Raw genomic sequence first — 72,089 nt, 5'->3', positions numbered from 1 at the left:
TGGTGTCAGTAGGGCAGAGGTTGGTGTCAGTAGGGCAGAGGTTGGTGTCAGTAGGGCAGAGGTTGGTGTCAGTAGGGCAGAGGTTGGTGTCAGTAGGGCAGAGGTTGGTGTCAGTAGCTTTTTGTCTTTGTTATTTTATTCTGTATTATTGTTTTACAATTGTATATATTTTTGTTGCAGGTACATGAATAGGAAGAGGCCCAGCGCTGCGCTGTACACGGTGATGTGAATTTATACACAATACACAATAACTGACCAGTCTGAGGAGCTCCAAGGGTTCATTCACACTAGCAGTTGGGGGGAGTTCCAATCCCACAGTTGAGCCATGGTTTTACCACTCCCCCTTTAGTTGTATAGGCAACGGCCGGGGTTGCACACATGCCGCGGTCGCCACGTTTTCCTTGCCTTGGCAGGAATGATTCCCCCGTCACTTTCGAAGGGCGTTACCAGCCGCTTATTGCGACCAGCTCAAATGAAGGGGACCCCCTCTGCAAGCACCCCACAGCCATGTGTAATGGATGCGATTGTGGTCAGGTCTGCTGACAGAAGCCACCGGGCCCCATACAGCAAACCTGACAGGAGCCCAACCCGCCCCCCATAAAAAAACACAGTTTACTATGCTTCAGTTATGAATGAACACAGTGAGTGATCAGTACTGATCACTCATTGTGTTCATTCAGAAAAGGAAGGGGGCAATTATTGGAACTGATCCCCTGTATGGATCTCTCTACAGCACCTGAAAGCCGGCGGGAGGGAGAGGAGAAGAGACTGGCTTTCAGCTGCTGCAGAGAGATCCATACAGGGGATCGGTTCCAGTAACTGCCCCCTACACTGTGCTGATCCCTCTCTGCCCTCATCCGATTCACATAGCTGCCTGGCCCCCCTGCTGGCCTGGGCCCCATACAGTAAGACTGGTGGCAGGGGCGGACTGACCATTTGGAAACTCGGGCACTGCCCAAGGGCCCGGGGTCAGTACGGGGCCCCATGAGATGTCCCTGGTACTTTTTTCATAGGCTTTTTTGAATTTGGGCAAGGACACAGGGGCCCCATGATCCCCCTATTGCCCGGGGGCCCCATGAGTTGTCAGTCCGCCCCTGACTGGTGGTACACCCTTATCCACGGCCCTCATTGTGGTGTACCAGTGCGGGGTCAAAGGGGGTAAAGCAGGCTGCGAGGAAGTAATACAACAGCCCGTCAAATTCCTCTACAAAGCGATCCAAGGGCGGATCACTTTTCAGAGGCGTAGCTGACCCTGACGCCCATGTGAATGAGCCCCAAAGGTGGGAATCGCAAGGCGTGTCGCAGCGACCACCATGACACCTTTGTTATATTTCGCTGTGCAAAGTAATAAAGGACAGCGCCGCCATCTAGTGGTCAGTTTACAGAATACGTTTTTCAGCGTACAGCTGCTGATGTGGAGTGATTCCAGGAGTGGCTCTGCGATACATTGTAGGGCCGACTGTTCCTGAACCATCATAGGTGACCTCATATGGCAATGAGACACGGACCATAGAAGGGGCCCTTGGCATGGTGGGGCCAAACACAACCTACCTGTCTTTTCATTTTTCACAGCAGCCAAGTGTACAATGCAAAATGTTCCACAGTGATTGGAGGGCATGTTGAAAGGTGGGCGGTCTTATGTTAAACACCGTTTACTAGCTTCTTGGCATTCAATGGCATCTTAGGGTCGACTTCCCTCTGCCAGTCCTCAGGTCTGAATGGGGTGCAGAGAGCTCTAATAGCCAGCAGGTGTCACTGCGGGTCCCATTCTGGTCATTGTCTGAAGGGGATTGACTGGGGGGCATATTTACAGGAAGGCAAACAAGGCATTTGCCTAGGGCGGCATCTTTCAGGGGGGCAGCGACATTTTTCAGGGGGGCAGCGACATTTTTCAGGGGGGCAGTGGCATCTTTCAGGGAGGCAGTGGCATCTTTCAGGGGGGTAGCGGCATCTTTCAGGGGGCAGCGGCATCTTTCAGGGGAGCAGCGGCATCTATCCGGGGGCAGCGGCATTATTCAGGGGACAGCGGCATTTTTCAGGGGGGCAGCTGCATCTTTCAGGGGGGCAGTGGCATTTTTCAGGGGGGCAGCGGCATCTTTCAGGGGAGCAGCGGCATCTTTCAGGGGGGCAGCGACATTTTTCTGGGGACAGCGGCATTTTTCAGGGGGGCACTGGCATCTTTCAGGGGGGCAGCGGCATTTTTCAGGGGGGCAGCGACATCTTTCAGGGGGGCAACTGCATCTTTCAGGGGAGCAGCGGCATTTTTCAGGGGGCAGCGGCATTTTTCAGGGGGGCAGCGGCATCTTTCATTGTGGCATTTTTCAGGGGGGCAGCAGCATTTTTCAGGGGGGCAGCAGCATCTTTCAGGGGGGCAGCAGCATTTTTCAGGGGAGCAGTGGCATCTTTCAGGGGGGCAGCGGCATCTATCAGGGGGGCAGCGGCATTTTTCAGGGGAGCAGCGGCATCTTTCAGGGGGGCAGCGGCATTTTTCAGGGGGGCACCGGCATCTTTCAGGGGGGCAGCGACATTTTTCAGGGGGGCAGCGACATTTTTCAGGGGGGCAGCGGCATCTTTCAGGGGAGCAGCGGCATTTTTCAGGGGGCAGCGGCATCTTTCATTGTGGCAGTGGCATTTTTCAGGGGGGCAGCAGCATTTTTCAGAGGGGCAGCAGCATTTTTCAGAGGGGCAGCAGCATTTTTCAGAGGGGCAGCAGCATTTTTCAGGGGGCAGAGGCATCTTTCAGGGGGGCAGTGGCATTTTTCAGGGGGCAGCAGCATCTTTCAGGGGACAGCGCCGCCCCCCAAAAGAAAGGATGGCAGAAGAGACACCACAGCATGAGGACCAGGTGGGATCTGAGAGAGGCTGCGGGCTGCTTGATGGTGTATGCAGAGCCCGACTCTTGTTCCTCGGGGGTGTCTGGAGCTTTGAAGATGAGTGTCTTCTCTCTCGCCGGGGTGGGGGGGTCCCCAGTGTATGGGGAGTGATGGTAGTGGAAGGCTCTCTCGGGTGGGGGCTGGGTGTTATTGGTCAATTTCAGACTCTCTTTGTGGGGGAGGGGGGTGTTGGTCGGTGTCAGGGTCTCTCCTTGAGGGGGGGGGTCTATTTTTGTGTAAACCTAAATGCACCACTGAATGGACTAACAGCCCAACATATCTTCCTAATACTGGCTATGTAATGCCCAGCGAGTACCACTGACTGGTGTCTCTAGGGTTGGTGCAGTAAAACATGGTGTCACTCCTTCCCCTCACCCCCCCCCCCCCATATTTTTTTCCCACAGGAGGCAGATTCTGGCTGAGCACATTGCTGCCCCTGACAGGTGAATGTCAGAGCTTTCACCATGACCACCCTTCTAGGAATGGAGGCCACTGGAAGGATGAAGAGGGGGGGGGGGGCACTGATTTTAAAGGAGGATGACATCCTAAAAGGACAGAAACCCCCAAGTGTGGGGGTGATGGTGAGGATGGCATTTCAGTGAACACAGGGTTAAAGAGCAAAGGTGGGGATGGGAAGTTACTTGGTGATCCTAGATCCCAGCCCCCCCACATGATGAGCTCAATGGAGTAGTGTCACAGGGTGCCCAGGGATCAGGGAGCCGGCGGGGGTGCAGTGAGTTCTGCGAGTCACAGGAAAAGTTGGGGGCAGCATGGTCTCTACTGTTGGCGCTATATTATTATTATTATTATTATACAGGATTTATATATTATTATTATTATTATACAGGATTTATATATTATTATTATTATTATACAGGATTTATATGGCGCCAACAGTTTGCTCAGCACTTTACAATATAACGGGAGACAATACAGCAACAATACAGTTCAATACAAGAGGGATAGGAGGGCCCTGATCCTGGGAGCTTACAATCTAGGAGATGATGTATATTAGTACATACACTATATTGCCAAAAGTATTGTCCCCGCCCCCCAAATCGTGTGATTCAGATGTTCCAATCCCCTCCCAATCATGTGATTCAGGTGTTCCAATCCCCTCCCAATCATGTGATTCAGGTGTTCCAATCCCCCCCAAATCATGTGATTCAGGTGTTCCAATCCCCTCCCAATCATGTGATTCAGGTGTTCCAATCCTCTCCATATCATGTGATTCAGGTGTTCCAATCCCCTCCATATCATGTGATTCAGGTGTTCCAATCCCCTCCCAATCATGTGATTCAGGTGTTCCAATCCCCCCCAAATCATGTGATTCAGGTGTTCCAATCCCCTCCCAATCATGTGATTCAGGTGTTCCAATCCCCTCCATATCATGTGATTCAGGTGTTCCAATCCCCTCCCAATCATGTGATTCAGGTGTTCCAATCCCCCCCAAATCATGTGATTCAGGTGTTCCAATCCCCTCCCAATCATGTGATTCAGGTGTTCCAATCCCCTCCACATCATGTGATTCAGGTGTTCCAATCCCCTCCCAATCATGTGATTCAGATGTTCCAATCCCCTCCATGGACATAGATGTATATATAAATCCTGAATAATAATAATATAATAAAAAGAACTTCGTATAATTTCTGGCAGGTGTCCATTCATGAAAGTCTCTTGGCTGGTGTCACTAAAATTCCTTATCTAACATTTACAAAAAAAAAACAAAAAAACTGTTGGAACTTTTTACATTAAGGGACATAAAATATGATCGTTTCCTTTATTTGAGGTTTTATTATGTTTTTTCTAAAAATAATTTCTGTGTCACCAAACAAGAAACACGAATGTAAAAACACCATTCACCTAAATATGTGAACAATACAATCGGAGGTGCGGGGTGATCCAGAGATGAGGGATTACTGCTTTCAGGGCGAGTTGATTCCCTCGGGGCGGATGCACGGTGTGTGAGCTTTGAATGTTCGTTAAGCCTCTCGTGCTGAGACATGTCACCTTCGATGTGTCAGAGATTGCGTAACGCCGCCGTTCGATGGGTTGAGGTTTGTGTGAGAGCAGATCATGGATATCCAGTGACACCTCTCATACAGTGACACCTCTCATACAGACACAGGTAGAGGAATGATTAGTGATCTGGTTAATGCTCTATTATTAGAGAACAAAGGACTCCATTGTCTCCCGGCTCTCTGATGAAGTGACCTGGAGGCAGGAAACAGGGACGAGTGACACCAAGGAAAGAGTCAGCCCTTGGGCCTTGTGTTGGACACATGTGGCTTATACCCTTAGTTCTACTTGATCATTTGCAGATATAGACAAACCGCTTTGTTGGTCACCGAATGAGCAATGTGGCCACGTGCCTATGTTACATTGGACTGACCACATGGCCGTATTAGGTCAATGTCATTTGACCTGTATTGATTGGTTGCAGTCACGTTTTACAATTTTCCACACGGCTCCTTCAATTTTTCATTTGAAGTTTGTAGAGCCAGGTGGTGCCCACGGGGTCTTCCACCACCTTCAATTCCAGGGCTCCTTTTTGGTGGACATCCCATTTTTGCTGAAAGAAACCTCACCAGAACTAGAGTTTTCGTAATCCATCTGATCTACTGATGAACTATATCCGGCGCCTTGTTTTTGACAGTTTTCCACATTTTCAATTGAAGTTTGTTGAGCCACAGTTCAAATTTCGACAAATGCAACAGGAATTGGCTGAACTACGAGCTTTGTATGGTTAGTCTTAGACATTGCATTTGGCATTCCCATTAAATATGGACAGCTCTATCTCCACTGTTGTGGGACTCTTACATATATCCCCCGGATTTCAGTAAGTACCTCCTCTTTTTTTGGAGGGTTTCTTTTAAGCAGCTTCCCCTCAAGTGGTCCAGCCCGACTAATAAGATGGTCATGTGCAATGTTGGACCTTAACAATAGGAGATCTTGGAGCCACGTATGGATGCTGTCCTGGTTAGGGATAAGCTGGAGATTGGTCTGAAATGTAAAGTTGGCTGTTATTGCTGGGCCAACCAGCTACAGATGGGAGAATCCACCACAAACTCCATGTACACAAAAGGGTGGGGATGCTTGTGAGATCATTCACCTAATATGGTCATGTCCCTATAGGACTGAGCACATGACCATATTTGACCATAACATGACCATATCTGGTCAATGTCATTTGACCTATATTGATTGGTTGCAGTCACTTTTATCCGACAATTTTCCACATGACTCCTTCAATTTTTCACTTGAAGTTTGTAGAGCCAGGTGGTGCCCACGGGGTCTTCCCCCATCTTCAAGTCCAGGTCTTCCTTTTGGTGGACACCCCATTTTTGCTGAAAGAAACCTCATTAGAACTTGAGGTTTCTTAATCCATCTGATCTACCGATCAGCTGTATCCGGCGCCTTGTTTTTGACAGTTTTCCACACTTTCAATTGAAGTTTGAATTTTGACAGATTCAACAGGAATCAGGTGAACTACGAGCTTTGTATGGTTAGTCTTAGACCTTTCATTTGGCATTCTCATCAAATGTGGACAGCTCTATCTCCACTGGTGTGGGACTCTTACGTCTATACCTCGGGTTTCCCTAAGCACCTCCTCTTTTTTTGGAAGGGTTCCTTGTTTTAATAAGTAGCTTCGCCTGAAGTGGTGCAGCCCGACTAATAAGATGGTCATGTGCAATATTGGACCTTAACAATAGGAGATCTTGGAGCCACTTATGGATACTGTCCTGGTTAGGGATAAGCTGGAGTTTGGTCTGAAATGTAAAGTTGGCTGTCATTGCTGGGCCAATCAGCTGCAGATTGGAGAATCCACCAAAAACTCCATGTACACGAATGGGTGGAGATGCTTGTGACATCAATCACCTAATATGGCCATGTCCCTATAGGACTGAGCACATGACTACATGACCATATTTGACCATAACACGACCATACTCGGGTCAATGTCATTTGACCTTTATTGATTGGTTGCAGTCACTTTTATCCAACAATTTTCCACACGGCTCCTTCAATTTTTCACTTGAAGTTTGTAGAGCCAGGTGGTGCCCATGGGGTCTAACACCACCTTCAATTTCAGGCCTCCTTTTTGATGGACACCCCATTTTTGCTGAAAGAAACCTCACCAGAACTAGAGGTTTCATAATCCATCTGATCTACTGATGAACTGTATGCGGCGCCTTGTTTTTGACAGTTTTTCACACTTTCAATTGAAGTTTGTTGGCTGTTATTGCTGGGCCAATCAGCTGCAGATGGGGAATCCACCACAAACTCCATGTACACAAAGGGGTGGGGATGCTTGTGACATCAATCACCTAATATGGCCATTTGCCTACAGGACTGAGCACATGACCATATTTGACCATAACATGACCATGTCTGGTCAATGTCATTTGACCTATATTGATTGGTTGCAGTCACTTTTATCCGACAATTTTCCACATGACTCCTTCAATTTTTCACTTGAAGTTTGTAGAGCCAGGTGGCGCCCATGGGGTCTTCCACCACCTTCAAGTCCAGGTCTTGTTTTTGGTGGACACCCCATTTTTGCTGAAAGAAACCTCACCAGAACTAGAGGTTTTGTAATCCATCTGATCTATTGATGAACTTGTTTTTGACAATTTTCCACACTTTCAATTGAAGTTTATTGAGCAACAGTTCGAATGGGACTGAGCACATGACCATATCTGACCATAGCATAACCACATCTGGTCAATGTCATTTGACCGACAATATAGTGATTGGTTGCAATCACTTTTGTCTGACAATTTTCCACCCGCCTCCTTTGGTTTCTCAATTGAAGTTCGTAGAGCCAGGCGGTTCTCACAAAGCCATCCAAAATCTTCAGTTCCGGGTCTCCTTTGGGTTGGACACTCCATTTTTGCTGAGAGAAGCCTCCTCAGATCTAGAGGTCTCATAATCCGTTTGACCTGCTGCTGGCCTCCATCCAGCGCCTCGTTTGTTTCCTCACGGCTCCTTGAAGTTTGTAGAGCCAGGTGGTGCCCATGGGACCTTCCACCACCTTCAATTCCAGGTCCCATTTTTGGTGGACACTCCATTTTTGCTGAAAGAAACCTCACCAGAACTTGAGGTCTCGTAATCTGTTTGACCTACTGCTGGCCTCCATCCAGCGCCTCGTTTGTAATTGTTCCAGAAACGCGACAAAGCTGCTAAGTTTAAAATACCTCCACAGCGACTCTGTTGGGACGGCCAACATTTTTACGATCGCTCATTTCATCATCGCTATTCAAACTGTTGTAAAGTTCCTCCGGAGATATTTCTGGCCTCGGTAGAAGATGTGGTCACGGTTCAGCACTGTTATGGAGAGATAAGCTGAGCCCTGTACGGTGCTGCCGGTATTACACAACCAGACGACACCAGAATATCTCACCCCAGGAAACAGCTGCCCGTTTTTTTTACTTTCTTGTAATCCTATCCCTTCCACCCTGCAGAGGAACGCACTTCCCCATGTTTATATATAAAAACGTCTTCCACAATGGGGGGGGGGGGAAGACAATATTTCCATCCACTTATAGTGATAAAGGGATATGTACGCGAGTTAAAGTGGAACTGTCAATACGCATAGAGTGAATCAGGAAAATACCACATTGTGGCCACTAGATGGAGCTGATAAGTATTTATTTCCTATGATCATCATCTCCATCTAGTGGTCGTAATGTGGTATTTTCCTGAATTTATTTCTATTTTTGATTATTCACTCTGTTCTGAACATATGAATAACATTTGAGAGAGCATTGACCAGTAACATTCGATTTTGTCCCAATTTGAACAAATCCCACACACATGCAGATTACCAGGACGGATATTGTTTTTCAAATGCAACCCATCATATGATATTGATGGTTGAAAGGAATTCTATGGAGAAGTCACCGGAGGAAAGTAGAGACAATATATAGGACACAATCATTTGTTTGTGGATACAACTGTTTTTGCATGTTTTGTTAGACATGGAGGGATGGATGGATGGAGGGATGAATGGAGGGAGGGATGGATGGATGGAGGGAGGGATGGATGCTGCACTGTATCTGAGGTCTGTAGGTTCAGGGGAGATAGAATGAGCTGGGAAAGGGGCTACAAAGGTTTGTGCTGGGGGGGGGGGGTGGAAGTTGATTTATGCTGGATAATAAGACGTTAGATGATATATGATCACACGATGACCTTTTTTTGTGTACGATTTGTGGTGTATATTGTATGTGTATGGGGAGTGTGCGTTCCGTCTGCCGGAACATTCCAACAACAATACTCAGAGTTACATGAATAATTATTGCTCATCGTCCATTTATTTACAACATTTTATTGATGATGATAATGATGTTGATGATGTTGATAGTGATGATGATGATGGTGGTGATGATGATGATAATGATGATGTTGATAATGATGATGATGATGACGTTGATGATGATGATAGTGATGGCGATGGTGATGATGATGTTCATGTTGTTGATGATGTTGATAATGATGATGTTGTTGATGTTAATGATGATGTTGATGATATTGTTGTTGATGATAATGATGTTGTTGATGATGATGTTGTTGATGGTGATGATGATGATGTTGATGGTGATGATGATGTTGATGATATTGTTGTTGATGATAATGATGTTGTTGATGATGATGTTGTTGATGGTGATGATGATGTTGTTGTTGTTGATGATGGGGTTGTTGATGATGTTGATGGTGATGATGATGTTGATGGTGATAATGATGATGTTGATGGTGATAATGATGATGTTGATGATAATGATGTTGTTGATGATGATGTTGTTGATGGTGATGATGATGATGTTGATGGTGATGATGATGATGATGTTGTTGATGATGATGATGTTGATGGTGATAATGATGATGTTGATGGTGATGATGATGATGTTGTTGTTGATGATGGTGTTATTGATGATGATGTTGATGGTGATGATGATGATGATGATGTTGATGATGGTGTTGATGTTGATGATGATGATGTTGATGGTGATAATGATGATGTTGATGATGTTGTTGTTGATGATGGTGTTGTTGATGATGATGATGTTGATGATGATGATTATGATGTTGTTGTTGATGATGGTGTTGATGATGTTGATGGTGATAATGATGATGTTGATGATGATGATAATGATGGTGTTGTTGATGATGATGATGTTGATTATGATGATAATGATGTTGATAATGAAGTTGATGTTGATGATAATGTTGTTGTTGATGATGGTGTTGATGATAATGATGATGATGGTGTTGATGTTGATAATGATGATGATGTTGATGATGATGATGTTGTTGTTGATGATGATGCTGGTGGTGATGTTGATAATGAAGTTGATGGTGTTGATGATGATGTTGATGGTGTTGATGATGATGTTGATGGTGATGATGATGATGTTGATGGTGATGATGTTGATAATGAAGTTGATGTTGATGATGATGCTGGTGGTGATGTTGATAATGAAGTTGATGGTGTTGATGATGATGTTGATGGTGATGATGTTGATAATGAAGTTGATGTTGATGTTGATAATGATGATGATGTTGATGATGATGATGTTGTTGTTGATGATGATGCTGGTGGTGATGTTGATAATGAAGTTGATGGTGTTGATGATGATGTTGATGGTGATGATGTTGATAATGAAGTTGATGTTGATGATGATGATGATGGAGAGGTGCGCTTGTTGTTTATTTAGTAACCAGATCTCTGCTCCTTGTGGTTCTTCTATTGCTATGGAGAGCTGCTGGATCATGTGTGCCTTCAATGGAGAACCTCCTCGTAGATCTTCCCATCTCCCGTGAACTCTCCCATTGGATGAAGATGACGGTACCGTGCGTTCTTACTTTTCTTTTTTGAGGTTTCCCTCTCACATGTGCAGTGGGTTCGTCTGCTCCCTGCATTCTGGGCTGCGTAACGTCCACTCTCTGAATCCCGTTTTCCCAGTCTATGTTGATGGAGCGTTCCATTCTCGGTCATCCCCCGTAGGATGGCTCCATGATATCAAGGTCAAGTCGAAGAGACATTTTAATGATTTTTTTGTCATTGATGGAAGAGGCGTATTAGAACCGGATCAGGCCTGCCGTCTTATAATTAGTCCAGGAAGCTCCAGCTTGGGAATGCAGTACATCCGAAACGTGGAGCCAGAGGGGTAATTATGTTGAGAGCCTCTCCCAGTCACCGGTGTGACGAAGTCCTGCTCTCCTCCACGTGCAACTGCTTTGGATTCCATCTACTGCAGAGCTCACACCTGCTTTGGTCTCTGAAGAGTGATCTATGCTTGGATTGCTCTTCAGAGAGCATTTGATATAACGCATCTTCACTGCTTGCTTTAACCCCTTGATCCCAACCAGGGGCGGACTGACCATTTGGGAACTCGAGCACTGCCCGAGGGCCCGGGGTCAGTAGGAGGCCCCATGAGATGCCCCTGGTACCTTTCATAGGATTTTTTGGGTGTGGTTTGAGTGTGGGTGATAACACAGGGGCCCCATGATCCCCTATTGCCCGAGGGCCCCATGAGTTGTCAGTCCACCCCTGATCCCAACACTATCATGCAGCAATCGTGTGCATTGCATGTGGTTGCAGGACATTGAATAGGTCATGTTCAGTGGGCCGAGGCGACAGGGGGTAGAATTCCTGACCAGGGGCGGACTGACCATTCGGAAACTCGGGCACTGCTCGAGGGCCCGGGGTCAGTAAGGGGCCCCATGAGATGCCCCTGGTACCTTTTATAGGCTTTTTTGGGTGTGCTTTGAGTGTGGGTGAGGACACAGGGGCCCCATGATCCCCTATTGGCCGGGGGCCTCACGAGTTGTCAGTCCGCTCCTGTTCCTGACCTGAAGCAAAGCATCGCACCCCAGGGCATGTGTACACCTCCAGCCGCTGCCTCTGCAGCTAAAGGGGGTAGCGGCTGGGAGGCAGTAAAAGCACAGGTTCAGCCTTGAGGTTTTACCGCCCTCCAACCACTAGCGTGAACGAGCCGATTCCAACAGTTGATTCCAGATTCAGATTCCAGAATTGGAATTGAGCCAATAGGGCTCGTTCACACAAGTGGTGAAACTTCCTGGTTGAACCTGTGCTTTTTGAACTGATTGAACTTTAAAACCGCACAGTTCAGCAAAACTGCAGAGTGGATACACCAGAATCGGGTGATACATCATCACCTCACTTCTCAGGAATATCGGAGGAATTCAGAGATCCTTTGTCACGGGTCATGTGAAGAATGGTACGCCCCGTCTGCAAGGGACAAATAACAACACGGCCATCTTATTAAAGACAAACAATAATGGTTTGAGAGGCAGGTCTGTACATACACGTCCCTGACACCTCCTAATCTATGGTGACAGCATCCAGCAAAGCTCCACCTTTAGCTCCCCATGCACATGGGACATTTTTACAGCGGCTGATTTTGGCTTTTGGCATTTTTTTTTCTACAGCCAGTAAACCCCCCCGGCATGTTATTCGATGTCTCCGTGCGCACATAGGCTTTAATCAGAGTGTTTTGGCTGAAAAAAAAACAACCCCCCTTAAAAAAAAAAAAATAGATGGTTTTTAGAGGAGTTTTTTTATCTGTAAAAATGCTGTAATGCAGGCCATAGATGGGCCGAAAATCGGTCGTTTTTAAACAAAAAAAAAAAAGAAAAATCGATCATTCAATCGGCCAACGTTACCACCAACGGTAAAGAAAAATCGGCCGATTTTTGTCCCGTCTACGGCCGGCATTTCATTACTTCTGTCCCTGCAGAGAGCTCCGCTATTATATTTGACATGAAAAGTCTTGCGGTTGCAACAATGTATCCATTTGTATCCATTTGTATCCATTTCAGATACAGATGTTTTTATTCAGATACAAATAGATACATTGTTGCAACTGCAAGACTTTTAAATGTCAAATATAGTGGACTGGAATTCTTCTTCTTCTTTTTCTTTTTCTTCTTCTTCTTCTTGCAGGTCACGGCTCATGCACAGATTTTTTATTGGTAAAAAGAGCGGCCGATGTGCCAAATTGGCTGATTTTTTTCCAACTTTACCGATAAAAAAAGTGCCAAAATCCCGAAAAACGGCCGACCAATTAACCCATTAATGGTGCAAAAATTGGCCGATTTTCGACCCGTCTATAGCCTGCTTAACGTTGACAAACGCAGAAAAACGTGGCAAAATGTTGTAAAATGCAGTAAAAAGCGGCTAACCAGGACTTGGGGGCATTTTTGGAGCAAAAATGTTATTTATTTTTCACATAAAATATAATAGCGGACTGGAATTATTCTTCTTTCTTCTTCCTTCTTCTTCTTCTTTCTTCTTCTTCTTCTTCTTCCTTCTTCTTCTTTCTTCTTTCTTCTTCTTTCTTCTTCTTCCTTCTTCTTCTTCTTTCCTCTTCTTCTTCCTTCTTCTTCTTCTTCCTTTTCTTCTTCTTTCTTCTTCTTTCTTCTTCTTTCTTCTTCTTCCTTCTTCTTCTTCTTTCCTCTTCTTCTTCTTTTTCTTCTTCTTTCTTCTTCTTTCTTCTTCTTCCTTCTTCTTCTTCTTTCCTCTTCTTCTTCTTTTTCTTCTTCTTCTTTCTTCTTCTTTCTTCTTCTTTCTACTTCTTTTTCTTCTTCTTCTCGTGCGCAGATTTTTTTATCGGTAAAAAGATCGGCCGATGTGCTGATCATTGCCTTGAAAATCAGCCGATCGGCAAAATCGGGCGATTTTTTCCAACTTGACCAATAAAAAAATGTGCCAAAATCCCGAAAAACGGCCAACCAATTAACCCACTAATGGTGCAAAAATCGGCCGATTTTCGACCCGTCTATGGCCTGCTTAACATTGACAAACGCAGAAAAATGTGGTAAAATGCTGTAAAATGCAGTAAAAAGTAGCAAACCAGGATTTGGGGGCATTTTTGGAGCAAAAACTTTATTTATTTTTAGTGTAAAATGCACTAAAAACTGCAAACGAGGAAAAATGCGCCTAACCGCTAATGCAAAAATGTTAAAAAATTTGGATAGATTTGTTTTTTTAATGTGACTTCATACTGCTAACACATCCGGCATTTTTAAAACACGCAATGTGCATGAGGACCTTATCTTAAAAACAATCCCTCCTTTAGCTCCATTTGGTGCTTTGCCCGGCTGAGATGATGTCATCGCTCTGCTGCAGGCAGGAGGAAGCATTTCCTCAGTCTCCCCTCCCCCCAGTGATCAGACTGTACATTGTAACTTTGTAGAAGGAGGAGGAGTCATTTCCTCAGTCTCCCCTCCCCCAGTGATCAGACTGTACATTGTAACTTTGTAAAAGGAGGAGGCATTTCCTCATTCTCCTCCCCCAGTGATCAGACTGTACATTGTAACTTTGTAGAAGGGAGGAGGAAGAATTTCCTCAGTCTCCTCTCCCCCAGTGATCAGACTGTACATTGTAACTTTGTAGAAGGAGGAGGAGGCATTTCCTCATTCTCCTCCCCCAGTGATCAGACTGTACATTGTACCTTTGTAGAAGGAGGAGGCAGCATTTCCTCAGTCTCTCCTCCTTCCGTGATCAGACTGTACATTGTAACTTTGTAGGAGGAGGAGGCATTTCCTCATTCTCCTCCCCCAGTGATCAGACTGTACATTGTAGCTTTGTAGAAGGAGGAGGCAGCATTTCCTCAGTCTCCCCTCCTTCAGTGATCAGACTGTACATTGTAACTTTGTAGAAGGAGGAGGAGGCATTTCCTCAGTCTCCCCTCCCCCGGTGATCAGACTGTACATTGTAATTTTGCAGAAGGGAGGAGGGAGCATTTCAGACTGATCAGACTGTGACTACAGCAAGGGCTGATCTGTGTCATACGTTTGTGAACACTGACAAGAACTGCACAGGCACCAGCATTCACATGATTGCGTCCTCTCTGAGGTGACATGCCAGGGATATATTCTTTCAGACTTGTAAAGTTACTGACAGGTTCACTGTAAGATGATTGCACAGTGGGTGTGCTTGACTAATCTGTAAGTGTTTGGGTGTGCAAGGTGTCTTGCTACTGTGTTACAATGTACAGCCTGAGAGATCACTGGGGGGGGAGAAGAGACTGAGTAAATGCCTCGCCCTGCCTGCAGCAGACAGATAACATCATCTCAGCCTAGCCAAAGTCACTGGACTGGAGATCAACAAAGGCTTTCTACTGATAAAAGATGGAGCTTTTCAGAAAAGGGACACTGTCTTTGTATGTTGTGACATGCCAAGAATGTATTCATGCCGATTGTAAGGTTAGTGACAGGTCCACTTTAAATTTGCTGCTTTGCCCGGTTTGTTGCCCCTCATCGGACGAAAGGTGTATGAAGTCGTCTCTGTGCCAGAACTGGAGAGCCCTCGTCTTCCTCTCCTCCCTCTCTACAATAATTATTGTATTTGGCCTCACGCCACATCCTCGCTACACCCCAGAGAGAACAAAATCCTCGACTTCTGGAGATGAAATGTAAGGAGGCTTCATCATCCACACATGACACACGCCAATAGGACGCAGCCTGTGTGACCTGCTCTGCTGATGACATTAATGACCTCCCCTCCTTCCCTGACCTATGAGGTGACCTCACCCTATAAACAGACACAGGGCGACTCTTGTCACTATACAAAGTGTCATCCCTGAGGACAACATGAACGAGAGGAGGACCATCCGGCTGTCCAACGCCAGCCCCATATATGAGGTGTGTGTGGTGGGAGAGGAGATCCCCGTCGATGTCTACAGGTATTCATCTATACTAATCAATAGCCATTGATATCTACAGATATTTGTTTATACTCATCAATAACCAATAATATCTCCAGGTCTTCATTTATGCTAATCAATAACTATTAATATAAACAGGTATTCATTTATAATAATCAATAACCAAAGATATCTACAGGTATTCATTTATAATAATCAATAACCAAAGATATCTACAGGTATTCATTTATAATAATCAATAACCAAAGATATCTACAGGTATTCATTTATAGTAATCAATAACTATCGATAGCCAGTGGAATGAAAAGAAAAAGAATCATCCCTGGCCGCCTTAAATCGTTAGCATTTTGCCTGTAGAAGCAACTAATGTTATCTATGTGTATAATAATAATAATCAGTTATCCATTAGCCATCAATATCTCCAAGTATTTATTTATACTAATCAATATCCATTGATATCTACAGGTATTCATTTATAATAATCAGTAACACTAGATATCTACAGGTATTCACTTATGCTAATCAATAATCTTGGATATCAACAGGTATTCATTTATGCTAATCAATAGCCATCAATATCTCCAGGTATTTATTTATACTAATCAATGTCCATTGATATCTACAGGTATTCATTTATAATAATCAATAACAATAGATATATACAGGTATTCATTTATACTAATCAATAACCACATATATCTACAGTTATTCATTCCTTAATAACCATTGATATCTACAGGAATTCATTTATACTAATCAATAACCATTCATATCGACAGGTATTCATTTATAATAATCAATAATAGATAAATACAGGTATTCATTTATAATAATCAATAATAGATAAATACAGGTATTCATTCATACTAATCAATAGTCATCAATATCTACAGGTATCAATTTATAGTAATTAATAACCACATATATCTACAGTTATTCATTCATTAATAACCATCAATATCTACAGGAATTCATTTATACTAATCAATAACTATTGATATCATCATAAATTCATTTATACTAATCAATAACCATTGATATAAACAGGTATTCATTTATACTAATCAATAACCAAAGATATCTGCAGTTATTCATTTATAATAATCAACAGCCATCAATATCTCCAGGTATCCATGTATACTAATCAATAGTCATCAGTATCTACAGGTATCAATTTATACTAATCAATAACCAAAGATATCTGCAGTTATTCATTTATAATAATCAACAGCCATCAATATCTACAGGTATTCATTTATCATAATCAATAACAATAGATATATACAGGTATTCATTCATACTAATCAATAGTCATCAATATCTACAGGTATCAATTTATACTAATCAATAACCACAGATATCTACAGGTATTCATTTATAATAATCAATAACTATCGATAGCCAGTGGAATGAAAAGAAAAAAAGAATCATCCCTGGCCGGCTTAAATCGTCAGCATTTTGCCTGTAGAAGCAACTAATGTTATCTATGTGTATAATAATAATAATAAATAATAATAATAACTAAAAAAATTAAATAATAATAAAATAAAATAATAACAATAATAATAATAATAATAATACAATAATAATAATACAATAATAATAATAATAACAACAACAATAATAATAATAATAATAAAACAATAATAATAAAATAAAATAACAACAACAACAATAATAATAATAATAATAAAATAATAATAATACAATAATAATAATAATTAAAAAATTAAATAATAATTATAAAATAATAATAATAAAATAATAATAATACAATAATAATAATAATAATAAAAAATAATAATAATAACTAAAAAAATTAAATAATAATAAAATTAAATAATAACAATAATAATAATAACAACAACAATAATAATAATAATAAAACAATAATAATAAAATAAAATAACAACAACAATAATAATAATAATAATAATAAAATAATAATAATAATTAAAAAATTAAATAATAATAATAAAATAATAATAATACAATAATAATAATAATAACAACAACAATAATAATAATAATAATAATAATAAAACAATAATAATAAAATAAAATAACAACAACAACAATAATAATAATAATAATAATAATAATAAAATAATAATAATACAATAATAATAATAATTAAAAAATTAAATAATAATAATAAAATAATAATAATAAAATAATAATAAAAAATAATAATAATAACTAAAAAAATTAAATAATAATAAAATAAAATAATAACAATAATAATACCAACAACAATAATAATAATAATAATAATAATAATAAAACAATAATAATAAAATAAAATAACAACAACAACAATAATAATAATAATAATAATAATAAAATAATAATAATAATTAAAAAATTAAATAATAATAATAAAATAATAATAATACAATAATAATAATAATAAAATAAAATAATAATAACAACAACAATAATAATAATAATAATATAATAAAATAATAACAATATTAATAAAATAATAATAATAATATAATAATACAATAATAATAAAACAATAATAATAATAAGTCTCCATGCACATTCCAATGTTTAGAGGCATTTTTTTAACTCATCGTTTACAGGCAGAAAACCCCCTTCTGGTTTGCGTTTTTGAGAGTTCTTTTCTAGTGGAAAAAAAGCGCCGAATGCGCCTAAACTCCTGTACAGAAATGTTCTATATGAGCGTTTTTTGAAGCCCGGTGTGCACAGACTCTAAGTATGACCAAAGGTTTTTTTTTTTACGTATACAGTGGGGAAAATAATAATTTGATCCCCCAGCAGATTTTGTAAGTTTTCCCACTAACACAGAAATGGAGGGTCTATAATTGTTATCATCGGTGTATTTTAGATGATAGAGACAGAATATCGACCAAAAATCCAGAAACAACCCGATACAAATGTTATAAATGGAGTTGCAGTTCAGAGAGTACTATAAGTATTTGATCCCCCACCAACCAACAATGATTCTGGCTCCCGCAGACTGGCGATGTGCTCATGTGGTACACAGATCAGTCCTGTCAATGGAAGAAGGCGCTCCTAATGACAACTCGTTATGTGTATAAAAGACGCCTGTCCACAGAATCTCTTCCATCCAAACATCGCCGTCATGGGCAAGATCAAAGAGCTGTCAAAGAACATCAGGGACAAGATTGTAGACCTGCACAAGGCTGGAATGGGCTACAAGACCATCGGCGAGAAGCTTGGTGAGAAGGAGACAACTGTTGGAGCGATTATTTGCAAATGGAAGAAATACAAAATAACCGTCAATCACCCTCATTCTGGAGCTCCATGCAAGATCTCACCTCATGGGGTAAGGATCATCATGAGAAACTGAGGGATCAGCCCAGAACTACATGTGAAGAGCTTGTTAATGATCTCAAGGCAGTTGGGACCACAGTCACCAAACAAACCATTGGTAACACAATTCGCCGCCATGGATTGAAATCCTGCAGTGCCCGCAAGGTCCCCCTCCTCAAGAAGGCACATGTACAGTCCCGTCTGAAGTTTGCCACTGAACATCTAAATGATTCAGAGAAGGATTGGGAGAGTGCTGTGGTCAGATGAGACCAAAATTGAGAACTCTGGCACTAACTCATCTCACCGTGTTTGAAGGAAGAAAAATGCTGACTGTGACCCTAAGACCACCATCCCTACAGTCAGGCATGGAGGTGGAAACATTATGCTTTGGGGCTGTTTCTCTGCTAAAGATACAGACCAACTTTGCCACATTAAGGGGCCAATGGACGGGACCATGTATTGTAAAATCTTGGATGAGAATCTTCTTCTCTTGGCCAGAACACTGAAGATGGGTGGATGGGTCTTCCAGCGTGACAATGACCCAAAACTTACCGCCAAGGCAACAAAGCAGTGGCTCAAGAAGAAGCCCATGAAGGTCATGGAGTGGCCTAGCCAGTCTCCAGACCTTAATCCTATAGAAAATTTATGGAGGGAGCTGAAACTTTGAGTTGCCACGCAACAGCCAAGAAACCTTAAGGATTTAGAGAAGATCTGTAAAAAAGAGTGGACCAAAATGCCTCCTGAGATGTGTGCAAACCTGGGAACCAACTACAAGAAACATCTTACCTCTGTGCTCACCAACAAGGGTTCCTCCACCAACTACAGGAAACATCTGACCTCTGTGCTCGCCAACAAGGGTTCCTCCACCAATTACAGGGAACATCTGACCTCTGTGCTCGCCAACAAGGGTTCCTCCACCGACTACAAGGAACGTCTCACCTCTGTGCTCGCCAACAATGGCTCCTCCACCAACTACAAGGAACGTCTGACCTCTGTGCTCACCAACAATGGCTCCTCCACCAGCTACAAGGAACGTCTGACCTCTGTGATCGCCAACAAGGGTTCCTCCACCAACTACAAGGAACGTCTGTCCTCTGTGCTCACCAACAAGGGTTCCTCCACCAACTACAGGAAACGTCTGACCTCTGTGCTTGCCAACAAGGGTTCCTCTACCAACTACAAGGAACGTCTGACCTCTGTGCTCACCAACAATGGCTCCTCCACCAGCTACAAGGAACGTCTGACCTCTGTGCTCGCCAACAAGGGTTCCTCCACCAACTACAAGGAACGTCTGTCCTCTGTGCTCACCAACAAGGGTTCCTCCACCAACTACAGGAAACGTCTGACCTCTGTGCTCACCAACAAGGGTTCCTCTACCAACTACAAGGAACGTCTCAACTCTGTGCTCGCCAACAAGGGTTCCTCCACCAACTACAAGGAACGTCTCAACTCTGTGCTCGCCAACAAGGGTTCCTCCACCAACTACAAGGAACGTCTCACCTCTGTGCTCTCCAACAAGGGTTCCTCCACTAACTACAAGGAACGTCTCACCTCTGTGCTCGCCAACAAGGGTTCCTCCACCAACTACAAGGAACGTCTCACCTCTGTGCTCGCCAACAAGGGTTCCTCCACCAACTACAAGGAAGGTCTCACCTCTGTGCTTGACAACAAGGGTTCCTCCACCAACTACAAGGAACTTCTCACCTCTGTGCTTGACATCAAGGGTTCCTCCACCAACTACAAGGAACGTCTCACCTCTGTGCTCTCCAACAAGGGTTCCTCCACCAACTACAAGGAACGTCTGACCTCTGTGATCGCCAACAAGGGTTCCTCCACCAACTACAAGGAACGTCTCACCTCTGTGCTCTCCAGCAAGGGTTCCTCCACCAACTACAAGGAACGTCTCACCTCTGTGCTCTCCAACAAGGGTTCCTCCACCAACTGCAAGGAACGTCTGACCTCTGTGCTCGCCAACAAGGGTTCCTCCACCAACTACAAGGAACGTCTCACCTCTGTGCTCTCCAACAAGGGTTCCTCCACCAACTACAAGGAACGTCTCACCTCTGTGCTCGCCAACAAGGGTTCCTCCACCAAGTACTAAGTCATGTTTTGCTTGGAGATCAAATACGTATTTTACTCTCTGAACTGCAACTCAGTTTGTAACATTTGTTTTTTTTCTGGATTTTCGGTTGATTTTCTGTCTCTAGCATTTACAATACACCTTTGATAACAATTATAGACCCTTCATTTCTTGGTAAGTGTGGAAACGTACAAAATCTGCTGGCCATCAAATCATTATTTTCCCCGCTGTACAGGTGTTTTGTATACAATGTTTCACTTCTATTGTTCCGGCGTGTTTATGAATGTTTTTAAATAAAGTATCAAAAATGTTGCAAATGTTGACTCTGCAGATGTTACATAATAAGAGGCTTTGAAGTCAGCTGCTGCAGAATCGAGGCTTGGCCTCTTCGTGAGACATACATGTTATAGGATATACAGTATATAGTTTTCGATAATATGCAGTAAACCTTTAAGTATTGTTCAATGGGTAGCCCCTCAAACGAAGCCCGGACTTCTACTGTAGGAGGTATATGATGAGATATATTTGGCCAAAAATTTGAAGATCCCCTTCAAATGACTTCAGATGTTTCCATTGAAGGGTATTCTTAATGCTTTAGTATACACTCACCGGCCACTTTATTAGGTCCACCTTGCTAGTCTGGGTTGGACCCCCTTTTGCCTTCAAAACTACCTTCATTCTTAATGCACAGATTCGACAAGGTGTTGGAATGGAAACATTCCTCAGAGATTTTATTAGGTCCACCTTGCTAGTACCGGGTTGGACCTCCTTTTGCCTTCACAACTGCCTTCATTCTTCAGGGCATAGATCCAACAAGGTGTTGGAATGGAAACATTCCTCAGAGATTTTGGTCCACATGAGTTACTGTTGCCTTTCTATCATATCAAACCTGTCTGCCCATTCTGCTCACCTCTTGACATCAACAAGGCCTTTTCCTCCACACAACTGCCGCTCACTTGATATTCTCTCTTTTTCGGACCATTCTACCATGACTGTGCCCCTGTGTACAACGCCAGCTCCATAAAGACATGACTGGACAAGTTTGGTGAGGAGGAACTCGAATGTCCTGTACCAGGGGCAGACTGACAACTCATGGGGCTCCCAGGCCCAGGCCCAGGGATCATGGGGCCCCTGTGTCCTTGCCCAAACTCAAAAAAGCCTATGAAAAAGGAACCAGGGGCATCTCATGGGGCCCCCTACTGACCCCGGGCCCTCAGGCAGTGCCCGAGTTTCCAAATGGTCAGTCCGCCCCTGTCCTGTACAGAGCCCTGACCTCAGCCCTACCAAACACCTTCGGGATGAATTGGAATGCTGATTGTGAACCTGGTCTTCTCATCCAACATCAGTACCTGACCTCACAAACGCGCTCAAGTTCCCACTTGGGGGGCATTTTGGGAGCTGGGAGGTTAGAGATTCTGCAGTGGTGGGAGGTCTGGTGGTTGAGAATGCCTTTGAGATAAACTAGAAAGCTGGTTACAAGCCAGGTCTTCTCATCCAACATCAGTAGCTGACCTTAATCCCGACAGACACACTCCAAAATCTTGTGGAAAGCCTTCCCAGTAGAATGGAGGATGTAATAGCCGCAAAGGGGATAACTCCATAACAATGGCCATGGAGGAAGGAGCAGCAAAGCCAAATGAATGAAACTAGAAGTCCAACAGACTATCTTTGTGTGGTGGTTAGTGGTCTACAAGCATTTACCCCTATGGATTATAGATAGGAGGAGCATCTCTGTTTCTACAATAAAAGGCTCAATAATCTATTGTGGAAAAACAATCTTTTATGGGTGAAGGCCTGAGAATTTGGAGGAGTCGGTTTTCAGGCAAATCGGTAATTTCACTATAGGGGGGGAGGTGAGAACGGGTGATACAGCTAGAAGGAAACAAGTCCAAGCTATTTTGATTGGATGCGTCTAACGAATGAGTTCACTGCACCCAGGAAATGGTGTTGACATGAAGGCTGTCTCTTGATGTTGCTCCATCGAATTGTATCTGTAGATACAACCACATACAGTAGAGATGGATGCTGGAAGCACCACCCAACGGTAAACCCAATCACTCAATCCCATGTAATCTTTAACACCTTAAAGCCATTTCAAAAGTCATTTTCATCTTTTTGAAAACCGCAGCTTTCATTAAAATAATCCTTGGTCCCAGTCCAGGCACTTCCTGTTTTGTGGTGACAACACTCCCTTGCTGTCTCACAATTTTAGTTCCTAGAGGACAGAATTTACTATAATTTACTGAATGATAATTCTTTCTGACAGCCTCATGTGACGAGTCTCTTGTTATGACATGATTCCGATGTATGTCACTCTACATAATTCAGGTTCCAACAGTATGACCCTCCACATTCCCGGGTGACTCAGTCTGCACCGAGTGGGCGTAGCCTGACAACTTGTCAATCAGATATATATATAGCAGAGAGTGCAAAGAGTTTGAGGCTGGACTCCACCCCCTGCACCTGTCTTCTGCATTGACATTCTAATGGGTGATTGCAGGTTGGAATTGAATTTTTAAGGCTTTACCAATGAGTTGGCTTTAAATGGAAGTGTGGGACCTTTGCTGGTGGCAAGGGAGAGGGGTTAAATATTGTTTAGGAACTCTTAAAACTGAATGACATCAAATCCTTTAGCTACCTCCAAGAACACTGGGACCTACCGGCCTTGGAGGCTTACCATCAGATCTCACACCGCATTAGAGGCCTCCTAAGGACCAGTCTTGCCTCCAGAGACAATTGAACTCTTTTGAGAATCGGTGCCAGAAAGATCCATACTCAAAGGGGTGATTTTGGATCTTTATGCCTCCTTTCTGAATATCTCTAGCTCCAGGAAGCTTCATATATGGCAAAATGGGAAGCTGACATGGACAAGACTCTGGAACAGGAAACTTGGAACCACATTTGGTTGGATTCCTCCGAGTGTTCTCAAAATATCTTAGCTCAAGAGAACATGACCCCTGATCTTGTGTCCCGGTTTGTCCCTGGAGCATCCCAAATGTGCTTTTGGGTTTGTAGGGAATGGGGTACCTTCACCTTTTGGTGGACTTGCCCTAAAGTGATTGGTTTCTGGTCTCAGGTGTATGCTATGATCTTGGCTGTGCCATTGGCACGTAACCCGTAGGAAGCTCTATTACATAAACCTATAGCAGCTTTGTCCAAACACCAACGGAGGTGAGTGGGCTTTTTTCTCCTGGAAGACCGCCAAACACTGGCTAAGGCCTGGAATCAACAATTCCCTTGCTTTGCCAAGGGGGACTTTGGTGCATAATATCTCCCCTCCATTCTGAACGACAAACACGCTCAATTTCTGAAAGTGTGGGAACCATGGATTGCACATAACGCCAATTTGCTCCTTGAACGCTTTTTGCTTTCAACCTGAGGACGCTGATGAACCTCTTGTTGTGGCTATGTGGTGGCCTACCGTGGGACCCTCTCTCCCCCTCCCATTCTTCTTTTCTACCCCCCCTTCTTTCTTCTCCCACTTCTTCTTTCTTCTCATTTCTTGGCTTGTTTTTTGTTTTGAACTCTTATGGGTGTTTTGTCCACCAGCTCATTCTGAGGGCAGAGAGGTTGTTGGTGGCCTCACGAGTTCAGATACTCCCCTACATAGCTGTCTATTTGAGAATTGGCTGTGTGGCCTTCCCGGCCATTATTGTAGCAATAGCCATTTTGTGTTGCTCTGTTGTCCCTATTGGCCCATCGGCCCATACTCACCCATACTCGCCCATAGTCACCTATACTCGCCAATAGTAACCCATACTCGCCAATAGTCACCCATACTCACCCAAACACCACCCATACTCACCCATACTTGCCCATACTCGTCCATAGTCACCCATACTCGCCCATACTCCTAGATTGTAAGCTCGCAAGAGTAGGGCCCTCTTACCCCTCGTACGTTGTTTGTTATTGTTGTACTGTTTCATGTATTGTCGCTATATAAACTCGATGTAATAATATTAATAATACTCGCCCATACTCACCCATAGTCGCCCATACTCGTCCATACACGCCCATACTCACCCATAGTCGCCCATACTCACCCATTCTCACCTATAGTCGCCCATACTCACCCCTACTCACCCATAGTCGCCCATACTCACCCATTCTCACATATAGTCGCCCATCCTCGCCCATACTCACCTATAGTCGCCCATACTGTCTTGTTTTCTCACCACTCTCTATGTCATACCTTCTGTATTGGGTTCTTGTGCCGTATGCCTCTTCTTGAAAATCGTTTGAGCCTGAACATGCGTTAGACCGCGCATGAGGTGTCCTGTGTTAAGGCACATTTTAACTGCATGCCAACCACCTCACTTAGAAGTATGGCGGCAAAGCTGGCTCTCTGCGCTGGATCACGTATCTGATACGTGATCCAGCTCTTCCAAGTAGGGGGTATGTACGCGCGCACTTGCGCATACACACGCCTGCCGCCCCGGCTGTGCTGTGATTAGTTACAGCACAAACTGGCCAGCGGGTCCCAGCCAACGATTGATGGCTGGGGCCCGCCGATCGGCAAAGTGGATGACAGGGCAGAGCTCTCTGATTGTAAACAACACAGAGCTTTGTCCTGACAGCAGTGATTTGCCATTTTTTGCTTCCCTGCAAAGCAGGGAATAAAAACTGGCACATCCCTTAGTAAAAACAGGCACACAGTAAACACACCGAGCCTTGTTAAGCACACAGTTAACCCAGGGGTGTATTTACCACAAGGCATTTGCCTAAGGTGGCATTTTTTTTGGGGGGGGCAGCAGCCTTTTTTTAGGGGGGCAGCACTGTCCCCTGAAAGGTCTGGAAGAAGGGACACACGCAGCACCGGGACCAGGTGAGATCTGAGAGAGGTTGCAGGCTTCTTGATGGTGTATGCAGAGCCTGACTCTTGCTCCCGGAGATGTCTGGAGCTGTGAAGGTGAGTGTCTTATCTCTTGCTGGGGTGGGGTGGGGTGGGGATTGCCCGGTGGTAGTGGAAGGCTCTTCCGGGTGGGGGGGGCTGGGGTGTTGTTGGTCAATGTCCGTGGGGGGATAGCCAATTTTTGTGTTGCTTAGGCAGCACGAAACCTAAATACCCCACTGAGTTAACCCTTTGATTGCCCCTCGATGTTAACCCCTTCTCAGCCAGTGTCTTTAGTACATTGACAGTATTAGCACCAATCACTGTATCAGTGTCTCTAGAGATGTCAGTGTCAGTCAGTTCCAACAAAGTGTCAGTTAGTGTCAGATTTCCTGCCGCACTATCACAGTCCTGCTATAAGTCGCCGCTCGCCGCAATTACTAGCATAATAAATAAATAAATTCAAATTTATATATCCCATAGTTTGTAGGCGATGTCGCTTTCACGCAAACCATTTAATATACGCTGATTGGGATTTAATTTTAAGCAAAAATTTGTAGAAAAAATAAATTTTGGTCAAAATTTATGAATTTATTAACCCCTTCACGCCAGCGCCTCCCGGCCCTTTAACAGTTTCAGAAGCCAGGAGGCGGGGTGGGGTTTAGGGTCATGTGACCACCATGATGCGCCATCAGGGCGATCACATGATCGGGAAAGGTCCCGATCGAAAGAGGAGATCGGGACCCTTCCGTGAGTACCGGACACGTGTGATGGGAGCGGCTCTCGGCACATATGTCCTTTCTTAATAGAACGCAAATGTGCGGCCGCTCGGTGTCTAGGCCCAGACGCCCTGGAGGCCGCACGTTTGCGTTCGGCCGGCGTGAAGAGGTTAAATTTGACTTTTACATTTTTTGTTATTGGATGTTTTATCTCTATATCTATTGGGTTTTTTTTTTTTTTTTAATTTTCCGTCTTTTCTCTTTTCTCTTTCTTTTGGTGGTCAAATACCACCAAAAGAAAGCTCTATCTGCGAAAAACATGATACAAATTTCATTTGGGCACAGTGTTGCATGATCGCGAAATTGTCAGTGAAGGTAGCGCAGTGCTGAATAGCAAAAACAAAATGGCCTGGTCATGAAGGGGGGGTTAAACCTTCTGGAAGGCAAGGGGTAAATCTTCAATGACAAAAAGAAAAATAAAGAAATGGACTAATTTGATTGATTTTATCATTGGAACTGTGCAACTGGAATTATGGAAAGGAGGACTCCATGGCGGTCCGACGGTTGTGCCCCCCTGCGGGCCGGTCCCAGCTTGTGCCCCCCTGCGGGACGATCCCGACTTGTGCCCCCCTGCGGGCCAGTCCCGGCTTGTGCCTCCCTGTGGGACGGTCCCAGCTTGTGCCCCCCTGCGGGACGATCCCGACTTGTGCCCCCCTGCGGGACGATCCCGGCTTGTGCCCCCCTGCGGGACGGTCCCAGCTTGTGCCCCCCTGCGGGACGATCCCGACTTGTGCCCCCCTGCGGGACGGTCCCAGCTTGTGCCCCCCTGCGGGACGATCCCGGCTTGTGCCCCCCTGCGGGACGATCCCGGCTTGTGCCCCCCTGCGGGACGGTCCCGGCTTGTGCCACCCTGCGGGACGGTCCCGGCTTCTTCCCCCCTGCGGGACGGTCCCAGCTTGTGCCCCCCTGCGGGACGGTCCCAGCTTGTGCCCCCCTGCGGGACGATCCCGACTTGTGCCCCCCTGCGGGCCGGTCCCGGCTTGTGCCTCCCTGTGGGACGGTCCCAGCTTGTGCCCCCCTGCGGGACGATCCCGACTTGTGCCCCCCTGCGGGACGATCCCGGCTTGTGCCCCCCTGTGGGACGGTCCCAGCTTGTGCCCCCCTGCGGGACGATCCCGACTTGTGCCCCCCTGCGGGACGGTCCCAGCTTGTGCCCCCCTGCGGGACGATCCCGACTTGTGCCCCCCTGCGGGACGATCCCGGCTTGTGCCCCCCTGCGGGACGGTCCCGGCTTGTGCCACCCTGCGGGACGGTCCCGGCTTCTTCCCCCCTGCGGGACGGTCCCAGCTTGTGCCCCCCTGCGGGACGGTCCCAGCTTGTGCCCCCCTGTGGGACGGTCCCAGCTTGTGCCCCCCTCCGGGATGGTCCCAGCCTCTTACCCCCTGCAGGACAGTCCTGGTTTCTGCCCCCCTGCGGGACGGTCCCGGCTTGTGCCCCCCTGCGGGACGGTCCCGGCTTGTGCCCGCCTTCGGGAAGGTCTCGGCTTCTTCCCCCCTGCGGGACGGTCCCGGCTTGTGCCCCCCTGCGGGACAGTCCCGGATTGTGCCCCCCTGCAGGACGGTCCCGGCTGGGACTCCTCCTGTCCTGTTACAATCAGATTCCACAAAAACATCGGAGGAGCGTCACTCCGAATGCCTCACATATTTCCTGGGATCATCCGCAAGTCACAACAACAATGCAAAGTATAATGTGAATGCTGGTGACGGGGACACAGGAATGACTGGCAGTTGGTGACACACAAGTTCTGTGTGGAGATGGATCAGCACGGGCCTCAGAATTATTACCATAATAACTACCTGCTGAGTGACACATCACAACACAGCGTGCAATCATCCGTCCGTCTACATTTATATTCTGCATAACATTCGTATTTACATGATAATTGACTGTTTATGGATGGTAAAGGCTATGAATAGATAACGCACAGTCCCACTTCTCCTGCCCCGGATGCCGGGTGTCATTCTCGGTATCTGTCCTTATTCTGTATGTATGGACTCTGCACAGTCCCACTTCCCCTGTCCCGGATGCCGGGTCAAATTCTTGGTATCTGTCCTTATTCTGTATGTATGGACTCTGCACAGTCCCACTTCCCCTGTCCCGGATGCCGGGTCAAATTCTTGGTATCTGTCCTTATTCTGTATGTATGGACTCTGCACAGTCCCACTTCCCCTGTCCTGGATGCCGGGTCAAATTCTTGGTATCTGTCCTTATTCTGTATGTATGGAATCTGCACGGTCCCACTTCTCATGTCCCGGATGCCGGGTGTCATTCTCGGTATCTGTCCCCATTCTGTATGTATGGACTCTGCATAGTCCCACTTCTCCTGTCCTGGATGCCGGGCGTCATTCTCGGTATCTCCTCTTATTCTGTATGTATGGACTCTGCACAGTCTCACTTCCCCTGTCCCAGATGCCGGGTGTCATTCTCAGTATCTGTTCTTATTCTGTATGTATGGACTCTGCACAGTCCCACTTCTCCTGTCCTGGATGCCGGGTATCATTCTCGGTATCTGTCCCCATTCTGTATGTATGGACTCTGCACAGTCCCACGTCTCCTGTCCCGGATGCCGGGTATCATTCTCGGTATCTGTCCCCATTCTGTATGTATGGACTCTGCGCAGTCCCACGTCTCCTGTCCCGGATGCCGGGTCAAATTCTCGGTATCTGTCCCCATTCTGTATGTATGGACTCTGCACAGTCCCACTTCTTTGATCTCGGGGCGGAATGTTTTCATACTTTGTATGGTGTTGGCTGATCTCGGATATTACATCTCTTGGTATTAGTGAATATCTCTGTGTTTGCTCAGGGAGGATTCCTTGTTAGTCTGTGATAAGGATCTGTAGACAGTGGCTCTGCGCTGTGTATTATCTCTGGGTGGAGAATGTTTCATGATTTCTCATCAGATGATGATTGGTTACATTTGTTGGGAATTATTACAATGTATCTTCCATGACAAACATTTATGGTATCTGGTATTGTGTGCTGATCCCTCAGCATGGGAGGTCCTGGGCTGGTGGAGGAGAATGCGGTCACTATGGAGGCTCCTTGGTCTCTCTATCCAGGGCGATGCTCCGCTCCTAGATATCAGTGACCGCGCTTTCCCTTCTCTGTGCCAGGAATGTGATTGGAGCCACCGACTCCGCTATAAAATGGAGTTTTATGGGGGAATAAAAATCAGACGATGATAGATAGCGTGTAAATTCTGACTGTTCATCGTATACAGAACGACAGGAGAGTGCCGCTGAGCGCAGAGATTCAGCACACAAACGCGTAGACATTCAGCGGCCAAGTATTTTTATGCCCGATTATAATTTGTTATATATATATATACACACACACATATATATACACACACACATATATATACACACACACACACACACACACATATATATATATATACACACACACACACACACACACACATACATATATATATACACACACACACACATATATATATATATATACACACACACACACACATATATATATATACACACACACACATATATATATATATATATACACACATATATATACACACACACACACATACATATATATACACACACACATATATATACACACACACACACATATATATATATACACACACACACACATATATATATATATACACACACACACACATATATATATATACACACACACACACACACATATATATATATATATACACACACACACACATATATACAGTTGCAAGAAAAAGTCTGTGAACCCCTTGGGATTACGTGGAGTTTTGCATGAATTGGGCATAAAATGTGCTCTGAACGTCATCTAAGTCACAACAATAGAAGAACACAGTCTGCTGAACATAATACTACACAAACATTAGATGTTGCCATGGTTTAATTGCACATAACATGAAAAAATTCACAGTGCAGGGAGGAAAAAGTATGTGAACCTTTGGACTTAATAACTGGTTGACCCTCCTTTTGGCAGCAATACCCTCAACCAAACGTTTCCTGTAGTTGCAGATCAGACCTGCACAACGATCTGGAGTCATTTTGGACCACTCCTCTTCACAAAACTGTTTCAGTGTAGCAATATTCTTGGGATGTCTGGTGTGAATCGCTCTCTTAAGGTCATGCCACAGCATTTCAATGGGGTTGAGGTCAGGACTCTGACTGGGCCACTCCAGAAGGCGTATTCTGTGCTGTTGCAGCCATTGTTTTGTTGAATTACTTGTATGCTTTGGGTCATTGTCCTGTTGCATCACCCATCCTCTGCGGAGCTTCAGTTGGCGGACAGATGGTTGTACGTTTTCCTGCAAAATGTCTTGATAAACTCTGGAATTCATTTTCCCATCAATGACAACAATCCGTCCAGGCCCTGAGGCAGCAAAGCAGCCCCAAACCATGATGCTCCCTCCGCCATGTTTTACAGTGGGGATGAGGTTTTGATGTTGGTGTGCTGTGCCTTTGTTTCTCCACACATAGTGTTGTGTGTTCTTCCCAAACAACTCAATCTTGGTGTCATCTGTCCACAGTATATTTTGCCAGTAGTGCTGTGGAACATCCAGGTGCTCTTTTGCAAACTTCAAACGTGCTGCAATCTTCTTTTTGGACAGCAATGGCTTCCTCCGTGGTGTCCTCCCATGTACTCCATTCTTGTTTAATGTTTTCCTTATTGTAGATGTGTCAACAAAAATGTTAGCATGTGCCAGAGATTTCTGGAGGTCTTTAGCTGACACTCTGGGATTCTTCTTTACCTCATGCAGCATTCTGCTCTGTGCTCTTGCAGTCATTTTTACAGGACGACCGCGCCTAGGGAGAGTAGCAACAGTGCTAAACTTTCTCCATTTGTAGACAGTCTGTCTTACCATGGACACATGAACATCAAGGCTTTTGGAGATACTTTTGTAACCCTTTCCAGCTTCATGCAAGACAACAATTCTTGATGGTAGGTCTTCTGAGAGCTCTTTTCTGCGAGGCATGGTTCACATCAGACAGTGCTTCTTGAAACCAGTAAACCCAAAACAGGTGTGTGTTTTTTAAGGGCAGGACAGCTGTCAGCAACACATCCAATATCATCACACTGATTGGAGTCAAGGTTGGCTCACTCCTGGCTCCAATTAGCTCTGGGAGAAGTCATTAAGCTAGGGCCTCACATACTTTTTCCTCCCTGCACTGTGAATGTTTACATGTTATGTGCAATTAAACCATGGCAACATCTAATGTTTGTGTAGTATTATGTTCAGCAGACTGTGTTCTTCTATTGTTGTGACTTAGATGACGTTCAGAGCACATTTTATGCCCAATTCATGCAAAACTCCACATAATCCCAAGGGGTTCACATACTTTTTCTTGCAACTGTATATATATACACACACACACACATATATATATATATACACACACACACACATATATATACTGTATATAAGGTCCCCCCAGTCTACACTATCACTGCCCTATCTATGACGCAGCGGTTGCCATGGGTTTCACTTGTTCTTTGTCCCTTTCCAGGGCTCTCCCCAGAAGGGTGGAATTCTTCGACGTCCGCGGAACCAGCAACATTGACGTCTTCATGGTCTACAACGCCAGAACCATCAGGAAACCAGCAAAAGGAGAAAAATGGCCGGTTGATAAGGGGGTTAAAGTTCTTGTTTCACCCAATGAGCCCAGCCGATACCCCAACGATGGCAAGGTGACCCAGCTGGTTGGATAGCCGAGTCTGTAAATTTAACACTGAGCTTGATTTAAAAAAAAAAATCTTTCCTGTAACCCCAACACTAACCCTCCCTACAATCTACAACCCCCAACACTAACCCTCCCTACAACCTACAACCCCCAACACTAACCCTCCCTACAACCCCCAACACTAACCCTCCCTACAACCTACAACCCCCAACACTAACCCTCCCTACAACCCCCAACACTAACCCTCCCTAAAACCTACAACCCCCAACACCAAGCCTCCCTGTAACCCCCAACACTAAGCCTCTCTGTAAGCTTGACACTAGCCCCCCTTGTAACCCCAACACTAACCCTCCCAGTAACCCCAACACTAACCCTCCCTGTAACCCCAATGCTAACCCTCCCTGTAACCCCAATGCTAACCCTCCCTGTAACCCCAACACCAACCCTCCCTGTAATCCCAATGTTAACTCTCCCAGTAACCCCAACACTAACCCCCCCTGTAACCCCAACACTAACCCCCCTGTAACCCCAACACCAACCCTCCTTGGAACCCCAACACCAACCCTCCCTGTAACCCCAACACCAACCCTCCCTGTAACCCCAACACTAACCCTCCCTGTAACTCCAACACTAACCCTCCCTGTAACCCCAACACCAACCCTCCCTGTAATCCCAATGTTAACTCTCCCTGTAACCCCAACACTAACCCCCCCTGTAACCCCAACACTAACCCCCCTGTAACCCCAACACCAACCCTCCTTGGAACCCCAACACCAACCCTCCAAGTAATCCCAACACTAACCCTCCCTGTAACTCCAACACTAACCCTCCCTGTAACCCCAACACTAAACCTCCCTGTAACCCCAACACTAACCCTCCCCATAACCCCAACGCTAACCTTCCCTGTAACTCCAACACTAACCCTCCCCATAACCCCAACACTAATCCTCCCTGTAACCCCAACACTAATCCTCTCTGTAATCCCAACACTAACCCTCCCTGTAACCCCAACACTAATCCTCCCTGTAACCCCAACACTAACCCTCCCCATAACCCCAACACTAAGCCTCCCTGTAACCCCAACACTAACCCTCCCTGTAACCCCAACACTAATCCTCCCTGTAACTCCAACACTAATCCTCTCTGTAATCCCAACACTAACCCTCCCTGTAACCCCAACACTAAGCCTCCTGGTAACCCCAACACTAAGCCTCCCTGTAACCCCAACACTAACCCTCCCCATAACCCCAACGCTAACCTTCCCTGTAACCCCAACACTAATCCTCCCTGTAACTCCAACACTAACCCTCCCTGTAATCCCAACACTAACCCTCCCTGTAACCCCAACACTAACCCTCCCTGTAATCCCAACACTAACCCTCCCTGTAATCCCAGCGTTAATCGACCCTGTAACTCGAACACTAACCTTCCCTGTAACCACAATGTTAACCCTCCCAGTAACCCCAACACCAACCCTCCCCGTAACCCCAACACCAACCCTCCCAGTAACCCCAACACTAACCCTCCCTGTAACCCCAACACTAACCCTCCCTGTAACGCCAACACTAACCCTCCCAGTAACCCCAACACTAACCCTCCCAGTAACCCCAACACTAACCCTCCCTGTAACGCCAACACTAACCCTCCCTTTAACGCCAACACTAACCCTCCCAGTAACCCCAACACTAACCCTCCCTGTAACGCCAACACTAACCCTCCCAGTAACCCCAACACTAACCCTCCCTGTAACCCCAACACTAACCCTCCCAGTAACCCCAACACCAACCCTCCCAGTAACCCCAACACTAACCCTCCCTGTAACCCCAATGCTAACCCTTCCTGTAACCCCAACACCAACCCTCCCTGTAACCCCAATGTTAACTCTCCCTGTAACCCCAACACTAACCCCCCCTGTAACCCCAACACTAACCCCCCTGTAACCCCAACACCAACCCTCCTTGGAACCCCAACACCAACCCTCCCTGTAACCCCAACACTAACCCCCCTGTAACCCCAAAATTAACCCTCCCTGTAACCCCAACACTAACCCCCCTGTAACCCCAACACTAACCCCCCTGTAACCCCAACACCAACCCTCCTTTGAACCCCAACACCAACCCTCCCTGTAACCCCAACACTAACCCTCCCTGTAACCCCAACACTAACCCTCCCTTGGAACCCTCACTGTATGAAGCTTCTTTCCAGCACAACAACATAAACGTGTCTCCTTGAATTTGTGTTGTTAGAGGAAGCTGGGAATGGTCACGTTTGGACAACGAACCAAATAAATGTTTGAACAAAAGATCGTTTATAAACAATCGTTCCATTTGTGTTCTTTTCCTCCAGGTGAAGATCTCCTATTACATCACTCAGGGGGCGGACCCTGTGAGTAGCATCATTCTGTATGTGACGAGTGTGGGTGAGTGTCTTCTATATCCGGGAGGTCATCACCCAACCCTGCGTGGCTTTTCTCCATCATCAAACCAAAGCTTTTCCAACCCGCAGCCCTGTAGAATATAGTGTAGGGTTTGCTGAGACTTGTAGTCCCCCATGTGCTGGAAAGCGACAGTGAGTTACTCGTGTCTTCACACCTGAATGCAGGGGCGGACTGACCATTTGGGAACTCGGGCACTGCCCAAGGGCCCAGGGTCAGTAGGGGGCCCCATGAGATGCCCCTGGTACCTTTCATAGGTTTTTTGGCATGTGGTTTAAGTGTGGGCGAGGACACAGGGGCCCCATGATCCCCTATTGCCCGGGGGCCCCATGAGTTGTCAGTCTGCCCCTGCGTGAACGGAACCATTTTTGGGCATTTTTGTTTGGGAGTTTTTGGATGTTTTTTAAAGTATATTACAAGCTCTTTAGAAGTGTGAGAATTCCCGGAAAACAAAGCTTGCTTACCTATACTCTAGTGACCTTCAGAATAGTCCCCTCGTGAAGCGACACACTTTTCTACATGACTGTGCTCCTGCTGGAAACATTCCTGGAATTCGTTTTCCGGAACGCTGCCCAGTATCATTGTCGCGTTGCACTGGATGTCTGAAATGTCATCAAATCTGTATCTTTTTAAGGCACTTTTTAATTTTTTGGAAACAGCCAAAAGTTTCAGGGCGCTAAGTCAGGGGAATGAGGTGGTTGATCAAGTTTCAAGGTGGATTTCTGGGCCAAGAATACACTTAATGCATCGTGTGCAGGAGCATTGTCATGGTGCTCAGTCTATTTGTCAGGCCCGAGTTACGGTCTTTCCCTCCGAATAGATTCCCGTAATCTTTTCAGAATTTCCAAGTAACAATTTTGGTTGATCGTTCTTGCGCCATTGTGGACATCTTCCCACCCCTCCCTACACCGCCTATGCCATTTAAATGCACGGATTGTTCAGCATAAGCCTGTTGTAACAAAACTAAAGTTTCACTCGCACAAATGCGCAAAATTAGATTTTAATCCGCTGCTCCAGATTCTTGTCATTCATTTTCCTCCAACAGCGCAAACGCACACGCGGTCAAGGGGCCTAATAGGGGCAACTGAAATGAATGGGTTTTGTTTTATTGAGCGGTTTACAGTTTCAAGCAGAAAATAGCTCAGGTGTGAATGCCCACATGGAAGAAAAATATATTTTAAATATATTTTAAAAATACATTTTTAATATATTCTTCCCAAATATATTGACATATAGTTCAAATACTAAAATTTTGGCAATAATCAATATATTTAAAAAATATATTTCGATATATTTGTGAATATATTATTAAAAATATATTCAGAACACACACTGCGATATATATCAAAGTGTAATGTGGAATTCATTTACAAGTATATTTAAAAAATCTATGTTTAAATGCATTTTTTTAGATGTTCAAAAATATCTGGAAAATATATTTTGAAAAATATATTTTCAAGTATATGCCTTTGGAAAATATATTTTATTTTCCATTTTTGGAATACGTGTCACAATATATTCGTGTAGTCCAATATATTGTAAATATATGTCGCCTGTATATATATTTTTTTTCTAAATATATTGATAATATATTTCTCTTCCATATGGGTGGGGCTTTATCCTCTTCTGCTGATCAATCCCGAAAGCGAACCGGCACACCAGGGCGCCGTCAGTCTCAATTGTCTCAATTTTCTTGTGTTTCCAGCTGTTTCCCTGGATGTGGATGTGAATCGGATCGGCTTTGTGAGCCGAGGAATGAAAAACAAGGTAATGAAGTTGAAAATTCTGCTCCGTGCGTGTCCTGCGTCTTCCGGAAACGGAACAGCTATGGGGTTCTATACTGATACTATTATGCGCACTTCAAGGCTGGGAGACAACGTGTGCCGTCAACACAAGGGCAGGCAATTATCGGGAGGGGGGGGGGCTCTGAGGACAGATTGTCAGCCCCCCAGCCAAAATAAAGCCAAACAAAATCAGAAAAAAACCCTAAACCAGGGGCGGACTGACCATTTGGAAACTCGGGCACTGCCCGAGGGCCCAGGGTCAGTAGGGGGCCCCATGAGATGCCCCTGGTACCTTTTTTATAGACTTTTTTGAGTTTGGGCGAGGACACAGGGGCCCAATGATCCTCTATTTCCCGGGGGCCCCATGAGTTGTCAGTCTGCCCCTGCTCTAAACCTGCCATAAGCAAATTAGCATATAATCAGATTGACAACTCATGGGGCCCCCGGGCAATAGGGGATCATGGGGCCCGTGTGTCCTCGCCCAAACTCAAAAAAGCCTATGAAAAAGGTACCGGGGCATCTCATGGGGCCCCCTACTGACCCCGGGCCCTCGTGCAGTGCCCAAGTTTCCAAATGGTCAGTCCGCCTCTGCACATAATCATTACCTATCAGATTTGGCAAGAGCCCAGTCATAGCCGGTTCGGTTCCGTAACCCAAGCGTGAAAATTCCCAACACTGATAATACAAAATGGCGGAACTGAGAAACACAAATCCAAATGGAACAATTAACGGACATAGAAAATATAACTTTGTTTCGCTCATCTCCAGGACACGTGGACTTGGGGGCCCAGTGGGAGAGGAGCCATCCTGCTGGTGAACTGCGACCGTGACCGAAACAGCTCCGGGGTGCCAGACAACGAAGACAATGAAGGAGCACCCACTGCTGCCGGTACCAACCTTGTTCTCTGTAGATCCATAAATAGGCAGATAGAATTATTTCCTAAAAAAAAAATGTCTGACTTTGTTCTCTTCTGTTGTGTTGGCTCTTCTCTCGGTCAGACGTGAAGGACATGTCCCCAATGTTCTTGACGGCGGAGGGCCCCGATGAGATCTTTGATGACTACAAAGTGATCCTAGAAATAGAGACACGGGACTCCAAAAGACTACGAGTATATCATCAGGAACGTACGTACTGCGGAATCAGGGCCGCGGATAAGGGGGTTCCACCAGTCCTCCTGTATGGGGCAGCTGGGTGAATCAGATGTGGGCAGGGAGGGTGATCGGCACGAGGGGGGGGGGAGATTACTGGAACCGATCCCCTGTATGGCTATCTCTGCAGCAGCTGAAAGCCGACTTCTCCTCCTCTCCCTCCTGCTGGCTTTCAGCTGCTGCAGAGAGAGCCATACAAGGGATCAGGGCTGGATCTAGGGGGGTGCCAGAGTGGGCTGTGCCCACCCAGATTGTAGCTGTGCCCCTCCCACCCAGGTCTCCGAGAGTGGATCCACTGATCCATGAGTAAGCCTGATGCAGACAGTTGATGTAAGGGGGCACTCTGATAGGGACCCTGATTTATAGGGGCACTCTGTTGGGGACAGTTGATGTAAGGGGGCACTCTGATGGAGACTCCGATTTAAGGGGATTTGATGGGGACACCTAATGTAAGGGGGCACTCTGATAGGGACCCTGATATAAGGGGGAAGTCTGATAGGGACCTTGATATAAGGGGGCACTCTGTTGGGGACAGTTGATGTAAGGGGGCACTCTGATGTAGGCTCTGATGTAAGGGGACACTCGGATGGTGATTCTGATGTAAGGGAGCACTTTGATGGGGACACCTAATGTAAGGGGGCACTCTGATGGGTACCCTGATGTAAGGGGGCACTCTGTTGGGGGCAGATGATTAAGAGAGTGCTTTGATGGAAGCATTTTGATGAAGATACCTAATGTAAGGGGCAGGGGCGGACTGACCATTTGGAAACTCGGGCACTGCCCGAGGGCCCGGGGTCAGTAGGGGGCCCCATGAGATGCCCCTGGTACCTTTTTCATAGGCTTTTTTGAGTATGGGCAAGGACACAGGGGCCCCATGATCCCCTATTGCCCAGGGGCCCCATGAGTTGTCAGTCTGCCCCTGGTAAGGGGGCACTCTGATAGGGACCCTGATGTAAGGGGGCACTCTGATATGAACTATAATGTAAGGGGGCACTCTGTTGGGGACAAATGATGTAAAGGGGCACTCTGATGGAGACCCTGATTTAAGGAAGCACTTTCATGGGGAACATAATGTAAGGGGGGACTCTAAAAGTGAAATCTGATGTAAGGGGGAACTCTGTTGGGGACAGATGATGTAAGAGAGAACTCTGATGGAAGCACTCTGATGGGGACACCTGATGTAAGGAGGCACTCTGATAGGGACCCTGATGTAAGGGGGAAGTCTGATAGGGACCTTGATGTAAGGGGGCACTCTGTTGGGGACAATTGATGTAAGGGGACACTCTGATGGAGATTCTGATGTAAGGGGGCACTTTGATGGGGACACGTAATGTAAGGGGGCACTCTGATGGGGACACTGATTTTGACAGTGATTTTGAAGAGGTGCCTGCACTACTTTGGTGAGGCATTTGATGCAATGGTTCCAGAGAATGTAGTTGGATCCAGGGGCGGACTGACCATTCGGCACTCGGACACTGCCCGGGGGCCCAGGGTCAGTAGGGGGCCCCATGAGATGCCCCTGGTACCTTTCATAGGCTTCTTTGGGTGTGGTTTGAGTGTGGGCGAGGACACAGGGGCCCCATGAGATGTCAGTCCGCCCCTGGTTGGATCAAAGTCACATGATTGTGAATGGAGCCCAAGTATTCCATATGGGTTCAGTTGCAGTGAAAGTTTTTAGATACATCGATGATGTAGATTCCGCTTCCCTTGTCACACCAGTCACCATCCTTCATACTGTCACACCGACACATTGTTACTAAAACATTTGGAATTGTAGAAAATTTACTCCATGTGATGCCTTCCCTCCTGGTTTTAGGACTCCAGTTCAAACACGTCCTGGGGATGGGAAAATTGGCATGCGAGGTCCAGCGCAAGAACAGAGATGAGATGAAATTCTACGTGGAGGGGCTCCAGTTCCCGGACGCCGAATTTTCGGGACTCGTTTATATCAAACTTAAATTTCAGAGGATCCGGGATGGGGTGAGTAGTCGGTTATGGATGAGAAAGCAACACGAGGGATCTGAAGCTTTAAACTAGAGGAGTAATGCAGGCCATAGATGGGTCGAAAATCGTCCGATTTTTCGTCCGAAAATAAAATTGGCCGATATTCGGATTGTTAGTGGGCTATTTGTTCGGCCGTTTTTCGGTATTTTGGCAGTTTTTTTTTTTATCGGTAAAGTTGGAGAAAAAAATTGGCCGATTTTCGCGGCAATGATGGGCAAATCGGCCGATTTTCGCGGCAATGATGGGCAAATCGGCTGATTTTTGCGGCAATGATGGGCAAATCGGCCGATTTTTTACCGATAAAAAATCTGCGCATGAGCAGTGACCTGCAAGAGGAAGACAAAAAGAAGAAGAAGAAGAGGATGATGATGATGATGAAGAAGAAGAGGATGAAGAAGAAGAAGAAGAGGATGATGATGATGAAGAGGAAGAAGAAGAGGATGATGATGAAGAAGAAGAGGATGATGATGAAGAAGAAGAGGATGATGATGGTGAAGAAGAAGAAGAGGATGATGATGGTGAAGAAGAAGAAGAAGAAGAGGATGATGATGAAGAAGAAGAGGATGATGATGATGAAGAAGAAGAAGAGGATGATGATGAAGAAGAAGAAAAAGAAGTAGGATGAAAAATAAGAGGAATTCCAGTCCAGCAAAAAGTGTCCCTGCAGAGAGCTCTGCTATTTCTTTGACAGTTCCTTGACATTTACAGCGGTTGCAACATTGTATCTATTTGTTTCCGAATAAAAACATCTGTATCCTAAATGGAAACAAATAGATACAATGTTGCAACCGCTGTAAATGTCAAGGAACTGTCAAAGAAATAGCGGAGCTCTCTGCAGGGACACTTTTTGCCGGCTGTAGACGGGATGAAAATCGGCCGATTTTTTTTACCATTGATGGTAACGTCGGCCGCTTGAACGACCGATTTTTCGTTTTTTTAAAAGCAAAATCGTCCGTTTTTCTCCCCGTCTATGGCCTGCATAAGAATAGATCCTTTGCTACTAGTATGAGGACTGGACAGCCGACTGGATCCACATTGCCCGTGGGAGACGTTGGCCCTAATCCATCCTTAACTCGGGGCATCTAATGTATTCTACATTGTTTCTATTACAAACCATTATTTAAGCCCTGACAAAGGAACAGTCCTTTCCCGAAGTGCGTTGGTTGTATCTGATGCTCACACAGCCATGAGTGTTTACCAGTTTTTTTTCTAAATATTGAGACCAATGGAGGACGTTTTTGGTATGAGAACAGATCTAGGAGAGTTGTGAAGAGCTTTTGTAACCCTCATAAGCCACTTAAGAACCACCAAAACCATCTTTAAACCTAAAACCATCCACTCCCCCTGGATAATCGCTGGGTTAATATATATGAAAGAGACTCTAAGTGCCCAAAGTACTCACCTAAACTAGTGGTCATATAAGTCTCGAGTTTTCTGTCTTCTTCCATGAAGAAGAGGATGGTCCTTCTTCAGGTGTCCATCGAAGTGGATGGTTCCTATTGATTGTCCAGCGATGAGGTCCTCCAAGGATGATGAATACTGCAGAGATGGTATGACATCCCATAAGAGATGACCCATCTACCAGATGCTGCCTTCTTCTCGTCAGTAATATGGGGGTTGGGGGTGCTCTGTAGTCCTCAGAGATAGCTGGTAACAATGTGATGGATAAGAGCAGGGATTCTCAACCAGGGTTCCTCCAGAGGTTGCTAGGAGTTCCTCAAGCAATGACCAATGTCTGCCTCTCAGACCATTGATCTTTTTAGCTAACTGTAAGGGGGGAATTGTTCCCAATGACCACCAATGTGAGGAGCATTCTTCCCGCTGACCTTCACACTAAAGTAACACAAGTTCCTTGAGACCAGAAAGGTGTTTCAAAGGTTCCTTTGTGTCGAAAAGGTTGAGAAAGGCTGGATAAGAGTGTAACAGATGCAGGTAATTTTTTTACACTTACCAAACAGATATAACAAAATTATGGTATATTTATAAAAAAAAGGGATCAAATAAAGGAAATGTATTTTTAGAGTTTGCAGGGTCCGGGGAGAGCGGATATAGTGAATGCGGGGTCCGGGGAGAACGGATATAGTGAATGCGGGGTCCGGGGAGAGCGAATATAGTGAATGCGGGGTCCGGGGAGAGCGGATATAGAGAATGCGGGGTCCGGGGAGAGCGGATATAGTGAATGCGGGGTCCGGGGAGAGCGGATATAGAGAATGCGGGGTCCGGGGAGAGCGGATATAGCGAATGCGGGGTCCGGGGAGAGCGGATATAGGGAATGCGGGGTCCGGGGAGAGCGGATATAGTGAATGCGGGGTCCGGGGAGAGCGGATATAGTGAATGCGGGGTCCGGGGAGAGCGGATATAGTGAATGCGGGGTCCGGGGAGAGCGGATATAGTGAATGCGGGGTCCGGGGAGAGCGGATATAGTGAATGCGGGGTCCGGGGAGAGCGGATATAGTGAATGCGGGGTCCGGGGAGAGCGGATATAGTGAATGCGGGGTCCGGGGAGAGCGGACATAGTGAATGCGGGGTCCGGGGAGAGCGGATATAGTGAATGCGGGGTCCGGGGAGAGCGGATATAGTGAATGTGGGGTCCGGGGAGAGCGGATATAGTGAATGCGGGGTCCGGGGAGAGCGGATATAGTGAATGCGGGGTCTGGGGAGAGCGGACATAGTGAATGCGGGGTCCGGGGAGAGCTGATATAGTGAATGCGGGGTCCGGGGAGAGCTGATATAGTGAATGCGGGGTCCGGGGAGAGCTGATATAGTGAATGCGGGGTCCGGGGAGAGCGGACATAGTGAATGCGGGGTCCGGGGAGAGCTGATATAGTGAATGCGGGGTCCGGGGAGAGCGGATATAGTGAATGCGGGGTCCGGAGAGAGCGGATATAGTGAATGCGGGGTCCGGAGAGAGCGGATATAGTGAATGCGGGGTCCGGGGAGAGCGGATATAGTGAATGCAGAACTACACTGTATCTGAGCACCACAAACCAAAAGCACTTTTTAATCTGTTTAATATTCAGAGCACACTCCCCCATCCATGTCTCTATGCTTTATTTTGCTGAGAAATCACTTAGAAAAGCCCCTCCCCCCCCCTAGCATTTTTGGCCACAGCCATCTTGAGTAGGGGCAGGTGACTCCTGTAACATTTACTTTCTGGAATCCATACATTATTCCGCGTCCATAACACCCGCCAATCTCTCCGCATTTACATAATGTGGTATTGATGACTCGCGTTCCATTTAATAACCATCAGCCTGTCAGAATGTTGCATTGTGGGTAATTGCTCACTTGTTGACCGATTATGTTGTGTATGAATATCTCAGGTATTGGGTGAGTCGCCATCTGTTTATAGAACAGGATATGATTCCTGCCAGTGACATAATCGCATCAGATCGCAGCAAGACTGACCACAGGATGATAAGGAGAACACCGATATCAGTTTATAAACTTGAGTTCAAATCCTCCCTCCGGCCTCCCCTTCAGGCTTGCACAGGTGTAGCGGCTCCTCCCCTTCAGTCTTGCACAGGTGTAGCGGCTCCTCCCCTTCAGTCTTGCACAGGTGCACTGGCTCCTCCCCTTTAGTCTTGCACAGGTGTACCGACTCCTCCCCTTCAGTCTTGCACAGGTGTACCGACTCCTCCCCTTCAGTCTTGCACAGGTGTGCCGGCTCCTCCCCTTCAGTCTTGCACAGGTGTGCCGGCTCCTCCCCTTCAGTCTTGCACAGGTGTGCCGGCTCCTCCACTTCAGTCTTGCACAGGTGTGCCGGCTCCTCCCCTTCAGTCTTGTACAGGTGTACCGGCTCCTCCCCTTCAGTCTTGTACAGGTGTACCGGCTCCTCCCCTTCAGTCTTGTACAGGTGTACCGGCTCCTCCCCTCCAGTCTTGCACAGGTGTACCAACTCCTCCCCTCCAGTCTTGCACAGGTGTAGCGGCTCCTCCCCTTCAGTCTTGCACAGGTGTAGCGGCTCCTCCCCTTCAGTCTTGCACAGGTGTAGCGGCTCCTCCCCTTCAGTCTTGCACAGGTGTAGCGGCTCCTCCCCTTCAGTCTTGCACAGGTGCACTGGCTCCTCCCCTTTAGTCTTGCACAGGTGTACCGACTCCTCCCCTTCAGTCTTGCACAGGTGTACCGACTCCTCCCCTTCAGTCTTGCACAGGTGTGCCGGCTCCTCCCCTTCAGTCTTGCACAGGTGTGCCGGCTCCTCCCCTTCAGTCTTGCACAGGTGTGCCGGCTCCTCCACTTCAGTCTTGCACAGGTGTGCCGGCTCCTCCCCTTCAGTCTTGTACAGGTGTACCGGCTCCTCCCCTTCAGTCTTGTACAGGTGTACCGGCTCCTCCCCTTCAGTCTTGTACAGGTGTACCGGCTCCTCCCCTCCAGTCTTGCACAGGTGTACCAACTCCTCCCCTCCAGTCTTGCACAGGTGTAGCGGCTCCTCCCCTTCAGTCTTGCACAGGTGTAGCGGCTCCTCCCCTTCAGTCTTGCACAGGTGTAGCGGCTCCTCCCCTTCAGTCTTGCACAGGTGTACCGGCTCCTCCCCTTCAGTCTTGCACAGGTGTAGCGGCTCCTCCCCTTCAGTCTTGCACAAGTGTAGCGGCTCCTCCCCTTCAGTCTTGCACAGGTGTACGGCTCCTCCCCTTCAGTCTTGCACAGGTGCACCGGCTCCTCCCCTTTAGTCTTGCACAGGTATACCGGCTCCTCCCCTTCAGTCTTGCACAGGTGTACCGGCTCCTCCCCTCCAGTCTTGCACAGGTGTACCAACTCCTCCCCTCCAGTCTTGCACAGGTGTAGCGGCTCCTCCCCTTCAGTCTTGCACAGGTGTAGCGGCTCCTCCCCTTCAGTCTTGCATAGGTGTACCGGCTCCTTCCCTCCATTCTTGCACAGGTGTACCGGCTCCTCCCCTCCAGTCTTGCACAGGTGTACCGGCTCCTCCCCTTCAGTCTTGCACAGGTGTACCGGCTCCTCCCCATCAGTCTTGCACAGCTGTATCGGCGCCTCCCCTTCAGTCTTGCACAGGTGTACCGGCTCCTCCCCTTCAGTCTTGCACAGCTGTATCGGCTCCTCCCCTTCAGTCTTGCACAGGTGTAGCGGCTCCTCCCCTTCAGTCTTGCACAGGTGTAGCGGTTCCTCCCCTTCAGTCTTGCACAGGTGTAGCGGCTCCTCCCCTTCAGTCTTGCACAGGTGTAGCGGCTCCTCCCCTTCAGTCTTGCACAGGTGTACTGGCTCCTCCCCTTCAGTCTTGCACAGGTGCACCGGCTCCTCCCCTGGACTGAATCGGCTTCCTCTGATCTCCCTGCACACTGGGAGCTCCTCACAATGTGCTTTAGAAGCTGCAGCCAATCAGATAGAGCTCCACCTCATTTCCTTGCCGGAGGACGTCCAGCATAATCTAGTCCTTACCTCCCCAGCCCGACTGACCCTGGCCCCACCCCTTCCATGTATTGGATTTCAGATCTTTCTGAATCACATGTGTGCATTACCTAGGGTGGTCTGTATGCAAATGCAACCCACCTAGGAACACCCGCTACTCCAGCCTGACAACCACCCATCAGGACATTTTGATATTTACATAACTCCTCCCATGAGCCAGCCCACTGCTTATGGCTTATGACACGGAAGCAGGGTGCTGTGATGATTTCAGGAAGCTATATACAGTGCCGTCTCCTCCCACCAGCCATGATCTACCTGCATTGCATAGAGAAGCACAGAGATCTGGTGATGACATCACTGGGTCAAAAAAAAGGTAAATATTCAAAATGAAAGGGTAATATTGCAAAATGTCATTAGCATGTTGGTGGGGAAGGCAAGCTGCTGTTTTCGGATGGAGTTGGAGTTTTGTTACAGGATAAAGCTAAATGATATACTTATTATAGGACTTTATGTGTTGTGTCATCTGTTAGGCCAACATCTTCACGGAGAGCGTGGTATTCAGAGTGGCCCCATGGATCATGACCCCGAACACGCAGAAGCCGATGGAAGTCTACGTCTCCAAGTAAAACCCGCTAAGTCTTCTCTTTCCCCGATATCTGAACTGCACCTTTATCTGCCTCAAACTGCTTTATTCTGAGTAGGGAGGAGTGCAGTGACTTTGCTGAAATGGACTTGGCAGGGAAATCACTGACTTGGCCTTTAAAACGAACCTCAAATTTCACCATGTGGACATGTGACCACCTTGTCAGCACTGACAACCAAGGTATGCAGAATACCATCTCCGAACACACAATACGTCCAACCTTGAAGAAGATGGACTACAGCAGCAGAAGACCACTCCTCTCAGCTAAGAACAGGAAATTGAGGCTAGAATTCGCACAGGCTCACCAGATTTGGACCATAGAAGACTGGAAAAACGTTGCCTGGTCTTTTAATGGCCAAGTCAGCGATTGTAAAGGTTAGCATTAGGGTTAGAGTTAGTTCCTCAATATCTAATGACATGTCTCCAGGTAACAAGGTGTCGTTTTTGGCACAAGAACAGGTCAATGATAGTTTAAAAACTTCTGTAACCATCAAAGCCACATTTAATCCTAAATCCAGCCATTCCCAATCCTGCCTCAAATTGTCTGGTCAGTATACACTCACCGGACACTTCATTAGGTCCACCTTGCTAGTGCCAAGAAAATCTCCCCCACACCTTGTCACCACTACCAGCCTGAACCATCGATACAAGGCAGGATGGATCCACCACACCATGACACCACCACCACTGAACCGGTGATACAAGGCAGGATGGATCCACCACACCATGACACCACCACCACCAGCCTGAACCATTGATACAAGGCAGGATGGATCCACCACAGCATGACACCACCACCACTGAACCGGTGATACAAGGCAGGATGGATCCACCACACCATGACACCACCACCACCAGCCTGAACCATTGATACAAGGCAGGATGGATCCACCACAGCATGACACCACCACCACTGAACCGGTGATACAAGGCAGGATGGATCCACCACACCATGACACCACCACCACCAGCCTGAACCATTGATACAAGGCAGGATGGATCCACCACAGCATGACACCACCACCACTGAACCGGTGATACAAGGCAGGATGGATCCACCACACCATGACACCACCACCACCAGCCTGAACCATTGATACAAGGCAGGATGGATCCACCACAGCATGACACCACCACCAGCCTGAACCATTGATACAAGGCAGGATGGATCCACCACAGCATGACACCACCACCAGCCTGAACCATTGATACAAGGCAGGATGGATCCACCACAGCATGACACCACCACCACTGAACCGGTGATACAAGGCAGGATGGATCCATCACACCATGACACCACCACCACCAGCCTGATCTGGTGATACAAGACAGGCTGGATCCACCACACCATGACACCACCACCACCACCAGTGTGATCCGGTGATACAAGGCAGGATGAATCCACCACACTATGACACCACCACCAACCTGATCCGGTGATACAAAGCAGGATGGATCCACCACACCATGACACCACCACCACCAGCCTGAACCATTGATACAAGGCAGGATGGATCCACCACACCATGACACCACCATCACCAGCCTGAACCATTGATACAAGGCAGGATGGATCCACCACACCATGACAACACAACCACCAGCCCGAACTGGTGATACAAGGCAGGATGGATCTACGCTTTCATGTTATTTACTCAAAATTCTGACCCTACCATCTGAATGTTGCAGCTGAAATCCAGACTCATCAGACCAGGCAATGTTTTTCCAATCTTCTATGGTCCAATTCTGGTGAGCCTGTGCAAATTGTAGCCTCCGTTTCCTGTTCTCAGCTGACAGGAGTAGCACCCAGTGTGGTCTTCTGCTGCTGTAGCCCATCTTCTTCAAGGTTGGATGTGTTGTGCATTCAGAGATGGTATTCTGCATATCTTGGTTGTAATGAGTGGTTATTTAAGTTGCTGTTACCTTTCTATCATCTCCAACCAGTCTGCCCATTCTCCTCTGACATCAACAATGCATTTTCCTCCACACAACTGCCGCTCACTGGATATTTTCTCTTTCTCGGACCATTCTCTGTAAGCCCTAGAGATGGTTGTGCGTGAAAATCCCAGTAGATCAACAGTTTTCTAAATACTCAGATCAGCCCGTCTGGCACTAAGAACCATACCACATTCAAAGTTGCTTAAATCCTCTTTCTTCCCCATTCTGATGTTCGGTTTGAACTTCAGCAAGTTGTCTTCACCACACCTAGATGCCTAAGTGCATTGAGTTGCTGCCATGTGATTGGCTGATTAGCAATTTGTGTTACCAAGCAATTGAACAGATGGACCTAATAAAGAGGCCAGTGAGTGTATATATAAAAAATTCTAAATGTCCAAAATACTTACCTAAATTGGTAGTCATGTGATATGTTGGGTCTTCCCTAACAAATAGGAAGGTCATTCTTCAGGTGACCACATTCCTGCTTAGGTGATGGGATCATCTAGGAATCCAGAATACTGCAACTCTGGGATGATATCGGCAAGAGGCGACCGGTCTACTGCAATGCTGGCTCCACCAGTTGTCACTCCCATAAGTAGTGCCGGTGAAGGACACAGAGGGCAGAGTTAGGGAAGTATAAAACAACTTGAGGCATTTTGGCAATGGGCGAGAGGGGACAGGAAGAAGAGATCGGAAGGGGGAAAGCATTGCCCAGAGCTTGACATTAATCTAGTCTTCCCCATTAACTAAAAAATGTTGCCAAAATTTTGGGTGAAGTAACAGTGGTCAATTTATCTCACTGGCCAAAATACTTACTTAAATTGGTGGGCATGTGATACATTGGGTCTTGAGTCTTCTATCTTCCCTGAAGAGTAGGGGGGCATTCTTTGAGTGTCCACATTACGTTTTGGGTGACATAGACACTGCCCATTGGCTATTCAGCCGTGGGGTCCTCTAAGAATCCAAAATACTGCAACTTTGGGATGATATCTGCAAGAGGCGACCGCTCTACTGCAATGCTGGCTCCACCAGTTGTCAATCCCATAAGTAGTGCTGGTGAAGAACACAGAGGGCAGAGTTAGGGAAGTATAAAACAACTTGAGGCATTTTGGCAATGGGCGAGAGGGGGCGGGTGACATAGACACTTCCCATTGGCTATTCAGCTGTGGGGTCCTCTAAGAATCCAAAATACTGCAACGGTGGGATGATATCAGTAAGAGGTGACCGATCGAATGCAGCACTGGATTCGCCAGTTGTCACTCCCGGAAATGGCACCAGTGAGAGACAAAGAGGGTGGAGTTTGGGGAATATAAAACAACTTCAGAAAAAATTTTGGCAAAGAGTGAGAGGAGGTGGGAAAAAACATAGGAAGGGGAAAACATTGCCCAGAGGATTGACATTAATTTCACTTCCCCATTAACTAAAAATTTTACCTAAATTTTGGGTGAAGTAAAATTGGTCAGTTTACCACACTGCCCAAAATACTCACTTAAATTGGTGGGCACGTGATACATTGGGTCTTGAGTCTTCTATCTTCCCTGAAGAGTAGGGGGGCATTCTTTGAGTGTCCACATTACATCTTGGGTGACATAGACACTTCCCATTGGCTATTTGGCGGTGGGGTCCTCTAAGAATCCAAAATACTGCAAAGGTGGGATGATATCAGTAAGAGGTGACCGATCGAATGCAGCACTGGATTCACCAGTTGTCACTCCCGGAAATGGCACCAGTGAGAGACAAAGAGGGTGGAGTTTGGGGAGTATAAAACAACTTCAGAAAACATTTTTGGCAAAGAGTGGGAGGAGGTGGGAAAAAAAAGATTTTACCTAAATTTTTGGTGAAGTAAAAGTGGTCAATTTAGCACACTGCCCAAAATACTCACTTAAATTTGTGATCATGTGATACGTTGGACCTTGACTCTTCTGGAGGCATTCTTGCCATGCGTGAGATGGGGTGGAAAGAAGAGATAGGAAGGAGGTAAGCATAGCCCAAATATTGACATTAATTTTGCCTTCCCCATTAACTAAACATTTTACCAAAATTGTTTGTGAAGTAAAAGTTGTCAATTTCTCTCTTTCCCACTGAGGCCATCTCATGCATGTTGAGCTTCCACGCAGCAGCCCAGCAGCAGGTTTTCCCTGGAAGCTGTCTTACAATGCTGTGCATATGTTTTGCCAGCTGTCAGGCAGAAAAGAGAGACAGGTGGACCGATGAAATGGTGATTTAAAACAAGTAGTTTTCAGACACACCCAGCAGCATTCAGTGAACCTGAGACACTTTTTAATGACTTGAGGTAAGGAATCCAGAAAGAGTAGGCCTGTTAGAACATGATAGACCAGCTTCTTAGAGAAACATCCTGAGCATTCGTTCTCCATCAATGATGGAATAGAGACGTGACTGACGATGAGGTCTGAAGGCTGGTGCCAAGGGAAGATAGGACTGTTGACTTCAGCTCCTAAAAGAGTTGTCCACCCATAAGAGATATTTCAGGTTTTCATAGATGTCTAAGAGCTGAACTATTTCTTACATCTCTGAATGTGGGATCTTTAATATTGACTTTCCGGTGTTCGTTCTTTTAGCTATAAAACCCAACTTTTTAAAAAACAATTTGGGATAGAGTGGGGACAGGGTTACACCACTTTTGAAATGGAACTGCAGCCATTTTTGATTCATTTAGCATAAAGTTGAAAATAATTGCTGTATGTATTGCTGCTTGTGTTCTAACTGGGGAGATTCACCCAAGTTGTGAGCTTTGCTTCCGGTTTCCACTGTCTGCACTGCACCTTTCCTATGTTCCTTTGGAACAGTGGTTCTCAACCTTCCTAATGCCGCGACCCTTTAATACAGTTCCTCATGTTATGGTGACCCCCCAACCATAAAATCCTTTACCCAGTGTTACGATCCGCCAGGTGGTGCCTCAGGCTGCCCACTTGACAGACCTACCCAGAGCGTGGAGTCTAAGCCCCGGTCTGTGCTTTCACCAGGGCCCCTGATGGTGGGGATGGACTTGTAACAGACCAGGGCCAGGTCACGACCTCCGAGCAGGCCTACCAGTGGCAGAGGGAGCCTCCGGGGATGTATGCAGGTACCGGGAGAGCCAGATGTGAGGAGGCCGGCGGACCTAGCAGGATGGTCACGAGCCGTGGTTCCGTGGGGTAGCGAGGTACTGAATCGGCAGGCGAAGAGTAGTCGGGTCACACGCAGGGTCAGCAGGATAAGTCAGTCCGCAGGATGGTCAAACAAGCCGGGGGTCAGGAAAGGAGAAGGCAGAGTAGTCAGGGCTATCCGGGTCAAATCACAGGAGAAGGCAGCGTAGTCAGGGCAATCAGGGTCACTAATCAGGTACAGAAACTTCAGGATCACAGATAGACCTTGCGGCAATTTATGACAGTGCAGGGCATCTTTAAATAGTGCGCCCTGCACTGTCATTGGCCGGCCAGGACGCGCCCCCGGGCTGTCATTGGTCGCCCGAGGCACACCCGCGGCTCCCACTGCGCATGCGCGGCGTCCTGTCAGCCGCGGCCCGCCGGGACCTAGTGCCTGTGTCCCGGCGTGAGCTGTTGCCAGTGCGCGTGCGCCGGGAGAGGTGCCGCGATTCCTGACACCCAGTAATTATAATTCATGTGTCGTTTTACCTTCAATACAGCTGCTTTCAACACAGTAGCTGCTTTCAACACAGTAGCTGCTTTCTACACAGTAGCTGCTCTGTACACATCAGAAATATGTGTTTTTGATGGTCTTAGGCGACCCCTGTGAGAGGGTCGTTTGACCCCCAAAGGGGTCGCGACCCACAGGTTGAGAACCACTGCTTTGGAAGATCCATTGGAAGACAGTCATCATTAACAAGACCTGATTGCTGAGGTAACCAGTTCTTTCTGAGAAGACATTATGTTGCCATTTAGTTTAGGGCCCCTATTGCATGGTCTCCTAGGACTGACTCTGGTTGAACCTTTGCTCAGAAGGATGTTCTGTAACAGGTCTTGGTTTTATCTTCAGTGTGAACAACAACGGGGAATTCATTAAACTGCTGAAGGAATTTGTCAGAAAGTCCCGGTCAACGCTCATTGTCTGCGATGAGAACAGTGGGGACCGTTGGATGCAGGTGAGATCAGCATGGATCATACCAAATGGGGCTTGACAAGGGGGTGAGGTGGAGAGGACTGGGATCAGCTGAGCAAAGAACCTGTTTACTGTCTCACCATTTTATTTCTTCTGGGAATGGGGCAGTCCATGGATTTTTTTAAACTCTGGAACGTGTCAACGTGCAGTGATGTCAAGTTCTTTTTTTTCCCTTTAATTTTTTTGGCTTCCCCTTTTCTTTTTTTTTTTCTTGCATCCCATCACAGATTTGATTTGGGGGGATCAGTAAGACAGTACATGAAGTTCTTGCTCAGGCGGTTCGGGATAAACCTTGATCTAAATCTTTTTGAATCTCTGCTCTTTCCTCGTAGGATGAAATGGAGTTCGGCTACACTGAGGCCCCTCACAAACGCTTTCCGGTCGTGTTTGACTCACCAAGAGACCGGGGACTCAAAGATTTCCCTCAAAAGAACGTGCTGGTCTGTCTGCCCTTATTTTTCACATTATTTGTGGTTGGCGGATTTTTATGACAATTATTTCTTCTAACGAGGACCGGTCTTAGGTCATGGATCCAGTCACGTCAAGACCCAATGGCCATGGTCTGCTGACTCTAAGGACCTTAGTGTTATTTGTATAGCAATGGTATAGGCCACAACACTTAACACAGTACACAATTTAATTTATCGGTGTGTTTTTGTATCATGGCAGGAGGAATTAAACCCCTTATTTTTGGGATTTGTTATTTTATATTGAAAAATGCTTTTTGGGGACCAGAAGATATGAATGCATCACATATTTGGAAAAGTTATGCCAATGCCTGGGGTCACATGGAGAATGCCAATGAGTGAATACACCTGCATTGTGCACAGTGGAAGGGGAAGCCCTGCAGCCATGGGGAAGATGTACAAACCACTTGGGAGTTGAGTACTGAACCCCCATGCTGTAAGGCCAATGTTCTAACCACTGAGCCATCTATAGCTGGCTCCAAGTCTGCTGCTCTCCAGACTTTTAGGATGCTCATAAAGGCAACATGTCCAGCAAGCAGCACAGGCTCCTTTTGGGCTATAAGAAAGGCAGACTTTAGAGCAGACATTCCCAACCAGGGTTCCTAGGGGTTCCTTGAGATGTGGCTGATTGAACTCCCATTTTTTGGTACCTGCATTGATCCGCGGCCAACGCCACTTGGCAGAGCCAGCTGCATGAACCCAATAATCTTTTTAGCTTTAAGGGTGGTATTCTGACCACTAATGTAAAGGACATTCTTCACACTGACTACCAATGTAAGGAGCATTCTTCCCACTGACCCCCAATGTAAGGGACATTCTTCCCACTGAACACCAATGTAAGGGACATTCTTCCCACTGATCACCAATGTAAGGGACATTCTTCCCACTGATCACCAATGTAAGGGACATTCTTCCCACTGATCACCAATGTAAGGGACATTCTTCCCACTGATCACCAATGTAAGGGACATTCTTCCAACTGACCACCAATGTAAGGGACATTCTTCCCACTGACCCCCAATGTAAGGGACATTCTTCCAACTTATCACCAATGTAAGGGGCATTCTTCCCACTGACCCCCAATGTAAGGGACATTCTTCCCACTGACCCCCAATGTAAGGGACATTCTACCCACTGACCACCAATGTAAGGGACATTCTACCCACTGACCCCAATGTAAGGTACATTCTTTCCACTAATCACCAATGTAAGGAACATTCTTCCCACTGATCACCAATGTAAGGAACATTCTTCCCACTGATCACCAATGTAAGGGACATTCTTCACACTGACCCCCAATGTAAGGGACATTCTTCCCACTGACCCCCAATGTAAGGGACATTCTTCCCACTGACCACCAATGTAAGGGACATTCTTCCCACTGACCCTCAATGTAAGGGACATTCTTCCCACTGAACCCCAATGTAAGGAACATTCTTCCCACTGACCCCCAATGTAAGGGACATTCTTCCCACTGACCCCCAATGTAAGGGACATTCTTCCCACTGACCACCAATGTAAGGGACATTCTTCCCACTGACCCCCAATGTAAGGGACATTCTTCACACTGACCCCCAATGTAAGGGACATTCTTCCCACTGCCCCCCAATGTAAGGGACATTCTTCCCACTGACCACCAATGTAAGGAACATTCTTCCCACTGACCCCCAATGTAAGGAACATTCTACCCACTGACCACCAATGTAAGGGACATTCTTCCCACTGACCCCCAATGTAAGGAACATTCTTCCCACTGATCACCAATGTAAGGGACATTCTTCACACTGACCCCCAATGTAAGGGACATTCTTCCCACTGACCACCAATGTAGGGGACATTCTTCCCACTGACCCCCAATGTAAGGGACATTCTTCCCACTGACCCCCAATGTAAGGGACATTCTTCCCACTGATCACCAATGTAAGGGACATTCTTCCCACTGACCCTCAATGTAAGGGACATTCTTCCCACTGAACCCCAATGTAAGGAACATTCTTCCCACTGACCCCCAATGTAAGGGACATTCTTCCCACTGACCCCCAATGTAAGGGACATTCTTCCCACTGCCCCCCAATGTAAGGGACATTCTTCCCACTGACCACCAATGTAAGGAACATTCTTCCCACTGACCCCCAATGTAAGGGACATTCTTCCCACTGACCCCCAATGTAAGGGACATTCTTCCCACTGATCACCAATGTAAGGAACATTCTACCCACTGACCACCAATGTAAGGGACATTCTTCCCACTGATCACCAATGTAAAGAACATTCTTCCCACTGACCCCCCAATGTAAGGGACATTCTTCCCACTGACCACCAATGTAAGGGACTTTCTTCCCACTGACCACCAATGTAAGGGACATTCTTTCCACTGACCCCCAATGTAAGGGACATTCTTCCCACTGATCACCAATGTAAGGGACATTCTTCCCACTGATCCCCAATGTAAGGGACATTCTTCCCACTGACCACCAATGTAAGGGACATTCTTCCCACTGACCACCAATGTAAGGGACATTCTTCTCACTGACCACCAATGTAAGGGACATTCTTCTCACTGACCATTAATTTAAGAGAAGCATTATTCTCAATGACCACTAATGTAAGGATAATTCTTCCCACTGACCCCCAATGCATGGAGCATTCTTCCCACTGACCCCCAATGTAAGGGATGTTTTTCTCACTGACCACCAATGAATTGGTTTTAGCAATGGTTCCCAGAGACCTGGACATTATTTCAAAGATTCCTACAGGGTAAAAAGGTTTAGAAAGGTTGGTTTAATATGAAGTTATTACTGTGCTAATTCTGATGTGGGGGAAGGAATAGAACAGGTTGAAAGATCTGCATAGCAGAAAGTTGTAGTCAGGTCCTCTTTAATAGCGTAAGCTCATTCTGAGTGTTTCCCCAGACTGGGCATAGGTGGCAACCGCCCAATGAGGCAACCTGCAGCTTTTTAAGAGACCATATTGCCTATTAGTAATTACTATCCTTCTTCCTCCTTCAGGGACCAGATTTTGGTTATGTGACACGGAAAGCAGACCCTGATGAGGTCGGCACCCTGGATGCTTTCGGGAATTTGGAAGTCAGCCCTCCCGTGACAGTCAATGGGAAAATATACCCTTTGGGAAGGATCCTCTATGGTGGCAGCCTGAAAGAGTAAGTGCTCCTACCACCTCCTCTGTGTGAGGACACTTTTTTAAAGATCTATTCCATGCACACATATTAGGTGAAGGTTATATATGGAGTCCAACTTACACTCACTCCTGGGAAGTCCATAACCCAATATACTGCTAGAAAGATATGTCCTTTTGATCACCCCTTAGCCTGAGCCACAATCTCATGTCCTAAAATGTCATCTCCACAGAGGCTTCAGGGGAACTTCCATTAGCTAGGAAGTTCTAGGTAAAGGGTGGACAGCTATACATAGCTTGAACTCAAATCTGAGGTCCTCCAGTTTCTAGCACAGATGTGCTCTTTTCCCTGTAAAATTCTTAACTCATTTGGTAGGGTTAGACCCCATGGTGGCATAATTTTGGGGTCACGGGACTCCAGCTACCAATCTATAAATCCAAAATGAGCCTTAAAGGACCAGTCCACCCAACTTTTTTTTTCCAGCTTGGAAGGTTCAATGTGAGCACTACCCTCTAGGAAGGATCCTCTGTGGTGGCAGCCTGAATGAGTAAGTGCTCCTACCACCTCTTCTGTGTGTGGACACATTTTTATAGGACAATTCCATGCACATATTAGCACTTCCCCCTGGGAAGCCCATAACCCAATATACTGCTACAGAGATATGGTCTTCTGATCACTATAACCTGAGCCACCACCCATTTTGTGCCCTAAAGTGTCATCTCCACAGATGATTCATGGGAAGTTCCTCAAGCTGAGAAGGTTCAGGGTGAACACTACCCTCTAGGAAGGATCCTCTATGGTGGCAGCTTAAAAGTTCAAGTATTCCTACCCCCTTTTCTATGTGAGGACCATTCCATGCACACATATCAGGTGGAGGAGTTATATACTGCTAAAATGATATGGTCTTCAGATTGCCCCACTCATCTCCTGTCCTGAGGTGTCATCTCCACAGATGCTTCAAGGGAGCTTCCCATGTTCTGGGTTCAGGCTTAAACACAAATTTGATGCCCTGTCAAGGATGTGCCCTTCCCCCTATATGATTCTTAACTCATTAGGAGCAGTGACACTTCCATAGGGGGCAAGAAGCAAAGACAGGAGGCCATTGGGAGATCTGGCCTCCAGTGGATAATCTATCAATTGAAAATGAGCCCAAAAGGACCGGTCCACCTAAAATGGATGCTTTTGGTTGAACCCTAAACTCCCTGAAAGTTTCTTCTACCACTCTGGGTTCTATTGGTGGGATCTTTTCGCTGATAGTTGGGATCTGCTGGATGAGTATGCTTTGTTTAATGCCGAGATGATGGAGCCCTGTCTGTTGGCCCTGTTGGGCAATGTTGCATAATTACAGAGGTTTACTCTCCATAGGGGGCAAGCAGCAAAGACAGGAGGCCATTGGGAGATCTGGCCTCCAGTGGACAACCTATCAATCAAAAATGAACCCAAAAAGGTTCAGTCCACCTAAAATGGATGCTTTTGGTGGAACCCTAAACTCCCTGAAAGTTTCTTCTACCACTCTGGGTTCTATTGGTGGGATCTTTGTGCCGATAGTTGGGATCTGCTGGCTGAGTATGCTTTGTTTAATGCCGAGATGATGGAGCCCTGTCTGTTGGCCCTGTTGGGCAATGTTGCATAATTACAGAGGTTGACTCTCCATAGGGGGCAAGAAGCAAAGACAGGAGGTCATTGGGATATCTGGCCTCCAGTGGACAATCTATCAATCGAAAATGAGCCCAAAAAGGACCAGTCCACCTAAAATGGATGCTTTTGGTGTAACCCTAAACTCCCTGAGCGTTTCTTCTACCACTCTGGGCTTCTGTTGGTGGGATCTTTGTGCTGATAGTTGGGATCTGCTGGCTGAGTATGCTTTGTTTAATGCCGAGATGATGGAGCCCCGTCTGTTGGCCCATGTTGCATAATTAGAGAGGTTGACTCTCCATAGGGGGCAAGAAGCAAAGACAGGAGGTCATTGGGAGATCTGGCCTCCGGTGGACAACCTATCAATCGAAAATGAGCCCAAAAAGGACCAGTCCACCTAAAATGGATGCTTTTGGTGGAACCCTAAACTCTCTGAACGTTTCTTCTACCACTCTGGGCTTCTGTTGGTGGGATCTTTGTGCTGATAGTTGGGATCTGCTGGCTACGTATGCTTTGTTTAATGCCGAGATGATGGAGCCCCTTCTGTTGGGCAATGTTGCATAATTACAGAGGTTGACTTACAGTGGCAATGCCCAGTACTCGGTCTCCAATGTTCTGATATACCGTATATATACTTTATTACATACATTAGTATATATGTACATTACTGTGTAATAATAAGCCTTTTGCAGCAGTAAAAGGTTGTTGGGCTTCCCAGTGTTCATTTGCCGGACAGGTTATCGCTTGTAAAACTTTATTATAAAAATAGCACAAGCTTAATGTCCGGGTGTGACCGCCTTTAATTCTCGCGTGCCGAAATAATCCGTAGGCGTGCAGTCATCAGTCCGTATGGCTTAGCATGGTTCTTAAGGTCAGGAACCCATAAACACTGGATACTCTAAAACCTGTGACTCAGCTCTTCGTATTATTCACAAGCCCAGAATGATGAGTTTTTTGTCTGCTCGTCCACATCAACAGCACGGCGACTTTTTTTTTTTAAACTGCAGCGTACAGCAGCTTTGACCCTCCTTTGCGGAATAAAACCATCTTTTCCCATTGTTCCATTATCCTCACCTTTTGCAACTATGTCTTTCATAGGCTTTGGAAAATCCTCTTCTTTATTCTCCACCTTTTTGTCTTCGCAGCCCCAAATTTCAGATGAACAAAACCATCACAGATTTCCTAAAGGCTCAGGAGGTGCAATCGCCGGTCCATCTGTACTCCTCCTGGCTGTTTGTGGGCCACGTTGATGAATTCATGAGCTTTGTGCCGGCTGCAGATAAAAGGGTAAGAACGCATCAGTCTCTGGACCAGAGGAGCTTACACTCTAATGTCCCATCCCCCACAGTCACACATTATTATTATTATACATTTATATAGCTCTGACATATACCGCAGTGCTGTACAGAGAACACTGAGCCAGTCACATCAGTCTCTGTACCAGAGGAGCTTACACTCTAATGTCCCCTCCCCCACAGTCCCATCAGTCTCTGTACCAGAGGAGCTTACACTCTAATGTCCCCTCCCCCACAGTCCCACCAGTCTCTGTACCAGAGAAGCTTACACTCTAATGTCTCCTCCCCCACAGTCCCACCAGTCTCTGTACCAGAGGAGCTTACACTCTAATGCCCCCTCCCCCACAGTCACATCAGTCTCTGTACCAGAGTTGCTTACACTCTAATGTCCCATCCCCCACAGTCACACATTATTATTATTATACATTTATATAGCTCTGACATATACCGCAGTGCTGTACAGAGAACACTGAGCCAGTCCCCTCCCCCACAGTCCCATCAATCTCTGTACCAGAGGAGCTTACACTCTAATGTCCCCTCCCCCCCAGTCACATCAGTCTCTGTACTAGAGGAGCTTACACTCTAATGCCCCCTCCCCCACAGTCACATCAGTCTCTGTACCAGAGTTGCTTACACTCTAATGTCCCCTCCCCCACAGTCACACACTATTACTATACATTTATATAGCTCTGACATATGCCGCAGCACTGTACAGAGATCACTGAGCCAGTCACATCAGTCTCTGTACCAGAGGAGCTTACGCTCTAATGTCCCCTCCCCCCCCAGTCACATCAGTCTCTGTACCAGAGGAGCTTACACTCTAATGTCCCCTCCCCCCCAGTCACATCAGTCTCTGTACCAGAGAACGGCTTGAGCCCTGTTGCCTCCTGCCATTGGATTAGGTCCATGGCCTTGGTAATTCTGTCTGGTGTATGAGCTCCATCTTTCTCCTCCTCTGTAGGGTTTCCGTCTCGTCCTGGCAAGTCCCAGAGTGTGCCTGGACCTGTTCAGAGAGAAGCAGAAAGAAGGCTTTGGAAGTGCCATCATGTTTGAAGGTGGGCTTACACCGTCGGGGTGTGGTGGTGGTGCTGCCCTCCCCCAAATGCTCTTTAATACGTCTCTAAGCAAACGGTCTGATTGGCTGTCTTGTTTCAGGAGTGGACAAAGACAAACTAACAATAGACGAAGTCCTGGAGGACGAGTCACTGGTGGAATCTTCCCAGTTTTGCCAGGTAAATATCGGCTGCTCCTCTGCTTCACATTCCTAAAGTGAGCCAAGCCATTTCCATACAAATCTGCGCCAATACACTCCTGACGTCACAATATACAGCAACAGCAGATTTTTTCCAAAAAGCTCCACCTTTCATCACTAAAAAGCCATTGTTGGGCTCCAGTCCAGTGACTATGCCTAGGCTGAGAAGATGTCATCAGTCTGCTGCAGGCAGGAAGAAGCATTTCCTCAATCTCCTCTCCCACCAAGATCAGACTGTATATTTTAACTGTATAGCAAGGCTTCAGTATGGGCCAACATTTGCCAACACTGCCAAGAACTGCACAGGCACCATGATTTACATGCCCTGTCCCTGGAACATGGATAGTATTTCTGGAGTTGGCCCTTACCCAAAATGAAATGGAAAGTGCAATGTGTGAGGTCTCCATCCAACCTTTTTTTTTTTGGTTTTTCCTTCTTTAGGAGTGTATAGATATAAACAGGGAGTTAATGAAGAAGAAGCTGGGGCTGATTGAAGCCGACATCATTGATATGCCAATACTCTACAAGTGCGACATTCCCAACAGGGATGCCGAGTCTTATTTCCCAGATATGGTGAGTGCCGGAACTCCATGCAGTAGTAGACCCCACAGATGATGTTTAGTCCAAATCCGTCAAAAATATCCATGCGCGAGTATGAAAAACCATATGGTGGCATCTCACGAAGGTAAATTTAGGTAATCGAGTCTTTTTGGGGGATTAAACTGGTCAATGGATAGCAGTAACAATGCTGACTAACAGGGCATCAATTACATGTTGAGAACCACTAGTCTATAATGCATGCAGGAGCCTTTGGCCAACATGCAGACCTTCCATCCAAAGCCCATGCAAGTACCAGGGCCAGTGGCTTGTTGAACATGGTTTGAACCAGAACGTCACCAGCCTCTCCTCCAAGCTCACCTGCTGCAGTCTTTAGGCAGATGGGGCATAAGGCCAGACCTGATGAAGGGCAAGGTCCCTGACCATGGCAGGTAATTGGCAAAATCCCTGACTTGCCTAAACCAGGAAAAGGTTACACCTAGATCTACCCAAGTGGTAAGAAACCTCTAGCTCAACCTTCCCAACTCAGGGAAAATTACTGTATCTACAACTCATGCTACATTAGTGTGATGGCCCGTGGGAATAATGCTCCTCACACTTGTGATCATTGGGAAGAGTTACCCCTTATAGATAGCTAAAAAGATCAATGGAGTCAATGGGAACTGCCTTTCTGCTGAGAGGCAGATATTGTTCATTGCTTAATAAACCCGTAGGAACCTTTGGAGCACGGGTGTCAAACTGGCGGCCCTCAAGCTGTTGCCAAGTGGTGGCACTGCGAGCCTTAACCCCTTCAGCCTGAGAAGTGACTTGACGCTGTTTCCGACAACGATGGACAGAATTTCAATGGGGAAGATGCATGGAACCTCAATGGAGCTTAACAAATAACCATTAAGAAACTTATCTTCAACCTCTAGAACACGGGTGTCAAACTGGCGGCCCTCCACCAAGTCCCATGAGGCATTGCAAGGTTGACAGTTACAAGCATGACTCCCAAAGGCAGGGGCATGATAGTTTCACAACAGCTGGAGAGCCGCCAGTTTGACACCCCTGCTCTGGAGGAACCCTGGTTGAGAAACCTTGGTGTAGATGATTCCATAAATACAACTATATCTTTGAATTTTATACCTGAAGGAACTTGCTCATTGCTTAACCCCTAGACACCGAGCACACGCAAATATGTGGCCTCTCAGTGCCTGGGCCTTGACGCCGAGCGGCCGCATATTTGCGTGCCATTAGAAAATATATATGCGCTGAGAGCTCGCACCCTGCACGCTCCCAGCGCATATGTCAGCGACTCACGGAAAGGTCCCGATCTCCCCTTGCGACCGGGACCTTTTCCGATCCTGTGACTGCCGTGACAGCGAATCACGGTGGTCACGTGACCTCTTAAAGAGTTGGGAGGCGCCGATGCAAAGGGGTTAAGGACCCCCCAGCAACCTCTGGAGGAACCCTAGAGTTCCATGGACTCAACCTTGGTGTAGATGATTCCATAAATACAATTATATCCTTGAAATTTATACAGGAAGGAACTTGCTCATTGCTTAAGGAACCCCTAGCAACCTCTGGAGGAACCCTAGGGTTCCATGGACTCAACCTTGGTGTAGATGATTCCATAAATACAATTATATCCTTGAAATTTATACAGGAAGGAACTTGCTCATTGCTTAAGGAACCCCTAGCAACCTCTGGAGGAACCCTAGAGTTCCATGGACTCAACCTTGGTTGAGAAACCCTGCTCTAGTTATGCAATATGCTGTGGTCATCAGAAATCCAAATAATGGTGTCATGGGAGGGTATTAGAAACTGCACATCAATGGTGCTGAGACCACCAACTGAAACCAACTAGAGGTACAAATATCTGTGTGAATGATGGATATTTGACTTTCTTGCCCTTTTCCATTACTTCTAAGTGCATGTATTTCAAAACATAGCTCAGAGCAGGGGCGAACTGACAACTCATGGGGCCCCTGTGTCCTCACCCACACTCAAACCACACCCAAAAAAGCCCATGAAAGGTACCAGGGGCATCTCATGGGGCCCCCTATTGACCCCAGGCCCTTGGGCAGTGCCCGAGTTCCCAAATGGTCAGTCCGCCCCTGGCTCAGAGCAACCAAAAATATCAGAACAAAAAAACGGAGAAGGTGATGTATGTGCCCCAGTGAGAGATTTCCCTCACTTCCTGTCTAGATGACAAAATGGGACAAGAAATATCCTCAAGGGGGACACAGATAGCATTTAAAGCCCAAAGGTAAAAAAATAAAAAGGGGCATATTATATGTATATGCTGAATCAAAAGCAAAGGAACAGGAAGGCAGGAGAGATTAGGCCAATGGTCAACAAGTTGAGCCTTGCATGCAGGACCTACAGGCGAAGTTAAAAAAAATGGGTGCACTATTTGAAATTCCAGGGGCTACTCCCTCCTTATAATGAGGAATCAAAAGGTCTAACATTGGTGATTGGGAAGTAAATATTCCAACAGGTCTTGAGTATCTGAGTCCCCTTTATCAGGGCTACAAGAGCAGCATAAGAACAGCGTAAGTGCACAATGTACTAAATGTCTTCATGTGGTTCTATAGGAACCCCGATGAACAGCAAACAAATCCTCGAAACCCAATTTGTTTAAAGAACCCATCAACATTATACCTTCCGAAACCTCATTACAAGTAGGAAGGAGAGAAGCCCCTTGACTTTTGAGACGTGTTCCCCTTTATTTCACTTTTAAATAGCATTTTAAAACCAGTTCCTAAACCTTCAACTCTCTATCCAAAAGTTGGGTATTAAAGACAACAACCCAAAAGTGACTGAATTTGTCACCCTCTAAATTCCACACCCATTCAATCCAAGTCTACCCGCTTGGCCATGAAAACCTAGATCTTCAACCTAAACTGGTTTTTCTTTTTCCTTCTGAAGGTCAACATGCTGGTCCTGGGAAACCATCTTGGAATTCCTAAGCCATTCGGGCCAAAGATCAATGGGAAATGCTGCATAGAAGAGAAGGTCCAATCGCTGCTGGAACCGCTAGGGCTAACCTGCCACTTCCTGGACGACTATGCCTCCTACCACAAGTACTGTGGGGAGATCCATTGCGGCACCAACGTGGTTAGGAAACCGTTCAGCTTTAAGTGGTGGCACTGCGAGCCTTAACCCCTTCAGCCTGAGAAGTGACTTGACGCACTTTCCGCCAACGATGGACAGAATTGCAATGGGGAAGATGCATGGAACCTCAATGGAGCAGAACATATAACTTAAACTTATCTTCAACTCAACAACCTCTAGAACACGGGTGTCAAACTGGCGGCCCTCCACCAAGGCCCATGAGGCATTGCGAGATTGACAGTTACAAGCATGACTCCCAAAGGCAGAGGCATGATGGGACTCGTAGTTTTGCAACAGCTGGAGGGCCACCAATTTGACACCCATGATGATGTAAAGCAGGGGTGTCAAACTGGTGGCCCACCAGCTGCTGCCAAACTACAAGTCCCATGAGGCATTGCAAGATTGACAGTTACAAGCATGACTCCCAAAGGCAGAGGCATGATGGGACTCGTAGTTTCGCAACAGCTGGAGGGCCACCAGTTTGACACCCCTGCTCTAGAACATCACGTGGTCTCTAGACCAAGAACTGGATCTACAATGTGGGTGCTGAATTTAGTTTGGTGTCCATTTTTATGCTGGAAACAGGTTCAAGGGTCCCATGATGCTTGACAATGTGTTATTACAGAGCAATGGTTGCTGTAGAGCCATAAATCAAGGCTTGGCCTCCATGGATGATTTTCAACATCGCGGTTACTTTTGGCAAGTTGAGTCAAAAGACGAAGATTACAAAATTGTCAAATTACCGATCACACAATGACATCACAGAGTGTTCCATAATTGCCGAATCCCCAAAGCTCAATGACCTTGAAACATTATCGGTGTTATTTATAAGATTGGTGGGAGTTTCTTGTTGGACCAAATTTCGATTTTTGCATTTAGCACTGCTTTTGTATCTTATCAGTAAAGCTAATCAAAACCTTAATTGTTGCTGTCTGAGTTACCACTGGAGAAGTCTTCCCTTGGTTTGGTGACCACCATCCTTGCAAATGGAAAGGCCAATCTAAATCCAGCCTCCCCTCCAGTCCCATAGGTGTACCGGCTCCTCCCCTCCAGTCCCATAGTTGTTCCGCCTACTCCCCTCCAGTCCCATAGGTGTACCGGCTCCTCCCCCTCCAGTCCTGCACAGGTGTACCGGCTCCTCCCCCTCCAGTCCTGCACAGGCGTACGGGCTCCTCCCCCTCCAGTCCTGCACAGGCGTACGGGCTCCTCCCCCTCCAGTCCTGCACAGGCGTACGGGCTCCTCCCCCTCCAGTCCTGCACAGGCGTAGGGGCTCCTCCCCTTCAGTCTTGCACAGGCGTAGGGGCTCCTCCCCTTCAGTCCTGCACAGGCGTAGGGGCTCCTCCCCTTCAGTCCTGCACAGGTGTAGGGGCTCCTCCCCTTCAGTCTTGCACAAGTGTAGTGGCCCCTCCCCTCCAATCTTGCACAGGTGTAGCGACTCCTCCCCTTCAGTCTTGCACAGGTGTAGCGGCCCCTCCCCTTCAGTCTTGCACAGGTGTCCCAGCCCCTCCCCTTCAGTCTTGCACAGGTGTCCCAGCCCCTCCCCTTCAGTCTTTCACAGGTGTAGGGGCTCCTAAAATTCAGTTGCAGTAGAGGTGCCATGACACTGTAAGGGTTAAATGCTCATGTATGTCTAGAGGACATGGAACATACCGCAGGCTTCCTCCTAGATCAGTCCCAGCATCCTCTCCTTCCCTATGCTCTGGTGGCCACAGGTCCTCTGATGTCATCAAGTCCAATGCAGAGCCCATAGCCCTGCCCCGAGGGAGGTGCCCAGGGACAGTTCACTGCTGTGAGTAGAGGAGAGTGCCAGCTGTCAGGGGATCGCTGTTCGCAGTTAACAGGACCTAACTGAGCATGCTCAGCAGCTACTGACTTTAACCATCTGCCATCCACCCTATAGAAGAAGTACTGCACCAGGGCGGCACGGCTGTGCAAAATCACACCTATAAATGCGATTTGCATCTCCAGGTCGGCGGTACGTGCGTGCCGAGAGCACACAATATAACACACACAGCGCACTGTTAACCCTTTGATTGCCTCAGATGTTAATCCCTTCCTGCCCAGTGGCATTAGTACAGTATCAGCGCTTTTTATTAGCACTGAACACTGTATTGGTGTCACTGGGGATGTCAGTGACACCAAGTCAGTCTGACCCCCACCCCCCATATATAAAACACACAGCACACTCTTAACCCTTTGATTGCTTCAGATGTTAATCCCTTCCTGCCCAGTGGCATTAGTAGTGTCAGTGCTTTTTATTAGCACTGATCACTGTATTGGTGGCACAGGGGATGTCATTGACACCAAGTCAGTCTGACCCCCCTCCCCCATATATAAAACACACAGCACACTGTTAACCCTTTGATTGCCTCAGATGTTAACCCCTTCCTGCCCAGTGGCATTAGTAGTCCTTTTTATCAGTACTGGTGTCACTGGGGATGTCAGTGACTTCAAGTCAGTCTGACCCCCCCCCCCATATAAAACACACAGCACACTGTTAACCCTTTGATTGCCTCAGATGTTAACCCCTTCGTGCCCAGTGGCATTAGTACAGTATCAGCGCTTTTTATTAGCACTGAACACTGTATTGGTGTCACTAGGAATGTCAGTGACACCAATTCAGTCTGACCCCCCCTCGTGTCAGAATGGCAGCTGCAGTCCTGTTATAAGTCGCTGATGACCGCCATTATTAATATAAAAAAAATAATTCCAGTATATATACACACCGCCATTTGTAGACGCTATAAAACTTTCACATAAACCAATTTATATACAATTATTAGGATTTTTTTTTTTAGCAGAATACATTTTGTGCTAAATTTATTAATTTTTTTTTTTTTCATTCTGGATGTTTTTTTTTTCAAAACTGTCGGTTTTTTGGGTTATAGCCAAAAAAAAAAAACAAAAAACCGCAGAGGTGATCAAATACCACCGAAAGAAAGCTCCATTTATGAGGAAAAAAATTGAAAAATTTATGTACGGTGTTGCACGATTGCGCAATTGCCAGTTAAAGTAATACAGTTGCGTATCGCAAAAAAAAAAATGGTCATGTCAAGAGGGGGGAGGGGAGGGGGTTTGGGTGGGCGAATCCTCTGGAGGGCTTTTTAAAAAAATAAGACACTTACCTGTCCAAGTATTCAGGGTGGTCCTCACTCAGACCGGTTCTTCAACAGTCTTCCGGGCCCCGGAATGTATAGCAAGGAAAGTCGCCTGTGACTCCTTGTGGCTTAAAAGCCAGCTTCCCACTGCGCATGCATGTGCCACGCTATGTAAATAGTCCCACGGGCTTCTGGGACCTGTGATGTGTCCCAGAAGGCTGTGGGCAAAAGGGGGGGCAAATGCTGCTTGGATCACCAAGTGGAAATGGGTAATGGTCAAAACCAAGTACCAGCTCCTCCCCAAAAAAAAAAATAAAACGTACCCAAAAGTGATAGAGAAAGAGGCAGAAAAGCAAAACTTCCCCTTTTGGGTGAAGTTCTGCTTTAAATCTACAAAATAAACAAAAAGTGATTCCAAATTTCATTCACTTTAATCTCATTCCATAAAACACATGGACACAGGAAAACAAGCAGAGGACTCCGAGAATTTACACAAAGACGTCTTTTTATTTAAACAACCAACTTGAGAAATATAAAACAAAAAAAAAATAAAAACGAAAAAAAGAAAGAAACAGCGACCCGTGGACCCTGTAACCTCACATGACGAAGGATACCAAGAGCACCGTGGGAAGACGCAGATGAGACGGGCGGCAAAGCCACAGGAATGAGATGATGTCGTCCCGGCGGAGGCCACTTCTGGGACACAAATCTCTACAAGTTATTATGTAGACGGCGCTGGAAGTAAATCGCTTGCCGACGCGCTGCTACTGGAATGATTACGAGTGTGCGGAGGAGGGGGAGGGGGACTGCGGCTGGGTAACCAAAATCATCCGATTATTGCATTACTGTACAGTGTGGGACAATTAAAAGTTAGTCTCCAGGCAAATATGAACTCCTCACCCCCCCCAACACATACCCACCACCACGCTTCTACCTCCCTCTAACCCAGTGGTGGTCAACTTTGATATTGGATGCCCCAAGTGCGGCCCTTCATCAAAAAAGGGCCGCACATATACCTCAGTGAATACTTAGGGGTGATGGCCCAGGTGCCCTCAGGTGACAGGGCGCTGGAGACGTCCCAAGTGCCCGCAGGCGACAGGGCGCAGGAGATGCCCCAAGTGCCCGCAGGCGACAGGGCACGGGAGACGGCCAATGGCCTGCAGATACCCACCATGCTTCTACCTCCCTCTAACCCAGTGGTGGTCAACTTTGATATTGGATGCCCCAAGTGTGGCCCGTCATCAAAAAAGGGCTGCAAATATACCTCAGTGAATACTCAGGGGTGATGGCCCAGGTGCCCGCCGGCGACAGAGCGCTGGAGACGGCCAGCGGCCCCCAGATACCCACTACGCTTCTACCTCCCTCTAACCCAGTGGTGGTCAACTTTGATATTGGATGCCCCAAGTGTGGCCTCTGTCATCAAAAAAGGGCCACACATACCTCAGTGAATACTCTGGGGTGATGGCCCAGTGCCTGCCAGTGACAGGGCGTGGGAGACGCCCCAGGTGCCCGCAAGCGACAGGGCGTGGGAGACGCCCCAGGTGCCCGCAAGCGACAGGGCGTGGGAGACGCCCCAGGTGCCCGCAAGCGACAGGGCGTGGGAGACGCCCCAGGTGCCCGCAAGCGACAGGGCGTGGGAGACGCCCCAGGTGCCCGCAAGCGACAGGGCGTGGGAGACGCCCCAGGTGCCCGCAAGCGACAGGGCGTGGGAGACGCCCCAGGTGCCCGCAAGCGACAGGGCGTGGGAGACGCCCCAGGTGCCCGCAAGCGACAGGGCGTGGGAGACGCCCCAGGTGCCCGCAAGCGACAGGGCGTGGGAGACGCCCCAGGTGCCCAGATACCCACCACCACGTTTCTACCTCCCTCTAACCCAGTGGTGGTCAACTTTGATATTGGATGCCCCAAGTTTGGCCCCTGTCATTAAAAAAGGGCCGCAAATATACCACAGTGAATACTCAGGGGTGACAGCCCAGAGCCCGCAGGCCACCGGGCACCAGAGGTGGCTCAGAGACCGCAGACAGGGCGCGGGAGACGGGCCAGAGACTAAGAGGAGGTGGTGGTGGTGGGGGCGGGGCGTGTTAATATTTGCCTGGAGATTGGCGCCAAAATTTCTCGAAAATCAGAGCGGCGGTCCCCAGCCGGAGCAGCCCCCCCCCATTCCCGGCGGTCGCTCACGGTGCGAAGTGGTAGCCATACATGTTGAGGATACTTTAGGACGGGCAACATCGACTCTTTCTATAACCCAGAAACAAAAAAAAAAAATTTTTTTTTTTTCCTTTTTCTCATTTCTTTCTAACAAAAAAACCCCCTAAAATAAAACGTCGCTCGATAACGGCTATGTAACAAGGCTGGTAACACGTTTTAAGTGGGAATGCGCGGCGCGGCTGACCGCAGACCACACACACGTTGGAAAAAAAGGCACCAGGAAGTGCAGCAAGAAGTCCGCTCGACGCTGCCAGGAACGCTCAATGGCACGGCACCGGATTCCCGGAAACTCAAGGCGGAGCCGTCCGATTTCTGGTTGTCATCGGTGTCGAGCAGTTTGCTGTAAAAGGGGATTTCCCCGTCTCTAGAGAAGCGGACGGGAGGGAGACGCGTGGGGTTCAGGTAAGCAGCATATGACGGAGGGAGGATCTGGTCGCCGCGCTTTTTTTTTTTCTTGGCCGGATGGGGATCCTTCTCATCTTCCGAGAGACGCGGCGTCAGAAAACATGTTCGACTGCGTGAATTGCAATTCGTTTTTCCTGGGATAGTGAAGGTGAAAGGGGGGAGGAGTTGGGAAGGAATGCATAATGATATCCAGTACCCTCGGGGGTGGATTCAGCTGCCTTTTCCCCCCGTCGGTGCGGCAGTCGGCCATTATTGCACCGCACGGGGTCACCAAGGGGGAAGGGGGGGGGGGGGGGGGGTAGGGTCTAGAGGAAGGATGGTGTCACAGGGTGCGTGGGTTGTATTCTGGCAGCTTCTTCAGACGCTCCGTGTCCGGTTCGGTTTCGTCACGTGCGACCACCAGAGTGTGAGCGTAGCCCATCGCCACCTGGAAGACGGGATTCATACAGTCAGTGCACCAGCAGGGGGCAGCATCAGCATTAAAGAAAAAGTCGGTAAGTAGACGTCCTGACTTACCTGCTCGGAGTAAATGCCGTCCAGAGTTTTCACTTCCTGAGCCGTGGTGGAGGATTTGGCTTTGCTTTCTCCGTAGCCCTGGGGAGAGGTAACATTACTCAGTAACATGAAAGGGAACGGGGGGGGGGGGGGGAATAGTGTAACTGATACCCTGTTTGGTCCTCCCTGCAGCAGCTAAAATCTGGCTTCTCCAGGAGGAGGGAAGGGGGGGGGGGGGGGGGGGGTAGGATAGTGAAACTGATCCCGTGTGGTCCTCCCTGCAGCAGCTAAAATCTGGCTTCCCCAGGAGGGGGTATAGTGGAACTGATCCCCTGGGTGTTTCTCCCTGCAGCAGCTAAAATCTGGCTTCTCCTTCGGGGGACTAGTGTAACTGGGAATGGGGGGGCTGGAGGGGAATAGTGTAATTGATACCCTGTGTGGTCCTCCCTGCAGCAAAAATCTGGCTTCTCCAGGAGGAAGGGGGGGGGGGGGGGGTAGGATAGAGAAACTGATCCAGTGTGGTCCTCCCTGCAGCAGCTAAAATCTGGCTTCCCCAGGGGAGGTTATAGTGGAATTGATCCCCTGGGTGTTTCTCCCTGCAGCAGCTAAAATCTGGCTTCTCCAGGAGGAAGGGGGGGGGGGGGGGGGTAGGATAGAGAAACTGATCCCGTGTGGTCCTCCCTGCAGCAGCTAAAATCTGGCTTCTCCTTCGGGGGTATAGTGGAACTGATCCCCTGGGTGTCTCTCCCTGCAGCAGCTAAAATCTGGCTTCCCCAGGAGGGGTTATAGTGGAATTGATCCCCTGGGTGTCTCTCCCTGCAGCAGCTAAAATCTGGCTTCTCCTTCGGGGGTATAGTGGAACTGATCCCCTGGGTGTCTCTCCCTGCAGCAGCTAAAATCTGGCTTCTCCAGGAGGGGTTATAGTGGAATTGATCCCCTGGGTGTTTCTCCCTGCAGGAGCTAAAGTCTGGCTGCTTCTTCGGGGGAGGAATAGTGGAAAGGATCCCCTGGGTGTTCCTCCCTGCAGCAGCTAAAATCTGTCTTCTTCCTCTCTCCCATCGACTTACAGCTGCTGCAGGGAGAGAGACGGGGGAATTGGTTTCTGTAACTGTCCCGGATTGGATTCCCCCTGCTGCCCACTAATAATGGTTTTAGTATTCGTATTGAAAATATATTTGTCAGATAGGCTGTACGAGGTCCTGTGATTTCTAATAGCAGCCCTGCACCACACTGCATGGATGGATGGATGGACGGATGGATACTATAAACCTTTAGGGCAGTATGCATCCAGAGGCTAAAGCCAGGAACACAAGCAGAGTACGGTCCGGGTATTCGTCCCTGGGCGAACATTAGTACCACTCGTCCAGCAGCAACCGTCAGTTTTCCAGGCCGCCGATCGTGGGGCTGGACAGTGCGCCTCCGTTTTCCACCCGCACCTACCTGCCAGTCTCATGCAGCCTGAGGCCTCAACCTTTCACCTCTATGATGAAGCCCAAACGCGTCAGTGGGGGGGGGGGGGTTTGTGACCGACAGGCTTGGATTTGAGCCGAAGCCAGTTTTTCCAGTCACCTTACATTGGAGCTGCATGCTATGGAGGACGAAGGAACAGGAATAGGAGGATTCAATAATAATCGATACTCACCAGCTCCCCGAATGTCGGCGATGGACCCCAACTGATTGTACTTTCATCTGCGGCAACAATAATACTGCTCTTCCTGCAGGAAAAAAAAGAAGAAAAACGCAACTATTAACACACAAAATAACAAAAACAGATCAAGACCGCGGTCACATCGGCTGCGATTTGCCTGCCAGGCGACTTGGAAATCGTATGCCAAGTCGCACCCTATTCTCCGCAATTACAGCGGTCCTATCGGCGCGGTTCCGACCAGTGCCACACCAATTCCCAAAGTGGTCCATGTGCTACTTTTGGTGCGATTTGCATAGATATCTGTGTCGGATGTCTTGCAAATCGCACCTGAAATCGGAATGTCACCCAACTTTGAAATCGCACGATTTCAAAGTCGGACTTGAGGTGACCGGGGGGGGGGGTAAGTCACGTCTTCCCAAAGATAAGACGCATTCCTTTCTATATGGCTGGCACCAGAAATATGAAGGGGGATTTACCAAAACCGGAGTGTGCAAAATCTGGTGCAGCTGCGTACGGCGGCCAATCAGCTTCTAACTTCAGCTTGTTCAATCAAGCCTGGAAGCCGATTGGTTTCTATGGGGAGCTGCACCAGATTTTGCACCCTCCAGTTTTACTCCGTTGTAAGCCAATCGTACATAGTGAGCTGGGGAACCCCAAATCTGGGAGCAGGGCTGTAGATAAGGGGGTACCACTAGTCCTCCTGCATGGGGCCCTGGCCAGCGGGGGGCCCAGGCAGCTGGTGAATCAGATGTGGGCAGGGAGACAAATCAAATTGGCTGTAGATAAGGGGGTACCACCAGTCCTCCTGTAGATAAGGGGGTACCACCAGTCCTCCTGTAGATAAGGGGGTACCACCAGACCTCCTGCAGATAAGGGGGTACCACCAGACCTCCTGCAGATAAGGGGGTACCACCAGTCCTCCTGTATGGGGCCCTGGCCAGCTGGGGGGCCAAGGCAGCTGGGTGAATCAGATGTGGGCAGGGAGACTAATAAAATTGGCGGGGGGGAGGGAAGAGGTAATTACTGGAACCAACCAATGGCTGTCTCTGTAGCAGCTGAGAACGTCTCCGCTCCCTCCTGCTGGCTTTCAGCTGCTGTAGAGACATATAGGGGATCGGTTCCAGTAATTGCTCCCCC

General features: G+C 47.1%; 2 protein-coding genes across 2 annotated transcripts; one reads left to right on the top strand and one right to left on the bottom strand.

Annotated features, from left to right (window-relative positions):
- The first annotated feature begins 15,298 nt into the window (after positions 1 to 15,298).
- LOC149429127 (protein-arginine deiminase type-1-like) lies at positions 15,299 to 64,022 on the top strand. Its single transcript, XM_089666702.1, has 16 exons — positions 15,299 to 15,583; positions 32,053 to 32,233; positions 34,573 to 34,645; positions 36,366 to 36,427; positions 37,213 to 37,333; positions 37,444 to 37,569; positions 39,410 to 39,573; positions 45,492 to 45,583; positions 51,539 to 51,644; positions 51,994 to 52,101; positions 55,137 to 55,288; positions 58,045 to 58,186; positions 59,156 to 59,249; positions 59,350 to 59,426; positions 59,888 to 60,019; positions 62,915 to 64,022. Exons 1-16 carry the CDS (start codon positions 15,492 to 15,494, stop codon positions 63,146 to 63,148), a joined length of 1,956 nt encoding a protein of 651 aa, XP_089522828.1. The 5' UTR covers positions 15,299 to 15,491; the 3' UTR covers positions 63,149 to 64,022.
- A 2,664-nt stretch (positions 64,023 to 66,686) lies between these two features.
- Positions 66,687 to 71,048, bottom strand: LOC149429126 (protein RCC2 homolog; the record flags this gene model as incomplete). The annotated part of the gene is made up of 3 exons (XM_089666699.1): positions 66,687 to 69,236; positions 69,326 to 69,403; positions 70,947 to 71,048. Coding segments are annotated over 3 exons (285 nt in total), but the record flags the coding sequence as incomplete, so codon positions are not given.
- Positions 71,049 to 72,089: the final 1,041 nt, after the last annotated feature.

Source organism: Staurois parvus, unplaced genomic scaffold (genome assembly GCF_062004578.1).
Source record: "Staurois parvus isolate SC_StPar_1 unplaced genomic scaffold, SC_StPar_1.0 ptg002787l, whole genome shotgun sequence".
Taxonomy (NCBI): Eukaryota; Metazoa; Chordata; class Amphibia; order Anura; family Ranidae; genus Staurois; species Staurois parvus.
The sequence above is the reverse complement of the archived record's forward strand: the minus strand, read 5'-3'. Positions and strand labels throughout refer to the sequence as shown.

What these genes read in the sequence shown, in the direction of transcription:
- LOC149429127 (XM_089666702.1), top strand. Translation starts at nt 15,492, where the DNA reads ATGAACGAGAGGAGGACCATCCGGCTGTCCAACGCCAGCCCCATATAT. An exon ending in TCTGTATGTGACGAGTGTGG is followed by an intron (nt 34,646 to 36,365) that starts GTGAGTGTCTTC and finishes TTGTGTTTCCAG; the next exon opens with CTGTTTCCCTGGATGTGGAT. An exon ending in ACGAGTATATCATCAGGAAC is followed by an intron (nt 37,570 to 39,409) that starts GTACGTACTGCG and finishes TCCTGGTTTTAG; the next exon opens with GACTCCAGTTCAAACACGTC.